The sequence below is a fragment of the Nipponia nippon genome, unplaced genomic scaffold (genome assembly GCF_047370975.1).
Source record: "Nipponia nippon isolate SJK-2023a ecotype South Korea unplaced genomic scaffold, ASM4737097v1 scaffold_14, whole genome shotgun sequence".
NCBI classification, from domain to species: Eukaryota; Metazoa; Chordata; class Aves; order Pelecaniformes; family Threskiornithidae; genus Nipponia; species Nipponia nippon.
In genome coordinates, this window is record NW_028262330.1 from 11795972 (window position 1) to 11861245 (window position 65274).

Sequence of the window (65274 nt, forward strand, 5' to 3'; positions counted from 1 at the left end):
GTTGTGGTCTTAGCTCCTGGTCACAGCCCTGGCAGCATGGGCCCTTTGAGATACCTGCAAGCCCAACCCTGCACCCTTTGAGGGTTCAGCACTGGAGAAGCATCGGGCCCTTCCTTCATCCATCTACATGTCGCAGTTAAACCAAGCAGATGGTTTGGTCTGGTTTTCCATGGCTTGCTCATCCCCTGAGGAGGACAAGGCTTTCTCCAGTGCCAGCGCGTTTCTTCTGGTCCCCCTGTCCATGGAACATCTCAAAGGTCTCTGGGAGCCCTGTGGGACATCGGGGACAGGTCCTGCTGCAAGCGGGAGAGGCAGGGAGGTGCACCTGCGTCCCATCTTGCCAAGCAGGAAGACATAATTCAAGCAGGAAGATGAAGCAATTCCCATTTGCATTCAATAAATGTCATCATCAGCTTGCTTCTCATCTACCATGGTGTTCTTTTTAATAGAGCAGCAACAGCAGGGGATCTGTACAGCGGTGGCAACGGAGAGCAGAGCACGATCCCAGTGTTGGGAACAGCCACGGAAAGGGTAGTGGCTAATCAGGGACTGGCAGCCTTCATTTTGATTTCTTCAGTGGACAGAAAAAAAAAGAGAGACAGACATTTTGCCTGTTAATCAGAGTTTGCACAGAAGGCAAACGAAAGTAGACTGTGTTTGAAGTGCCTGCAGGATCAATCCCGCTCCAAAGCGATGCACATCAAAGGCGGGCATGCCCTGAAGGTCACTCGGCCCGGGAGAGCCGGGCGTGAAGACAGCCCAAATATCTATTAATATTTGGCCGGAGACACGCACTGACAGAGCGTGGTCCTGGTCTGCGAGCGCACGGCCACCCCTGCCGCCGCACTGTAAATCAAATAAGCCGGATGAATCACCAACGGGTGGAAATTCATCACCGCTGGGGGACACGATCTCAAGCACCGTGCTTGTGATTGAACCGAAAAATGGGATTAAACTTTCCGATAATGTTTTCATTTTTAATCTTCCCCCCACTTCCCTATGCCGCCTGTCCGATGTGTGTCGGCCGCAGCCGGGCACGGGGAGCAAGGGGCAGCCGTGGCGGATTTACAGCCGCACCAGGCGCTTCCCATACGGCCTCCGCTTGCTTAATTACACAGCATGAATCCCTCCCTGTAATTCCCTGGAGAGCAAGGCTGGCTGCGGCAGGGGGGATCGGTTCGTGCTGCTTGTAGCGGCTCTGGATTACGGACAAAGGGTGCAATTCTGTGCTCTGAATCACTCCAGGGAGGGAGCCCGCTGCTCTCCCTGGAGCCTCGCTCCTAATGGGACCAGTTGCACTGGTCCTGCTCCCAGTTCTCGGTAAACATGGGTGTATTTTTAAATGATGTTTGGAGAGGGCAAATCTTGAACAGTGCATGAGGAAAATTAGCTGACCCTTGCCATGCTCCCGTTTTCCCTGCTAGTGAGATGGGCATCCCAGCAGGGACATCAGTGACTTGTTATAAAAATCATTCAAAGGATGTAAAATACATGGGATTTCTCAGAACAGCTGCACCGCCCTGAAACCTTCCCGTCCTGCTCTTCACCGTTCCTGTACTAATTATGGAGAGGAGGAAAAAATCCCCCCCTTCTCCTCTGCCACCTTGCAAACACGCCACGTCCTTATCCAGGGCACGCCGTTCCTTTGGTCTGTGCGTGTGTGTATTTACCACATCTATAAACCTCATTAAAATATGTTAATTCCAAGAAAGGGAAAAAATAGCACTTGCACTCAACGTGGCTGAGCGTGATGCTTACACCCTCCCGAGCACGGCTGGGAGCGATCCAGCCCGGGAGCCGGGCTGGTGATCAGGCACTGGCACTGCGTCCCGGCAGACGGGATGGCACGCTCCCTGGGGAGAGGGAGCACCTCCGCTGGGGCTTTCCATCATCTGCCTGTCTGTAGTAGGTAACAGGTCCTGGGATCTGGGCTCGGGGCTCCCTGCCCCTTCCCTCCGGCTGGGGAGGGCAGAGCGGGGCTCGGTGTGCCTTGCACACCCGTACGACCAAGCCACAGGACTTTGGGTTGGGGACAAGAGGCTCTGGCCATGTCTGCACTCCTGCGCCACGTCGTCGGCCAGGTCCCCCTCCCAGGGGATTTAACCCCTGGCATCTGTGTCCCCGCTGGCCGCAGGCGAGGCAGGGAGGAATCCCTACAGAGTGGAAGCAGGAGGGATCTGGGAGTCAGACCCTCTGCCGGAGCCACCAGCGCAGCCCCGAGCAGCAGCGGCACTCGTTACCCATCCAAAAAGGGGCAGCTCCGGTGCCATATGCGACGCGGCAGGACGGGCGCTGCTGAGCCAGGTAAGCAGATGGCAGGTGGAGCGGAGCTGCCCTTCCCTGGGCGAGTGGCTTCGGGGGCACGGCATTGTGCCAGGCAGCAGCGGCCAAATCTGAGCGGGCATGGGGAGGAGAGGGCTGCGGCACAGTCGGCATGGCGGCGAAGCCCTGCTGCTTGGAAATTTGCTCCTTTGTTCCTTTTTAGTGCCCAAATGATTATTTACATTTGCAGGGGAATAAACCAGAAAGCGGAGAGTCCAGCGCCTCCTGGTTTTTGGGGAACGGTGTCCTGCAGAGGATGAAGGCTTGCGCTCCAGCAGCAGCTCGGCCACAGGGATTTGGTGGTGGTCACAGGACGGTGGGTGCCAGCCCGGTTCAGCCAGGCTCGCCCGCAGCAGGCGGGTGCCCGCTAACCAAATGACAATGGATGGGAGCTCCCCGGCCACTTCCCTGGCTCCCCGCCTCCCTTTCCTCCTGTTTTTCTGCTGCAGGGATTGCACAGACAGAGCTTCCATCACGCCCTTCGTTATCTCTGCCTCCTGGAACAGAAAACAGGGAAATATGATTAAAGCCCTTTCCCAGGGGAATTTATCAGCCTGCAGAAAGGCCATTAGCTTCGTCACTGCTGGGAGAGAGCATCCTCAGTGCTCGCAGGGCTGGCATCAACACAGTAGGGGCTATTGCTCCTGGTACATTCACATCACATAGCCCAAGCACGGTGCCCACCAAAGCCCGAGAAGAGGGACGGTGGGATGTGACATTTGCTGGTGAGGTGTTTTGGGAGCAGGTTGGGTCACGGAGGGATGGATGTGGGTCAGGAGGAGCCCGCGCTGGACCTGCAGGTAGCGGCAACTGGGCCAGCGCTCGGTTCATGTCAGGGCTGTTAACTATCATATGGTTTTCCACTAAAATGGGTTGCTTTGATGCTAATTTGCTTTGACCCATCTGGGCTGACATGATCTGATCTCGGAGGTTCACAGTGCCAAGATGGTGGGGCGGTGGACGGGAGGGACAGCTCGGTCACTGTGTAGACGAGGCAAGAGGGTTGAAGCCAGAAGCAAGCTGGGCTGGTCAGATTGACCTTATTGGCACCACCGCGTTGGTGAAGACAAGAAGAATCCACCCTGACATGGTGTTTTGAAGCTGCCTTTGGGCCAGGAGAAGGTGGGCACCATGACTGTGCCCTACAGGGCTTTTCCCAGAGTTGTGTCCGTAAGTTTTACCCTTCCTGCTCCAGTGAAAGGTTGTAAACCATCTCTCCAGCAAGGTCTCAAAACACCACATGGTGGGAACCACAGCTCTGAACCGTGCGGCTCTCCATACCTCTTCCAAGGAGCCAAAATTCCCCGTATCCATCCCCAGACACCCCATAAAATGTCCCCTTTTGCCATCCTGCCATAACGGTGCAATTACAAGTGGAAAAAGAGAGAGGAAGCACTGAGCCTGCACCAGCTGATGCCAGGGGAGATGCCAGGAGCTCCCTGGATGCAAAACATTCCTGGATCCTGAGACAGGTTGTGCCCTGTGATGCACCGAAAGTCTCGCAGCAGCACAGGGAGGAAAGGCACCCCTGGGTGCAGCCTCCCGCCCCGCTCCCATGGGCACAGTCCCGGGGGCAGACCCCACACCGGGGCACCATCAGAGGCTTTGGGTTGCTGCAGCGGGAGTCCCGGTCCCTCACCCCCATCCCACTGGATGGAGGGGCTCAGGAGTGGCTGAGCGGAGCTGGGGCTGCCGCTGGGATTGCTCCTGGTGTGTCCCAGCCCAGCCGCGGAGTTCAGCTGCCTTCCCCTCCATCACAGCGAGCCTGCGGTACCCGATCTTAGCCCTCGCGTGACAATGGCTAAATTTAGTGGCAGATGCATGCAGGAGCTCTGGAGCGTCCTCCTCGCTGCCGGTCCCAGGGCTCCCCAGCACAAAGACCCCCCACCAGCAGCTCAGACCCCCTGCCAGCCACCCGTGAGCCCCGAAACAGGGGTGTTCCCCCATCGGTCCTTGCCCTCCTGCACCGGGGTGTCCCTGCCTGACCCGCCCAGGCACAGGGGTCGACAGACCCAAACCTCATCCCTGGGGTGCTGCAGACTCCCCTGGACTGGGAGACACTGGGCTGGGGCTTCACCTCCTGGGGCAGCCAGTGCAACCCCGCAGTGGGTGCAGCGCAGGGGAAGGAGCTGTGTTGTAGGGCCAGGGAAAGCACAAAATCAGGCTGGGTTTGAGCTCAAGCCTGGGGCTACTGTGAGCGACGCTGTTCCCACCGATGTTACTCTCGCTTTGCCACCTCCTGGCAGTCTCGGGGGGGGTTTGGTTGCTGAAGATGCCCATCATCGCTCCTCGGTGCTTAATATTAACTGAGAGCATCCTTGCTCTTCCCCAAACAGCTCCAGGGGGGTTGTTATGGGTTTTCCCAGGAACAGCCTGATTTTGTAAGCCCCATGCGTTAGACCCCCAGTAAAGCGTCCCTGGGAGCTGCCTGGTTTGAGGAGCTCGGGAGAGAGGCAGCGCAGGCAGCTGCCCCACCGCCAGGATCAGGCGTGGTGTGGTGCTGCCCGCAGGCGCGGATTTTGCCAGAAAACGGTAACGGGGAGGAAGGACCATTATTTTACAAATAATCTAAAACCCAGAAAAGCCTAGGAATGTCCTCAGGTGGCACCGAGCAGAGCGGGAGGAGAGGGGCTGCTGCGCGGCCCCTGGCACGGCACAACTCGGGGAGCGAGCAAGCACTGTCCCCAGCACGGTCCGCCCAGGGCAGCTTGTGCTCTCCATTAACATTAAATTTCTTGGCTTTTTCCATTAGATGAGCATTGATTTATTTTTCCCCCAGGTTTTCAGAGAGCTGGAGGGAGCACGGCTTGATCATTTTTTTTTAAGGAATTGTGCTCCGTGAACACCCGCATGTCTGGCGTGCACGGGCAGCCCTCCGTGCGCCTGGCAGGCAGCGTGCCCTGCCTGCACCGAGCACTGCCCTGGAGCCGGCAGGGAAATGCTATTTCAGAGGTTTGTTCGGACTGCCTGAAATAGCAGCTGCAGCATCCCATCGTCTTACTTTGGGGGATGATCACCAGTGTGCCGAGAAGCTCATGGGAACCGCTGACTACCAGAAAATCCCACCAGTCCTAAAAGAGGCTGTAAACATCCTGGGAGCACCTTTCTAGCCCCATTTTGCAGACGGGAAGGCTGAGGCCAAGGGCCGTGGGGCTGTGATGGAGCAGATGCTTTGCAAGCTCCAACAGCGAGCGCAGGTTTCCTGATCCCATTTGAGGCTTTTCCTAAGCAGGTTTCCCGTTGTCACAGGGATCAGTGCCTTAATTTTTTTATTCCACAGCAAGATGCTATGGAGAAGTTAAATCAATCAAGTGTCCTTCAAACCGGGAGCGATGCCAGCGTGGGCAGAGCAGCCCTTTCGGGGCGCAGCGCTGTGCCCTGGGCAGGCAGCTGGGGTGATGGTACGGGTCAGCATCACCCCACCTTCTCCCCCGGGGCTGGCAGAGCTTGGGTGGCGCAGAGCAGCCCAGCAGCGAGGTCCCCTGGCCACCCCAGTCCTGTCCCGGCTGGGCCCAGCTCCTGCTGCCCTGCCGGGGGGCTGCAGGCAGGCTCCTGCTCCGTCTCATCCGGCGCTGCCCAGGGATGCGCAGCAGCGAGAGGCTGTTTAAACCCACCACAGCCCTGAGCACCCCAAATCCGGAGAGAAAACATGGGGGATGCAGGGTCGGGGTGGCAGGGGATGGCGGGGGGATGGTGGGGGAATGTCAGGGGGACGCTAGGGGGATGCCAAGGAATGCCGGGGGATGCCGGAGGGATGCTGGGGCCATGGGGTGCTGGGGCCAGGCCAAGGGGTGCTGGGGTGGTGTCAGGGGAATGCTGGGGGGGATGGCAGGGGCATGCTGGGGCCATGCCAAGGGATGCCAAGGTGATGTTGGGGGGATGCTGGAGGGATGCTGAGGCCATGCCAAGGGATGCTGGGGGATGCAAAGGGATGCCAGGGGATGCTGGGTCATGCCAAGGGATGCAGGGGGGGATGCCTGGGGGGGATGCTGAGGGATGCTCAGGGATGCCGAGGGATGTTCAGGGATGCCAGGTGATGCCGGCTGATGCCAGGGGGGATGCTGGGGGGCTGCCAGGGGATGCTGGGGCCATGCCAAGGGATGCTGGTGGGATGCAGGGGGGGATGCTGAGGCCATGTCAAAGGATGCTGAGGGATGCCAGGGGATGCTGGGCCATGCCAAGGGATGCGGGGGGGGATGCTGAGGGATGCCAGGTGATGCCGGGGGGATGCCGGGGGATGCTGGGGCCGTGCCAAGGGATGCCAGGTGATGCCGGGGGTGGATGCTCAGGGCCAGGCCCGCTCCAAGGCCCCCCCTGCCCTGCAGAGCCCGCGGGGGCTGGCGGCCCCGGACTACATTTCCCAGCGCCGCCGCGGCCGGGGGCGGTGCGGGGCGGTGCGGGGCGGCGCGGAGCGGCGCGGAGCGGGGGGCGCGGAGCGCAGGCGGAGGCGCGGAGCCGCGCAGGGGCGGCGGGCCCGCTCGGCTCGGCCCGGCTCGGCTCGGCCCGGCCCGGCCCGGCGAGGATGCGGGAGGGGCGGCCCGCGGCCCCCCGCTGCCCGCCCGCCCTGCCCGCCCTGCCCGCGTAAGGGGCGCCCGCGCCGCCGCCACCATGAAGAAGCAATTCAACCGCATGCGCCAGCTCGCCAACCAGACCGTGGGCAGGTAGGGATGGGGACGGGCCCTGCCCGCGCCCTGCCCGCCCCACCGCCCCGATCCAGCGCCCTGCCTGCATCCTGCCTGCTCCCTGCCGGCCTCACTGCCCCTGCTCCCTGTCTGCCCCCTGCCTGCCCCTCTGCCCCCATCCCACACCCTGCCTGCATCCTGCCTGCTCCCTGCCTGCCCCACTCCCCTGCTCCAGCACCTTGCCAGCATCCTGCCTGCCCCACAGCCCCAGTCCTGTGCCCTACCTGCTCCCTGCCTGCCCCGCTGCCCTCAGCCTGCACCCTCCGAGGGTCCTGCCTGCCCTGCTGCCCCTGCTCCCTGTCCGCCCCCTGCCTGCCCCTCTGCCCGCATCCCACACTCTACCTGCGTCCTGCCTGCTCCCTGCCTGCCCCACTCCCCTGATCCTGCACCCCACCAGCATCCCGCTGCCCCACTGCCACTCCACCATCCCCACTCCCTGCGTGCCCCACTGCCCCTGCTCCCTGCCTGCTCCCTTGCCTGAGCCCTGCCTGCCCCACTGCCCCTGATCCCACACCCTGCCTGCTCCCTTGCCTGAGCCCTGCCTGCCCCACTGCCCCTGATCCCACACCCTGCCTGCTCCCTGCCTGTGCCCTGCCACCCCACGGCCCCTGACTGCTCCCTGGTCCCCTGCCTGCCCCACTACCCCTGATCCTGCACCTTGCACCCTGCCTGTGCCCTGCCTGCCCCACTGCCCCTGCCCCCTGCCCATCCCCTGCCCGCCTCCTTGGCTGCTCCCTGCCAGCCCCACTGCTCCTGCTCCCTGCCTGTGCCCTGCCTGCTCCCTGCCCTCTTCCCGTCGCCCCTGTTCCTGCCCACACTCTGCCCACCCTACTGCCAGCCTGCAGCCTGCCTGCCCCACTGCCTGTGCTCCCAGCCCTCAGCCTTCCTGCTCCCTGTATGCCCCTTGCCCTGCTGCCTGCATCCTGCCTGCTCCCTGCCTGCTCCCTGCCTGCACCCTGACCACCCCTCTGCCCACACCATGCCCCACGGCCTGCTGCCTGCCTGCCTGCCCCACTGCCTGCACCCTGCCTGCCCCACTGCCCCAGTGCCCACACCCCGCCCCCTCCCTGCCCATTCCCTGCCTGTAGCCCCCTGCCTGCCTGTTAACCCCTGCTTGTCCCCCTGCCCTCACCCTGCCCCACTGCCCCCCTTGCCCTTGCCCCACACCTGCCCCCTTTATCCACTGCTTCCCTGCCTGCCCCTGCCCGCACCCTGCCTGCCCCTCTGCCCCTGCCCATTCCCTGTGTCCCAGGGCCAGGCCGCGGGGACACCAGCTGTCCAGGCACCCCAGCCCTGATGCTGTGGGGTGCCCCACTGGCCTGCTCCCCCCAGCATCCATGGGTGGCCCTGGCTGGCTGTGGGGCAGGGGGGAGGCAGGGGTGAATCGGGGTGCGGGTGGAGCGGCCGTGCCCGCGGGGATGCCGCTGCGCGCCGATGCGTGGCCAGGCCCGGGTTTGGTGCTGGCGGTTGTGTAACTCCCGGAGATTTTGCAGCTGGGAGGGGGATTTATTTATTTTTTGCTCCCCAGCGTGGTGCTGGGGCATCGGCACAGCCGGGGCGGCGGGCTCAGCATCCCCTCCTGGACCCGAGGGCTTGGACTGTCGCCTGCTGCCCCGTGTCCCCCCTCGCCGTGTCACCCACGGCGATGGGGGACACCGCACCGGCTCTGCGTCCTTGGCCGGGCTGGAGGCGGTCGGTGGTGGCAGCTCCTGCCTCGGCCGCGGTGCTGCCGCACGCCCCGGCACATGGGCACGGGGCTGGGATGGCCGCAGGGCACCGGCTCGGGGCGGTGTGGGAGCGCGGTGCGGGAATAGGGTGCGGGAGCACGGTGCGGGAACGCGGTGCAAGAATGCGGTGTGGGAACGCGGTTTGGGAGCACGCTGCAGGAATCTGGTGCGGGAGCACAGTGCGGGAACACAGTGCGGGAACAGTATGCAGCAACACGGTGCGGGAGCGCGGTGGCAGGAACGTGGTGCAAGAATGCGGCGTGGGAACGCGGTTTGGGAATGTGGTACAGGAATCTGGTGCAGGAGCGCGGTGTGGGAATCCGGTACAGGAGTGCGGTGTGGGAACGCGGTGCAGGAGCGTAGTGCGGGAGCGTGGTGCAGAAACACGGTGCGGGAACGCGGTGTGGGAGCATGGTGTGGGAATGTGGTGGCGGAGCAGGGTGCAGGAGTGCGATGCAGGAACGTGGTGCAAGAGCGTGGTGCTGGCAGCGCGGTGTGGGAGCGCAGTACAGGAATGCGGTGCAAGAACATGGTGCGGGAGCGTGGTACAGCGAACGTGGTATAGGGAGGGCGGTGTGGGAATGCAGTGCGGGAGCGCTGGGAGACCGGCACTTGCCTCCCTTGGGGGAGCGGCAGGAGGAGGCTGTTTTGGGGACAGAGTGTGTGATTTTCTCCTTGCATCTGCGCCGGGCTGGGTTTGCTCTGCGGACGCGCCGAGGAGGTTTGACACGTCTCCCACCCACGGCTGGGGGTCGCAGGGGAGGGGTGTCCCCAGGTCCCACCGCCGCCGCGCGGGAGACGTGAGCCGGGTACCGCGCGCACGCCCGGCTTCAAAATGGTGCCGCTGACAAGGCGAGCATCCTCCTTCCCGCATCCCCCAGGAGCGTGGGGCCACGCCGGGCTCCCTGCAGCGCCCGACTCGCAGCCTGGGGAGCGGGGACGGCGGTCGCGGGCCTTGCAGCCACTAAACCCCTAATCCTCTTACGGGCTCGCTGCGATGCCGGCTCGTGCCGGGCAGCTGGGAGGCTCCGTCGGTACCCTGGCACGTCTGCTGCCTGCAGAGCTGCCTGTGCTGCCAGGCTCTTCGGGCTGGGTTTACTGGGGGGGTAGGCGGACCCCTCTTTGCTCAGCGCTGGGCCAGGGTGGCTGGAGCCTCTGCAGGGCTCAGCGGGAGCTCGGGGACCATCCTCTTCCTCGGCCCAGCTCTGTTGGTCCCCGTTGCAAGCGTGGGCTGATGTTTTATCCCTCTTCCCCACCGCAGAGTCCGGAGCAGCAGCTGGAAATAAGGAATAATAGATGGAAATAGGGAATAATACGTGGAAAACAGGGAATAATAAAAGCAAATAGGGAATAATAAATAGAAATAAGGAATAATACATGGAAATGAGGAATAATACATAAAATGAAGAATAATACATGGAAATAAGGAATAATACATAGAAATGAGGATTAATAAATGGAAATGAGGAATGATAAATGGAAATGAGGAATGATAAATGGAAATAAGGAATAATAAGTGGAAATATGGAATAATAATAGAAACCTGGTGTTTTGTCTGCCCCGGGAGAGGCTCGCCGGGGTACGTGTGCCGTCACCCTCCAGGGTCTGAGGGGGGTCCCCTCCTGCTCGTCGCCAAATGCCAGTGGGCCACCATCACCCTGTGGTGCCAGCGCCCCCGAGTCCAGCGCTGAGGACCACCGGGCTGGATGCTGCCCCAGGGCTGGGGTCTGCACTGCATGTGGAGGTTGTCCCTCAGGGGGAGACGGGGGCGTGGGGGACAGTTTGCAGTGGCGGTGGCAGTGGTGGCATCCAGCCGGTGTCACTCCTCCCAGCAGCACCCGGCCCAGCAGATCCTGCTGCCGCGGGGGCGGCTGCACTCCCCCCACCAGCCCGGGGGGCTGAGCTGGGGCTGTGTCCCGCAGGACTGGGGGACAGGGGTGACATCTCCCCAGCCACCCTGCGGGCTGTGCAGAGGGAGGTCCCAGCCCCTGGTGGCTTTTCCTGCTTTTGGTGATGCGGTTTCCTTAAAAAAGGGAAGAAAAAAGGCAGCCGAAGGGAAAAACCCTGTCCCTGGGTCTGCCACAGCTGCCAGAAGTACCTTGGCAGGGGACAGGCAGGGGACAGGCAGGGGACAGGCAGGAGCAGCCCTGTGTCCCTGTGAGGTGGCTGCAGCTGGCCCTTGTGCCGGGGGAGCCTGTGGCTGTCGGCGGTTGAGGGACAGGGCTCACCTGCATGGGGAGCGGGCGGGGTGGGCCAGGGTCAGGGTCAAGGTTAGGGTTAGGGTTAGGGTCAGCATCAGGGTCAGGGTCAGGGTTAGGGTTAGAGTTAAGGTTAAGGTCAGTGTCAAGGTCAGGATAAGGGTTAGTGTCAGGATTAGGGTTAAGGTCGAGGTTAGGGTCAGGATCAGGGTTAGGGTGCCCAGTGGGTGAGTGAATGGGGCCAACCAGAGCAGACCACGCTCTGCTGTGCCCTGAGCATGTTATTTATTTTATTTTATTTCATTTATTTATTTTATTTACTTAATCTATTTTATTTAAGTCATTTCCCTAGATAGAAAGAACTGGGGATGCTCGTCCCAGCCCAGACCCGTGCTTGGTACCCAACTTCAGGAGAACGACTGCACCCAGTCTGTAAGGGGCCATGATATTTATCTCTGTGGGGTGGAAAAAGGGAAGATAAATCAATAAGTGGCTGTAAAACATTTTGAAGATGCTCTCTGCAAAGCGCTTGTATTTTTTATTTCTCTTTATTTACCTGTTTCATCGGCAGCCGAGCCGGCGGGAGCTCACACCCTCGCCTCGAGGTCGCAGGACGATGGGCGCAAGCGTGCCGCAGCGCTCGCTCCAGCGGCCGGAACAGCCCCGTGAATTTTCCAGAATTAGCTCGATATGGTTTTTTTCTTCCATCGGGAATAAAACGGACGCTTGCAGCCGCGCGCAGAATGGCACGTCTGGGTTCCCGAACGGCATGGCCGGCGGTGGGGGGACACCGGGGAGGACAGCGTCAGCTTGCGGGGGTTGGTTTTTGCCTCCTGGTCCTTTCTGAGCATCCCAAGATGTATCCTCCATCTCGGGGGACAGCGGTGGCATTTTGGACTGGCTGTCACTTTGGTGGCTCTCGAGGCAGATGTTTTTCCAAGCACCAAGACGTCTGCATGTAACTATAAAGCCTTGAAACGGCGAGGTTTTATTCTCTGTGCAGCAAGAATATTCTGCAAGAAATAAGGACGTTCTATTCTGCGTGTACAAAATAAGGACGGAGGGAATAAAAGCACCACCTGGGATTTTTCCGATGGGATTTGCAAGAGGGAATAACATGCTTTAAATAGCTGGGTTCCACGTCGGCACTTTGGGGTGCCGGGGGCTCGCCATCAGCAGACTCCCCCCGGGCTTTTTGGCTTTGCCGAGCGCCGCCGCACCCCTCGGATGGTGCCGGCAGCATCCCTGCAGCCCCGGGGATATTTTTATCCTCCTCGCAAGGCCGCAGCGCTGGCGAACTGAAATATTCATGGAGCGGGCTGAAGGTTTTGTCCCCGCGGCCAGCAGCCTCGGGACCCTGCACTTTGCAGGGGCTTCTCTGTGATTTTCAAATCCGGACCGAAGCGTGGTCAGGATGCGACCCTGGGGGGCGTTTTCCTTTGCCAGGGATGTGCTGGGAGCGAGGAGCAAAGGACCCCGTGCATCCCATGCCAAAGGGATGCTGACGCAGGGAGCTCGCAGCCGGGAAAGGGGCAGGAGGAGAGGAAAAGAGGCTTTTCTGCCTTTAAAACTCTGTCCCCCATTTTGCTTCGATTGCTTTGGTTTTCCCAAGGGTGGGCAGAAGGACGGAGGAAAGCTGGACCAGCCTTCCCCAACCCGTTTCACCCCACTTTTCCAGCCTGGCTCAGCCGAAGGCGGGCGAGCGGCCGGGGGCTGTCCTGGCACCGTGCCTGCTGGGTGGGCATCACTGCCCTTAGCCGCAGATTTGGGACACGGGGACCATCACTCCGGGTCACCCGCTGGGGCAGGACAAGCCCGGGATGCGCTGAAGGAGGCGCTGGCGGGGCCATCCCACTGCAGCTCACTGGATGTTGCAGCCCAGAGTTGTTTCCCTCAGGGATTTGAGCAGCAATTTGAAGATATAAATATTTGATGTTTCACTTCTCGCCTGCTAAAAAGGCACCAGGAAAAATCCGCAGCTCCATTTGGCCTCGGCCGGATCCTGGTTACGAGCCGTCGGGCCGTGTGTCCCCCGGGATGCAGTGGCAAGGAGAGCTCAGGTGGCGGCAGAAGCTGGGGATGGCGTGGTCCTTGGACCAGCATCCAGCCTGGACCGTGATGCCCAGCGGTTCCAGGGATTGCCTGGATGAGACCCGAGGGGTTTTCTCCTCCCTCCGGCACACACGGTGGATGCTCAGCACCTTGTCCGAGCTGTGTGGTTGAGCCTCACCTTACCAAGCTCACCTCTGAGCTTTGGGGGCTCGAGGACCTTGAATTTTCCCGCGGGTACTAGCCCCCAGGCATGTGTGGCGGCACCGGAGCGAGATGCGGGCAGGACTGCGATGGAGCTGGGCACCGTCCCCGAGCCGGCACGGAATGGCGGGGCAGACCCATCCGTGGGAATTAACGCTCCCGGCACGGGACGGCCTTGGCCGGGTTTTCGTGCCTCCTTCTGCCTGTGCTTGGCCATGAGGCTATTTTTAGGCTGGAGCACACAGAAATCAGGGGAACCGGCCGGAGGCAGTAATTAAATAGCAATTAAATATTTCTGGGCACGCTGCAACAAGGGGGTGACTGGGGCCAGGGGTGAAAGGGGTGTTTGGTGGGCAAGGGGGTCCTTGGGGCATCGTGGACACGCTCTGCCTCCGGAGACGCATCCTTGCTCCTGCCCGTCCCCGTGCTGGGTGAAGCACTTGCCTGCAAGCCAGGTGCGATGGTTTTCCCCCCTTTGGAGGGAATATCGCTGGGAAGCCCCCTCATGCTTTGAGTTTTGCTGGCCGAGGGCTAAGTCCAAGACTGGGAGCTCCTTGTCTTGGGTAGCTTGGGCATCAGAGGGGGCCGGTGGCAGGGACACAGGGCAGGCACTGGATGGTCCAGCCTGGAGATGCCTGGCAGCAGGAGATGCTCCAGAAAAACACCAGCTTTGCTACAACTCCCCAGGTCAAGGCACTGGAAGCTCATGTAGTATTTATTTGGAAATCAACTTAATTGGCTTGATTGGTGTTGATTTCTGCTGGCAGCAATTAGTTTTTGCAGAAGCGAATGCCCAACCAAATTGTAGCTGCTTCCCCCGCTCATTTGCTTTTAACCCTCCATATTAATTGTCCCTCTTCTCCCAGCTGTTGAGTGTCTGGGTGCTGGCTGAGGCTGAGGATTGCCTGGATTTGTGCTGAGAAAAACAGCCCCAGGGTGGAAAACTGGAGGGGAAGGGGAGGAGTGGGCTTTTACTTCCCTAAAGGAAAGATGAAAGAAAGCATTGAAAGCTGGTAATCCTGGCTGCCTCTCCAAGGGATGCTCCTGCAGGATGCGTCTGACTCACAAGGTATGAAGTGTTGGGGGATTAGGGACCAGCCAGGGAAACTGGGGGGGTTCCTGCACCCCTGGTTTGGGTGCTGTTGTTTGCTGAGGCCACCTTGCATGAGCAAAAACCATCTGCATTTCCCCGGGGGTGGTCGTGTCCCAGTGCAGGAGCCCTGGCTGCATTCACCCCGTGAGACACGGGGATGGGAATACCCATGTAAAAATGAATGGGTGGGAAGAATTGCACAAAGCTGATACTGCTTTAAACTGGTGCACAGAGGAGATGCTTCACTGGTGCTGCCAGCTGCCTGCCCTGATGGTTGCGCCGTGGGATGCCACAGCCACCGGGTAGCCCCTTCCCAGGGCTCTGCTGCACATCAGACCCTTGAACATCATTCGTAGGGTTGAGGTTATGGGATAACCACAGATGGGACCTGAACCCCGCCGGGGCACAAGGAGGGGGGGCTGGTGTAGCTCCCCAGCTGCCCCAGGACACGGTAGCCTGTGACCCTCTGCCCGCCCGGCGTTGGGGTCCTGGCACCCCTGGGAATTCCGTCAGGCGTGATGGCAGTTTGGGAAGGAGATGGGTTTGTGCAGGCAGGAGCTCGGCTGCCTCCCACACGCGACTGGAGCAGCATGGGCAGGGAGCAGGTCCCGGGGGCCCCTGGGCTCAGGGCGGCCGTTGCCGCTACAGCAGAGGCTGAATTCGGGGGTCTGTGCGACCCCTCGAGCAGCTTCATCCCCGCTCGGCTCCGGCTGCTTGTACGGAACCAGCACCGGGGCAAGGAGGGGTGCTGGGGATGGGCAGGGGATGGGCTGGGGTGTGCTGGGAATGGGCTGGGGATTCCTTGGATGGGAGCAAGATGCCAGGCTGGAACAGGGAGAATATCTCTGCTGGAGCCAGACACGTTTCCCAGCATCGGTTGCATCCAAACTGGTTCCTCTTGACGCTCTTAATGGATTTCTGTAGGGTTGCGGTTTCGGAAGCCCCTTTGTGGTTTGGGCTCCAAAGACCCGCGTGGTCTGAACGAAGCGCTTGAGAGCAACCCAAGAGCTGGGGCTCCTGAACCCCAGGGGCTTCCAGCGAGTGGTTTTCCCTGGGGATGGGAGGCCAAGGCGAGAGGGCTCGGGGGAGGCACGGGGACCCACAGCCCCCTCGAGTGGGACGCTGTTTGGAGCAGGAGGGAGCACGATATGAGGAGAGAGAAGAAAGCACAAACCAGAAAGGTTTGTTGACAAGGAGGGGCTGAGCGGAGTTGCTCAGGGCTGAGCCCGCTGAAGATGCTTTGCCGAAGTCCACGGAGCGATGCTGCCGTCCCGTCCCCAGAAAAGGCAGCAGGGTATTCCTCCATCCCCGCTGGGTGCCCTGGGGAAATCCCTGGGTACCAGGGAGGTGGCACTGGGGCACCGGGATCTCCTTCAGCATCTGAGTGCCGGCAAGGGCTCAGCACCCAAAAAATACCCCTCAGGCAGGACGGAGCCTGGGGCGTGCAGGAGAGCCTCCATTGCCCCGGCCGCTCCCTGGCAGCGCGTGTGTTTTGCCGCCAAGCATCGCTTGCTGCAGGTTCGCAGGATGGCTCATAAAACCATATAAGCTCCCGTAAAACCGTATTAACTTTAGGCCGAGACTTCAGAAACATAATGGATATAATGGGATTTTTCCCAGTGGCATTAGCAGCACGGAGCTATAATGCAATGCAATGTCAGTGGTGTAGAATTTTTTAGAATATTTTGTAGTCTTTTCACGTAAAATGGCCATGCAGAGCAGCTTGGGCTGGGCTTTCTGTGGGCTGGGAGGCACTGCTCAGTTCTCGCACTCCTGGATGTGATTTGCAGGTTGTGGAGTGCTGCTGGTGGGAGCAAGTACAGAGGCAAGGGGAATTATTTGTATTTTTTTGGTGCATTCTGGAAAATTAATAAGGAGCTTTAGGTGGGGTGGCAGGACATCAGCAGAGCCACCTTGTCAGCAGGACCGTGCATATGTAGAGCAGCAGGATCCGTCCCGCTCGCAGCTGCTAAGCCGCGTTGGATGTTGCTGCGGCCGGGTTGCTGCCCCGGTACCTCCGCGGGGCCGGGCTCTGCCGTGGGAGCTCTGTGCCGTGGCTGCTGGTGCCATCACCCGTAGGGTCCGGCTGCCCCGAGGCAGGAGACTTGTTCCCGGCTTTGGCTTTGCGAAAACACCCTGTGGTGGCTTCTGGGGCCACGTTTTACCCCATTCTGCAAGACAAGCACGGGAGCAGGGTGATGCCCAGCTCCGGGTGCCGGCGCTTGGTGCTGGCAGGACGTGGTACCCGGCTCCCACCGCCGCGAGTGACACCGGTCCAGCGCAGCCCTGCCACATGCCCATGCCACTGCCGGTGGCTGCAGCGTGTCCTTGAGGCCACGCAGAGACCCCCATCCCCATCGCAAGCCAGAGAGGAGGAGAAAGCATCCCAGCTCCTGCAGATGCCGAAACCAGGCAGGGAAACCCGTGCTGCCACGGCGTGCCCATCGCTCCGCTGCGTCCTGGGCAGCTGTGTCACAGGACTCCAACAGCCTCTTTGCTTATTCCTCTCCATAAAATGCTGCAGCCTTTTTTTCCCGCCGCTTTTTAAAGCCAAATTAATCTCTGGCAGGCTCCCCAACCTGCTTAAGCATCCCGGGATGTGGCAGGGCTGGTGCGGGTGTCTGCGCCGGGGCTGTGGCTGGGGGATGCTCTCTGTTAGAGTTGCTGAGGTTTCTCATGCTGAGGATATGCTTAAAAGCAGAACAAGGCCAGATTTTTGTTATCCTGTTTGAAACATCATTTTCTGCTTCCCGAATGCACGGTGGAGCGTAGCACGTGTTGGTTTGCAGCTGCTGGGAGGGAGACCTGCTGGCGCGGGACCGTGGGGTCTGCAAAACCCATCCATCAGCCCGGCTGGAAGAGGAGAAAACGCACTAAAAACATCACTTTTGGGGGCACGTTTTCCCAATGGTGCAAGGACAGGAGGGACTTCTTTCTCCCCTGGCATTTTTTTTTAAAGTTTGGAAATGATTTTTGGGGTGCACAACGCTCGCCTGCGTCCCTGCCACCTCCTTCTCCTTCGGGATGCTAAATACATCCTGCGCCGGGGTCGGGAAGCAGGGCTGGCCGTTGTGTCGGTGCCGGTGGATATTTGCTGCTTTCTTCCCCGTTTGTGCTAATTCTGCGGCGTTTCCAACCCTGTCCATAAACGATAGCAACGGTGATTTGCAGAAGAGGAGGAGAACCTGAGCAGCCCTTGCTCCCGGGCGGCCAGCGCATCGCTTCCGTGTCGTGTAGAAGATATTATAAGGCTTTCATTTAAATCCTTTTTTCTTTAAATTAAAATAAATAGGTTTTTTTTCTTTCATTTTTAAAACCAACTTAAATCAGACACTGGGACAACTTTCATACACAAACCTGATTTAATGCAGTTAATTTACGCTTCTTAAAAGCCTTTGGATGTGGTGTATTTGCGGATGAGCCCATAGACCAAGCCCTGCCCTGGCTGGCCGGGCTCGCTCTTTGAACCTTGCTCTGCCGATGCTTATTCCTTATTTCCACTTCTTCAGTGCTTCTCTCAGTCTCTCAAAGCTGAGAAACCAGCTTGGGTAGCAGAAAGCAACCAGGGCTCAGGCAATAAAGGTATTTTTTGAAGAAGAGCACCGAGCTTTTGTTGTTTGTTAATGAACCTTTAGGGCCTAATTGGCTAAATCACAGCTCTGCCTGAGCACATCTTGACGGAGGTCATTTTTCAAAGAGAGATGATGCACTAAAGTTGTAAAAAAAGCCCCGAAGAAAATTATAAATGATCCAGAGCGTGATGGTTTAACTAAGCCTGAGCAGATCGGGTGAGGAGCGGCCGCAGGGGCTTGGCGGGCAGGGATGCTACGGGTCCGTGCGTGGCCGAGGAGGGTCTTGCAGCAGGTTTGTGTCTCCTGCATCCCCGGTGCTCCTTGCTGGCAAAGACAGCGATGACACAAGCTCTGGAGCGGGAAATCCGGCTCCGACGAGCAGCGGGGAGGGTTACAGCGAAGCCCCGGGCAGCAGCTGCCACCGCGGATTCAGTCGTGAAGAGGCTCAGTCGTGCGGACGGGTTGTGTCCGTGAAATCCACGGAGCTGAGGAGGTGCCAGAGCCCGGCACGGCCCAGGAGCTGCTTTCATGCATAGATACCCCGCCTCCCTGTGCAGCACTGGCCACATCCTCCTGGGAATTTAACATCCCTGTTTTGCTGGGGATAGTAGAAAAATAAGGGGGAGATCAGGGGTGGACCCTAAAGTGGCCTGGGATGTGGCACACTTGCAGTGAGCCGTGAAGGTCTCCATCCTCTGCTTATTTAGGAGGTGAGGTGATGGCTGGTTGGATCAGAGAGCCTCGAAGCACCGGCTGCATCCCGATGGAAAAGCACATTCAGCTGTGCCTGGTACCGCGGTGTGCAGCCCCGGCGCTGCCGTGTGTGCCGGACCCTGCGCCGACGCTTTATGTTCTTTCTTGTCTTGCAGGGCTGAGAAGACGGAGGTTTTGAGCGAAGATCTCCTGCAGGTGAGGTCCTCTGCAGCTGGTCCAACCCATGCCCGGGGTGCCTGTGGGTGTCTGGGCAACCCACCCGTGGGTGCTGGAAGTGGCAGCAGCTCCGTGCCAGTCGGTGCCATGGTGTCCCGTGGCAGTGAGATGGGCTGGGAGGAGGAGGAGGGGGGTGGGAGCCTGGGAAGCGGCATTGTCTCCCTCCCACGCGCCCTCCCAGCCCTTTCCCAGCCTGGTTTTCAGGTCAGCTGGAATCGGATCCAGTCTTGTCTGTGCCAGGATGGCAACCTGATAGGGCCGGCCGGATTGCGGGCACCCACGTCTCCCATCTCTGCTGCAAAGCCCTCCCTGGGGACGGGGCATGTGGCAGCAGGGGACGGTCCCCAAAGCTGATGGGTCGGGCGACTTCAGGAAAACAGCCCGAGCCAAAAACCTCCCGCGGTGCCTTGGAGCATCGGCTGTGGTGCTCGGGTCACGGTCTGTCGGGGACGTCTCGTCCTGGTGCTTTTCGCTCCAGGAGCAGGGCTTCCTGCACGCCCCGGGGAGGGAGGCGGCTGAGAAATTGCCAGCAAAGGGACTTGAATTCCCAAATCCATCACTGAATTCCTGAGGTTTCTAACTACATGTTCTCTAAATCACCACTCATAACTTGGGCACCGACGAGCAAAACAGCTGCCCAGCCGTCGGTGAGGGTGCTCCCCGCTCCTCCTCCTCCCTCATGGTGCAGGCATCCCCTGGCGTCAGCCGGGCCGGCTGCTGTTGGGTCCGCTTCAAAACCTGGTTTAGGGGGAAGCTGATGTATTTGTGCCTTCCAGCTTGGGATTTGGTCTGTGCCGTTGCTGTCAGGTCGCGGATTCTGCAGAAGCAGCCAGGGAACCGGTGTGCAAGGATGCCGGTGGCGGGAGGCAGTGGCCTGCAGGTGACAGTGACTGCAGGGTGACCTTTAGCTCTTTCTGGCCGCCGTGTCCTGCCTATGTGTGCCCTCGCTTGGACCTAGCGATGCTGCTCCCTGCACACATCGGGCTTTAGCAAGAGCCGTGTCCTAGCCAGAAACGTGAGCAGGGTTTGAGTGAGCCATCGCTGAAGGTGAAACCGTGCTGGAAGAGGGTGAAATGAAGCTCTGGGTGCAAATGTCCCAGCCGCCCGCATCGGTTAATCCCTCCCACGGCCTCTTGCTGCTTTACCGGGGATTTAGCAGCCGTTTCCATCGGGACCAGCCCAGCCTGTGCGGGGGGAGCGAGGTTGGTCTCTGGTTCCACCAGCACTGGTGAGGAATCACTGGTGGAAGCGGCCGGGTGGGCTCCCGGGGCGTTGGTGGGTTGGTTTGCTGGTCGGCAGTGCCGTCCTCGTGGTATGCACCCCTGCGAGTCCATCTCCAGCCCTGGGGATTTGGGTTTGTCTCCTTTCTTCACCAGTGCTGGTGGCAGGGATGGGCAGGGTGCGGCGGTGACGTGCCCCGCTGTCCCCAGGGGTGGGCAGCCCCAGTAGGACAGAGGGGAGCTGAGTGTTCCCTACCACCAGCAGCCAGAGGGAACGTCGATAATGAACCTTTTTATTTTTTATTTTTAATTTTTAATTTTTTGGGCATTTTTCCTTGCAAGCTCTGAGGTCTCCATGACCCCTTGGCACTGAGAGCCAGACCCTGCTCTTACAGCCGTCCGGTGACATCCCGGCGCTAGCCGGCATCTGCGCCGGCACCGGCGAGGGCAGGCTTGGCTTCGGCAACGGGGGTTTTTGCATCTTTTGGAGGGGTGGATAATTCGGCCGGGAGGGTGGCGGGTGCTGCCTTGTCCGGGTGTCTCCTGAAGAGTCAGCCACGTTCACGGGGGGTCTGTCTCCAGGGGTGGCGGGGAACCCAAACCCTTCTGGGCCTTCTAACGGCCTCCAGTCCGGCTCCTCCAGGTGGGTGTGCGCCCGTGTCTGTGCCCTTCTGAACATCACACCCTTTCCTTTCAGCATATAGATGGACACGTATATATCTATATAGATAAAAATAATATATATTATATATTAAGTTATATATATATTATGAAAATTGTATATGTATATTTTAAAATAATAGATCTCTGTGATGCCTGGCTGAGGCAGAGCATCCTCTGCCGTCCCTGCATGGCTCCCTCCTGCCTCGAGGACTCGCACGCTGGAGAAGCTCAGGACTTCTCCCGCTTCCCCCAGGCAGGGAGCATTTCTTTTTTTTCCAGAATATTTCTCAAGATTTTGAGCTTTAGGGAATATTTTTTTTTTCCAGATTGTTTCCCAAGATTTTGAGATTCCCATGTTTTCCCTGAGTGTCTCAGCTATGTATTTCAGCAGATGTTTGCTTACGTTGAATGGCTCATCTTGCTGAGTTTTGGGATGAAATTCTTAATTTAATCGATGCAGGGGCGAATAAGGCAATTTGCAGTGCTGGGTTGGAGCTGCGGCCGGTTTGGTTTGTGGCAGGGCTCGGCAGGGGACAGACACCTCGCCTGGGGATGCAAGGGCCATGGAGGCTGCTCGGGATCCGGCCCTCAGCCTTGCTGGGGCGTTAAGATGGGGCAGCCTGGTGAAACCTTCTCCTGCTTAACGCATCCCTGCCCTGGGAAGGGGCTGGGCTCCGGGGCTGTCGCATCCAACACAGCAGCAATTAAAATTGCTTTAAATGAAAAGCAAGAAGTCTCTTATGTCCCTGTGCGGTGGGTGCGGGACCAGGCGGGATACCCCGGTGATGGGCATGGCTGCATCCGCAGGTGGAGAAGCGCCTGGAGCTGGTGAAGCAGGTCTCCCACAGCACCCACAAGAAGCTGACGGCATGTCTGCAGGGCCAGCAAGGCGTGGATGCCGACAAGCGCTCGGTGAGGCTTTGGCGGGGCTCTGAGGATGGCGGGCGGGCTGCCGGCGGCGGGGCCGGCGGGGTGGGAAATGCAGCCCTCTCTTTGCAGAAGAAGCTGCCGCTGACGACGCTGGCGCAGTGCTTGATGGAGGGATCGGCGGTGCTGGGCGACGACTCCCTGCTGGGGTAAGGGGGGTCCAGGTCTCCCCTGGTGCTCTGCCGGGGTGCCGCCGCCGGGAATTGCTGCGGTTCCTTATCTGTGATGCCAGATAATGGGGGGGTTTCACAGCGGTGTCGGAGGGGCTGGGATGCTGGTGTGATCTCGGTAGCCCAGGGGTGTGCTTTATTCTTCTTGTGATGAGCTGGGGTCCTTTAGTCATGCAGTATACAATGTAAACGATATATATTTTAAGAAAGTTTGTATGATTTCAGACTACAATTGGTACAATAGTTAGGGAATGAGGTTTTTCCTAACACCCAGGGTGCCCGCAGTCCCCGGGCTGCTGCCCTCCCTCCAGCCCTCTGCCAAGGACGGGCTGCCCTGCGCTGCTGCCGAGCCCCCAGGGGCTTTGGGTGGCCCTTGCCCACCCCCGTGGGCACAGGACCCATCGCTCCCCGCCATGCCCGCCGTGCCCAGCCCTGCCGGTGCCCTTGCAGGAAGATGCTGCGGCTGTGCGGGGAGGCGGAGGACAAGCTGGCTCAGGAGCTCATCCACTTCGAGCTGCAGGTGGAGAGGGACGTCATCGAGCCCCTCTTCGTGCTGGCCGAGGTGAGCGGCGGGCGGGGGGGTCCTCGGGTCGGGGTGTCACCGTGCCGGGGACTCGCATCTGAAACAAGCCTGGGGGAAAGCAGGGTTTCGGTGCTTCGGTGGTGTATTTGGGGCAGTGGTCCCTGTCGGGCCCCTTCGCCTGCCCTCGCTGCCCTTGCTCCTTTCTGCCTCTCCTGAGGGCAGAGGCATTAACACTCTTATTTCTGACCTGGTTTTCCAAGCTCCAGACACATACCATTGTTGTTTGGGATTTTTTTTTTCCTCCTTTTCCCCTCTGCTGCCAACTTTGTTTTTCTATTTTACCCAACAATTTTTTCCCCTGCTTTTCCATCTCACAAAATGTCTCGGGTTTGGTTCCGATTTTATCTTCCCTGGCAGAAACAGCAAGAGCTTTGTGGCACTGCTGGTGTTACCAGGACAGGCGAGCAGAGCCAGACCACAGCTTTATTTTGCCAAATCCTTTGGCAAACTGTGCCCATGCATGGGAGGCTTTGCGTTGCCATTCCCAAAAGCCCTTTTCTTGCCTTCATCCAGCTCCCCATTGCAAGAGGCTTTGATCCCGCAGGGATGCTCCTCTCCGGGATGCAGGTTCTGCGGTCGGAGGTGTCGGGGGGTGGCACAGCCCGGGTGGGGACGCGGAGGAGGGACAAGCCCTGCCATCTCCCTCACGGTGTTTAACTAAGGGGCTGCATCCTTATCCGCCGGGCTTGCACCAGCCCAAACTCCCAGCGTCGCAGTCAGGTATGACCTACCCCGCACCTCTCCCCGGGGATGTTTATCTCCTCCCGTTCCTGTGTGTTGCTGCAGGTGGAAATCCCGAATATCCAAAAGCAGAGGAAGCACTTGGCGAAGCTCGTGCTGGACATGGACTCCTCCAGGACACGGTGGGCAGCAGCTTCAAAGCTGCTTTATAAAAATTCCCAAGCAATGGGTAGTGCCAGGGAGGGCACGTCCCAGAGCCCTGGTACCGCAGCTCCCTTGGGACAATAAATCTCAGCCGTGTCACCGTGTGCCTTGAAGTCAAGCTCTGCAAGGAGCCAAGATTTCTGCTCTTGTCTGCAGAATCCGTAGACCCCTTTTCCTTGCATGCCCTCTGCAGAAAAGAGTATTTTTTTTCTGACACAAATCTTTATTTTTTTCCTCTTTTCCCTATCTTGGTGAGTTCTTATGGAATCATAGGATCGTTTGGGTTGGAAAAGACCTTTAAGATCATCGAGTCCAACTGCTAACCCAGCACTGCCCAGCCCACCACTAAACCATGTCCCGAAGCACCACATCTATACGGCTTTTAAATCCCCCCAGCGATGGGGACTCAGCCCCTGCCCTGGGCAGCCTGGGCCAGGGCCTGACAGCCCTTTCAGGGAAGAAATTTTTCCTAATATCCAACATAAACCTGCCCTGGTGCAGCTTGAGGCCGTTTCCTCTCGTCCTATCAATAGAATCATAGAATCGTTTAGGTTGGAAAAGACCTTTAAGATCACCAATTCTTAGATGATGGCAAAGAGCCGGGTGCTCCTGCCGCTGTAGAGTAGCTCTGGGGTGGAGCTGGGATGACCCTTGGGACCATCCTGTGTCCCAGATGCTGTGGTGGGACCCGGCAGGCTGTGCTTTGGGTTTTGCCTGGGCTGTTGAGTTGGCCAAGGCCCACACATCGCGGTGTGCCCTGGGGAGAGGTTTGGGAGGTGTCCGTAGTCCCCAACGTCATGTCCAGGCTCTCCCATCGCCTTCCTCTCTCTTCCCGCCTGGATGAGGCTCATTCTCCTGCTGAAAATAATTGCTTAATTAGAGCCCAGCGCGTGCAGCCGGTTGTGGGGACTGGGGATGTGTAGGGTTGGGAGCGGGTGCTGCATCCTAGCCTGGGTTGGGACCATCTCCATGGTGCTCAGCCCTGGGGACCATGGTGGGCTTGGCTGAGGGGGGTCCCTGGGCTGCCCTCCAAGTCCGCAGGGATCTGGCCACTGCTCTGCGGGTCCCCGTCCCTCCCGGTGACAGCTCTGCCCTCTCTCCGCAGGTGGCAGCAGTCTGCGAAGTCCTCGGGTTTGGCCAGCAACCTGCAGCCTTCAGGTGCCAAAGCCGACGCTCTCAGGGAGGAGATGGAGGAGGCGGCCAACAGAGTGGAGATTTGCAGGGTACCCAGGGGTCCTGGGGCGATCACTTCTTGCTGGGGTGGGGGGACCTCAGCATCCCAGGCACCGTGGAAAACCCACAGCCTCCCCTCTTACCCCATTCTTCACCTTCTTCCTATGCCAGTGCCCATGGGAACCCTTTTCCAGGTGGTCCCATGCCCAGAGGCAGCCCGGCGGCAGCCCTGACCCCCCCATCACCACCGGGTGCTGCCGGGGCTCACCGGGTGCTCGAGGTGCCACCTTTGAGAGACAGCAGCTGCACCGGAGCTGCCGAACATGGGTGATGCTTGCCAGCCAAGCAGGGCGACCCCAGCTCCAGTGTCCCCATCCATACCCCGCCGGAGCCAGAGAGCATCCCCTTCCCAGGGGACCCATCCCAGCAGGAGCCAGCGAGCTCAGCACCGAGTAAACCCAGCCCTGGCCCAGAGACCTGCGGGAAGCACCAGCACGTGCCGAGCCCACGCATGCCGCCCAGCCACGTCACCCCCGCCATCCTGCGGGAGCATGACTCGCCCAGCTGGTCACGCTGGGTGTGAAGAGTGTCCAAGAGAGGGGGACGCTGCTGCCAGCGCCTTCATCGTGGGCTGCGGGATTCAGCGATGAAACCTGCAGGCAATTTTGTGTGGCTTTAAATTCCCCCGGGCAGAAGATGCAAAGGTTCAGGTGAACCTTGCACTATGAGTTTTGGGTAGGAGATGGAGCTGGGTGCATGTCTCAAATCCTGGCTCTTTTCTCCAGGAGCACAACCAGAACCCCTGTTGCCTTTAAAATCCAGTCCCAAACTCATGCTCTCTCCATCTTCGAGCATCGCAGCCCCACGTGCCCAGCAATTTCCAGCAAACTAGCTCAGCCAGGAGCTGCCCCCCAGTATATTCACCCTACTCATGGTGGGTGTTGCAACTGGGACGTGCTCGCAGTGTTTTGAAACCCTGATTGTTTTCCTCCAGTTGAGTTATCCAAGGGGATTCTCAGAAAGGAGCAATTTGGGAAGTGGCAAAGTCTATTTGCGAGCATGAGGACAGAGAGACGCGTGTCCTGGTGCCAAAGGGCTCGTTGCAATTCGGAGCAAGAAACATCCCATGCCCCATCAGTCTGGTCCGCACCAAGTGGTTGGGACGCTGCCCGCGGCTGCCGAGCCGTGCGCGCTGCTTTAACCACAGGGCTAATTGCTGCGTGACAATGAGCCACTTGCACGTGAGGAGCAATGCTGCAAGGTGCTGGGACGAGCAAACTTGGGGTTTAATTTGCGCCGTTCAGCCCGCTGGGATGTGCAGCCTTTGGCTGTGTTGTGGTTTAACCCCAGCTGGCAACTGAGCCCCACGCAGCTGCTCGCTCGCTCCCCCCCGGTGGAAGAGTAAAAGTGAGAAAACTGGTGGGTTGAGCTAAAGACAGTTTAATAGGGAAAGCAAAAGCCATGCATGCAAAGCAAAACAAGGAGTTCATTCCCTCCTTCCCATCGGCAGGCAGGTGCTCAGCCATCGCCAGGAAAGCAGGGCTCCATCACACGTAGCGGTGACTTGGGAAGACAAATGCTATCACTCCCAACATGCTCCCCTTTCCGTCTTCTTCCCCAGCTTCACATGCCCAGCGTGACGCCATACGGTGTGGGATATCCCTGGGGTCAGCTGTCCCAGCCGTGTCCCCTCCCAGCTCCCTGTGCCCCCCAGCCTCCTCACTGGTGGGGGGGTGACAGCAGAAAAGGCCTTGACTCAGTGTCAGCACGGCTCAGCACTTGCCAAACCAGCCCTGTGTTATCAGCGCTGTTTCCAGCACAGATCCAAACCATAGCCCCACACCAGCTGCTGTGAAGAAAATTAACTCTCTCCCAGCCAAACCGGCACAGGCTGACAGGTTGTTTCCAAGTAACTCTCACTTCTAGAGAGCTCGTTGCAAGGCACTGGCTAATTGTGGGCTCTGGAAGGAGCAGGGCAGCGAGGGTGGAGGGCAGCAGAAAGCAAAGCCCTGCAATGCTGCTGTGTGTGCGGCATCCCAAGCGCATCTTGAGCGGGTGCTGCAACATGCCACGTTGCACCTTGGCTCCTGGTGTGGCCAAGCCGGTCCCTCCTGGTGGCCTCCGAAAAGCCCATCATGGTGGTATCAGGGCAGCACGAGTGGGACGGTGACTAATTCTCTGCTCTCCGCAGGACCAGCTCTCGGCTGACATGTACAATTTTGTGGCCAAAGAAGTAGACTATGCAAACTATTTTCAAACCGTAAGTGCCACCCATACCCATGGGACTCCTCCGTCCCCATCCGTAGGGGTGACAGCCAGTGCCGTCTCTCCCCCCAGCTGATCGAGGTGCAGGCAGAGTACCATCGGAAATCCTTAGCGCTTTTGCAGAATGTCCTGCCTCAAATTAAAGCCCAGCAGGGTAAGTGCCGGCGGGGTCTGTCCCGCTCCTGCATGCAATGCCGAGGACTCCACGTCACGCCGGAGCCATACGGGACTGCGCCGTGCCGATGAGCTGGCTGCAGCGTGACGCCACGCCATGGTGTGGTGCTGGGTTTGTGGCTGAGCATCCTCCCTTTGCTCGCCCCGTCTGCATCCCGCCCGCCCCGGCGCTGGGGAGGGCATCCCCGTCCCACTTGGTGGCAGGGGGCAGGATCCAGCCGGCAGCATGGAGCGGGGCGGGGGGAAACCTGCCCAAATATCCCCATCGAGCGCAGCACCGGAGGTGGGAACCCAGCGCCAAGGGGGATCTTGGGGCTTTGCTTTGCAGTGCGCAACCTCCGCAGGAGGTGGGCTGGGAGACCGAGGTCGGGGAAAGCCCCGCACGATGGCCCCAAGAGCAGCGCGTTCCCCAGGGCAGGGCTCGGGGTGCTGCCGGGGCAGGGAGTGATCTGTATTTTATTTTTTTCTCTTGATCCTACAAAATATTCCTGCCTCAAACTGTGATGGAAGAAGGGGGAATATATTGCAAAGGTTTGCCTGTGATTGCTCCCCCCGGAAAACGTTATCCAGCCCCTTTGAAATGTCCTGTGTGATGACTGGAAAACATTTTGTTTGGATTTCATCTTTAAAAAGCACTTCCCGAGCCACCCAGGACGGAGGTGTGGGGTCCTGTTGTTTTAGCAACACTCAGATGGAATATTTTGCTGCTGAAACGCTGTGATCCAAGGGGCTTTCGGGGAGGGGAGGCCGGACCCGGTGCCGTCCCCGCCATGTCCTCTCCTTCCTCTCACCCCCTCTGCCCGTCACAGAGGCGTGGATGGAGAAGCCCTCCTTCGGGAAGCCCTTGGAGGAGCACCTGGCTGTCAGCGGGCGGGAGATCGCCTTCCCGGTGGAGGCGTGCGTGACGATGCTGCTGGAGTGCGGCATGCAGGAGGAGGTGGGTCCCATGTCCTACCGCCCTGGGTTGGGCATGATGGAAGGGACATGGGTGCAAGGGGATAAGGAACCGGGGGGCTTTGGGGACATCCCTGGCCCCAAAGCTTGTCTGATGCTCTCCCGTGTCCTCTGCGAAGGGTCTCTTCCGAGTGGCTCCCTCGGCCTCCAAGCTGAAGAAGCTCAAGGCCGCCCTGGACTGCTGCGTGGTGGACGTGCAGGAGTACTCGGCCGACCCGCACGCCATTGCAGGTAGGGGCTGCCTCGGGGCGGGGGGGCTGGGGTGAGCAGGATGACCCATCCAGCCCCCAAGCGCCCACCTTGGGCACCCAGAGGGTGCACGAAGTCTCGTTGGAAGCCAGTAACTAGGGGTGTAGTCCAGGGGTTGATATGGGGTCCGGTCCTCATTAGCATCTTCATTAACGACGTGGACGATGGGGTAGGGCGCACCCTCAGCACCAAACCGGGAGGGGTGGCCGATGCTCCAGAGGGTCGTGCTGCCATCCAGAGGGACCTGCATGGGCTGGAGAGATGGGCTGAGGGAGACCTGGAGAAGTTCAGCCAGGGGACATGTCAAGTCCTGGCCCTGGGGAGGAGCAGCCCCGGGCACTGGGACCAGTTGGGAAGCAGCTTAGCAGAGATGGCCCCAGGGGTCCTGGTGGCCACCAAGCTGACCATGGGCCAGCAACACGAAGGCAAATAGTGTCCTGGGCTGCAGTGGGAGGAGTGATGGCAGCAGGTCAAGGGAGGTGATCCTGCCCCTCTGCTCAGCACTGGTGGGGCCACACCTGGAGTGCTGAGTCCAGTGCTGGGCACTATGAGAGACATGGACATACTGGAGAGTCTCCAGTGAAAGGTCATGAAGATGATGAAGGGCCTGAAGCATCTCTGCTAGGAGAAAAGGCTGAAGGAGCTGGAGCTGTTCAGCCTGGAGCAGAGATGGCTTGGGTGGGATCTCATCGATGGATACAAATACCTGCAGTGAGGGTGCCAAGAAGTCAGAGCTCTTTCCAGTGGTGCCAGTGCCAGGACGAGAGGCAGTGGGCACCAACTGAACCACGGGAGGTTCCCTCTGAACATCAGGAGACACTTTGTCATTGTGCAGGTGACCAAGCATTGGCACAGGTTGCCCAGGGAGGTGGTGGAGTCTCCATCCTTGGAGATACTCAAAAGCCATCAGGACACAGTCATGGTCCTGCTGGAGCATGGGGTTGGACCAGATGACCTCCAGAGGTCCCTTCCCACCTCAACCTGTCTGTGATTTGTCCCAAAGCCTTTGAACAGCAAAGGCAGCGTATATGGGGGGACAAATGTAGGTGCAGAAATACAGCTCTTGGGGCGTTCGGGAGTTGCCATCCACCAAGGCGCACAAACAAGTTTGCGTAACCTTGACCTGCACGTCCCCTCCCCAAGCCAAGGGCTCGAGCAGAACTTTTGGTCACAGGCAAGGAAGAAAACAGGGATGCAATTGTAATCCAAGGTGGCATTGGGGACCTGGTGACACTAATGAGGGTGATGCTGATCAGGAGTGGCTCCGCAGGAGCAGAGAGCGGTCAGGATGTTTCACACGTGTTATCATCAAGCTAGCCATCTTCTCTCTACCTCTTGTGGGGTGAAGACCCTCTCCAAGCACAGATCTGAGCCCGCAGGGCTGCTATTAAGCATTAATTGGGTTCAAATGCCAGTCGGCTGCCCCCATCCTGGGCTGGGCTCTCCAGCGGGTGCAGGATTGGACCCTGGTTTCCTACTGACTGCAATGGGAACCTTCTTCCAGTGCAAGGAGCGGTGAACGTCCTAGACAAAAAAATGAGTATTGAAGAGCTGCGTGAACACCCAGTGGAGGCAAAAATGGTGGAGGGAATTGGGGAGGTGCCCAGAGGGAGTAGGTGGAGGTGGCGAGGTGGTTGCTGGGGGTCAGGGGATGCTACGGGCTCTGCCAGGCTGGAGGGACTAATGGGTGCTTTGGGATGTGTGGGTGGGGAGGCTGGGAGGGATGCGAGTCAAAATGCCAAGGAGTGAAACCGCTCGGTGCCTGGTGGCCAGTGCCACTCATGACGCCTCCCGCGGTGCTGAGCCCTGTGTCCCTTGCGTGCCGCAGGAGCCCTCAAGTCCTACCTGCGAGAGCTGCCAGAGCCCCTCATGACGTTCGAGCTGTACGAGGAGTGGATCCAGGCCTCCAAGTGAGTCTGGGGCATCTCCCCCATTCCTCCATGACACGGGCGGTAGCACCTCGGGTCCCCGTGGATGGTTTGGGGACCGTGAGCGATTTCTGACATGGCTCACAGCGTTTTGGATGTTTCCTCTGGGGTCTGAGAGCCAGGAGCGTTCCTGTGATGCTCCTTGAGCATCGTGGGTCCCAGCAGCAAGGGTGGCCTTGGCGTCCCCCACCCCTGATGTCCCCACCGTGATCCAGAGCACCCTGGCCAAGGTGGCTGAGCTCTCCTAGCATCTTTCGGCAAGCCCGTGGGTGCCGGGCGCTGCGGCCATTTCTGGATGGGTGTGCAAAGCCTGGGGACAGCTGGCCAAGGGAGCTCCCACCTGCTTTGCTGGGGTGCTCTGCACCCTGAAACCCCCCCAAACCAGCAGGGTGGGGCCAGCTGAGGTGGCACCAGGGTGCCTGCTCCACCGTGGGAGGTGTTTGGGGTAGGGGGTGAGGGGCAGAGGGAGGTGGGAGAAGGAGCTCTCCTTTTAGGGTGGGAACCACCTCAGTGGTGCCTGAATATGGGTCTGACCATGTCCTCCCCCTGTCCTGGGACTGCTGGAGCATGGCAGGGACGTGGCGGTGGCTCGACGGAGGGGACAGTCCCCAAGGGTGGCACATGGGGGAGCAGGCTGTTGTTTTGGGGGGCTGTTTGCAGTAATTTCGCCTTCAAAGGGGAACACATCCCCAAAACGCAAACCTCGGGGGGGCTGTGCAGAGGTGAGGGGAGGAGCAGCATCCAGCCTGCAGCCGAAAGGTTTCCTTCTCATTTTGGCCAGGTTTTTGGGGTTAATTTATTTATATAATGTTGGCAGCAGCCCCAGGGTCTCGCGGGGTCCCTGAGGGCAGGGCTGGGAGGTCCAAAGCCCTGGGGTGGGGTGGGAATGGGGGATGACCCTCTCGCCCACCTCCTCGCAGCATCCCGGAGCAGGAGAAGCGGCTGCAGGCTCTCTGGAACGCCTGCGAGAAGCTGCCCAAAGCCAACTACAACAACATCAGGTGAGCCTGGGGCCAGCGGGACCCGGGGAGGGGATGGAGTGGGAGTCATCCTGGAACACCCACACGGCTTGGCTCTGCTTGCCAGGTACCTGATTAAATTCCTGGCCAAGCTGACTGAGTACCAGGACACGAATAAAATGACGCCGAGCAACGTGGCCATTGTGCTGGGACCCAACCTCCTCTGGCCGCAGGCAGACGGGTAAGGTATCCGGGTGGAAAGCGAGCGTGCCAGAGGGATGCTGGGGAAGGGGGTGTCTGGGGCCAAAATCCTGTTGGGAATCATGCTGGGCTGCGGCGGGGTTGCTGAGCCGCTGCCCGCCGCCTTGCAGGAACGTGACGGAGATGATGACGACCGTCTCGCTGCAGATTGTGGGCATCATCGAGCCGCTCATCCAGCACGCCGACTGGTTCTTCCCCGGAGGTAGGCTGTGCCCCGTGGCCATGGTGGGGCAGGATGGGCTTCGTGGGACCTCCCGGCCCTCCTCCTGGGGAGGGGGTACTGAGCTGCTGTAGTTATTTTTGCCACCCCCCTCTGCTTGCCTTGGATTGGGGGGGGGGTCTCAGGCAGAGATCTGGCAAGACTCATCGCAGCAGTGAGCCCAACCCAGCCGCTCCAGCATCCCCTGCAGTGCCAATACCCCCATCCCACCCCTCACTGAGGACACACAACCCAAGGTCCCCTCCCCTCTCCTTCCCCCACCGCAGACATCGAGTTCAATGTGACCGGCAACTACGGCAGCCCCATGCACGTCAACCACAACGCCAACTACAGCTCCATGCCCTCCCCGGACATGGACCACGCAGACCGCCGGCAGCATGACCAGGCGCGGCGGCCCCTCAGCGTGGCCACGGACAACATGATGCTGGAGTTTTACAAGAAGGATGGGTAGGGTCTTTGCGGTGCCAGGGTTTGGGGAGAAGGGAGGTGGTGGCACTGAGGTGGGGGAGGTTGGGTGGGAAGACCCCCCTGCTCCCCATGCTGGGCTCTTGGGGATGCTCAGGTGGCCGGGGGCTTGATGCCTGCCCCCAGCCCGCTGTGTGGCACCGGGGCTGTGCCATGGTGGGGTCGGGTGCCCTGGTGTCCCCAAGCTCTGCGGGCTCCGCTCCTGGGCAAAGCTCCCCGCTCCCAGCCTGTGCGTGTCCCCTGCTGTGCCACCTCCCAGGGACCACAGCCAGTCGGGTGGGCTCCAGAAAACACCCTGGGGCTCTCCCCATCGACAAAATATGTTCCCAGGCCTCTCCCCATCTTTAAAAAACACCCCCAGGGCTCTCCCCAGCTCCAAAAATATGTCCCCAGGGCTCTCCCCTTCTCCGGCAGAGCCTGGTCCCCCCGTGCCACTCCCGCCCCCTCGCTCGAAGCCCCTTGCCCCCGCAGCTCCCTTCCGAGCAGCGGGCTCTCAGCCTGGGCACTGTCAAGTTTTAGGGTCTCTTTACACTAATAATCGTGTGTTTCTGCCCATGCAGCCTTAGGAAAATCCAAAGGTACTGTGTCCTCTGCAGCGGTGCTGGGAGGGTGCTGGGAGGGTGCTGGGAGGATGCTGGTGCCTGCTGGTGCCTGGGGAAGGGAGAGGTGGCCGGTGGGTGACACAAGCACGTCCCACGCTGCCACCCCTGCCCTGTTGCCCTGGAGGTTCATTCCCAGCAGCTTCCCTGTGGAAGAGGCATTTTTAGGGACCAGCACCCCAAAGGAGCCGTGACGCGGTGCCGGCGGTCCCCTCCGGCCGGGCGGGTGCTGAGCGCCTGTCTCTGTGTCCCCGCAGCATGGGCGTCAGGGTGATGGACACCTCGTGGGTGGCTCGCCGAGGCACCTCAGGGGTGCGCAAGGCGTCCTCCACCCCGCCGGCCACTCAGCCCCCCGCGCCGCCCGCCGAGCTCCCCGCCGCGCCCCACTCGCCAATTCCCGAGCAATCGCCGGATATTTCAGCTACCCCTTCCCCACCTCCCACCAGCTTCGGCTTCCCCCCGGGAGCCGAGCGGACAAGGTAAGGCCACCAGTACCCACCGTGTCCCCAGCCTGGGCATCCTCCCCATGCATGAATCCAGCAGCAAACCAACCCCACTGCCGCACCAGAGGCAGCGGGAGGGGGTGCTCAGCATCCCTGGGACAGGAGCGGCATCCATGGGACAGCGGGACAGAGGATGCTCAGCATCCCTGGGAGAGGAGTGGCATCCATGGGACAGCGGGAAAGGATGCTCAGCATCCCTGGGAGAGGAGCGGCATCCATGGGACAGCGGGATGGAGGATGCTCAGCATCCCTGCCACCACCGCCATGTCCCCATCCTCAGGGATTTTCCTGCGGGTCCCGAGGGCGGCTCGCAGCGGGTGTCGCCGGGCCGCAGCGGAATGGGGGCTGGAGGTGCAAGGAGAAGCCTGAAGGAGCCCGAGCCCTTCCTCTGCCCTGTGTCCGACTTCAATTTGCAGGGGCCGGGTGGGGGAAAGCACCCCAATTCCACCTGTCCTGCCCCAAAAGGGGAGCCGAGCTTTGCAGCTGCCCCCGAGCCGCGCTCTGCCCCGGGGTGCACCCATGGGTGGGGGTGGCAGCCCCGGGGGGGTCGTGCCGCGGGGCCCGATCCTGGTGCGGTGGGACGAGGCGGGGGGGCTTCGGCTCCGCTGCTCTCCCCCGTCCCCAGCCCTGGCGCGGCGGGAGCCTTCCTCCTCCCTCCTCCTCCTCCTCCTCCTCCTCCTCCTCCTCCTCCTCGCTGCTCGCCCCCCGCCCTGGTCGCTCCCTTCGCCGCTCCCCCCCCCCCGCCCGGCCGCAGGGTCCCCAAACCCGGGGGGGGGGGGGGCGGTGGCCCGGTCGCCGCTGGCGGGGGGCTGGGGGGGGCAGGGCCTCAGGGCTCGGCCGCCTCCTGCCTTCGCTGGGGTTTATTTTCCTTTTTCTTGGTTATTATTATCGTTCGGTTTTCAGTTTTAATGTTTGATTTTCCTCTTCATTATTATTTTCAATTTGTAATTTTAAAATTTTTGTTTATTTTTTATTTTCCTTTTTTTATTAGCATTGTTAACTTTTAAATTTTTTATTTTTTATTTTTCCTTATTTTTATTACTATTGCTAATGTTTAACTTTTAAATTTTTTAATTTTTTATCCTTTATTATTGCTAATTTTTAATTTTTTGTTTAATTTTTATTTTTCATTTAAGTTTTGCTATTTTATTGTTTAATTTTATTTCTGTTTTATGTTCAATTTTTTCTTTTATAGAAGTTATTATAAATGATATATATTTTCTAATTTTTATGTTATGCTTTTTGTTTTAGTTTTGTTAATTATTTTTTATTTTATTTAAATTTTATTGTAATTTTCCAGTTTCTTCATTTTTTCATTCTATTTCATTTTGTTTCTTTTCCTTTTATTTTTCTTTGAATTCCTTCTTTTCCTTTCCCTTTAATCTTTAATTTTCTTTTCCCTCTTTTCCTTCCCCCCTTCTCCCCCCCTTCTCCCCCCTTCTCCCCCCCTTCTCCCCCCCTTCTCCCCCCCTTCTCCCCCCCCCCTTTCTCCCCCCCTTCTCCCCCCCTTCTCCCCCCCTTCTCCCCCCCTTCTCCCCCCTTCTCCCCCCCCTTCTCCCCCCCCTTCTCCCCCCCCCCTTTCTCCCCCCCCCTTTCTCCCCCCCTTTCTCCCCCCCCTTTCTCCCCCCCCCCCTTTCTCCCCCCCCCTTCCCCCCCCCCCTTCTCCCCCCCCCTTCTCTCCCCCCTTTCTCCCCCCCCTTCTCCCCCCCTTTCCCCCCCCCAGCACCCCCCGGCCCAAGGACCCCCCCCCGGGGCCGCGCCGCCGCCCGCCCCCCCCACGCCCGCCGAGCAGAGCCCGCGCGCCCCGCGCAAAGGTAGGAGCGGGGCGGGGGTGACACGGGGGGGGAGGGGTCCCCCCGCTGGGTGCGGGCCCCCCCCGCACCCTGACCCCCCCGTCTCTCCCGCAGGGGCCAAGAAGCTGGCGCCCATCCCGCCGCGGGCGGCCGCGGGGGAGCAGGGGGGGGGGCAGCCCTCCCCCGCCAGCCTCTCCCCCACCCCCCCCAGCACCCCCTCCCCCTACGGCCCCCCCGCCCCTTGCCCCCCCGCCGCGCAGCCCTGCCCCCCCCCGCCGCCGCCCCTGCCCCCCCCGCCGCCACCGCCCCCCCCAAGTCCCGCCCCACCCCCAAGCCGCGGCCCCGCCCCGCCCTGCCCCCCCGCCCCAGCCCCCCCCCCGCCGCCCCCGGCCCCCCCGAGCCCCCCCGCCTGGACGCCGCGGGCCCCGGGGACGGCACCGCCACAGGTAACCCCGGGGGGGGGGGACACGACACAGGGGGCGGCTGCGGGGGGGGGCCGGGAGGGTGGCGGTGTCCCCAGGAAGGTGATGATGTCCCTGGGAAGGTGGCAGCATCACCAGGGAAGGTGGCAGTGTCCCCAGGAAGGTGACAGTGTCCTTGGAAAGGCAGAACTGTCCCTGGGAAGGTGGCAGCATCCTCCAGAAGGTGATGATGCCCCCAGAAAGGTGGCAATGTCTCTGGGAAGGTGACAATGTCTCTGGGAAGGTGGAACTGTCCCCAGGAAGGTGACAATGTACTCGGGAAGATGGCAACATCCTTGGGAAGTTGGCTGTGTCCCTGGGAAGGTGGCAGTGTCCCCAGGAAGGTAACAATGTCCCTGGGAAGGTGGAACTGTCACTGGGAGGGTGGCAGCATCCTTGGGACAGTGGTGGTGTCCCCGGGAAGGTGGCAATGTTCCTGGCAAGGCAGAACTGTCCCCGGGAAGGTGGCAGTGTCCCCGGGAAGCGCCACGAGGCTGTGCTGCTGTCCTGACCTCCCTGTCCCCACGTTTTGTTGGTGTCATTCCCGCCCCCCCCCCCGGTGTCCCTGCAGCAGTGGGGGCTGCGCTCTTTGCGGGGGGTACAGTCAGGGCGATGCTTTGGAAGTGCCAGGTGGCATCGGGGACAGCGGGGGACACGGAGGCCGGGGGAGCGTGGGGCCGGGCACGGCTGGGAGCCCCCGGCTCTGGCCCAGCTGGCCATGGGGGCTCTGCTCCTCCGGGTCCCACCAGCCCTGTGACAGGGTGGGCAGCACGGGTGGCAGCGAGCCCCCGGGCACCCCGCAGAGCCCAGCCAGGCGCCCCCCCGGCGGGCAGCCGGCCTTTGGCGCGGCTCTGGCGTCACAGCCTGGCATTGCACCCTGGCACCCGTGCAGCCCCGGTATTGCACCCTGGCATTGCTGAGGCCCTGGCACTGCACCCTGGCATTGCTCCCTGGCATGGATTCAGCCCACCATTGCACCCTGGCATTGCATGCAGGCAGCAGTGCAGCCCTGACATCACACCCAGGCATCCCACACTGGCATGGGTGCAGCCCGGCATTGCACCCTGGCATCGCTGCAGCCCTGGGTGCAGCCCTGACATCACACCCTGGCATTGCACCCTGGCATGGGTGCAGCTCCCCGCCACGTCCCCACGGGAGCGGCTGCCCGTCGTGGGGTCCCCAAGCTGGCAGCAGGCACCAGGACCTGGCAGCGCAGGCAGCAGCGCTTTTTCTACCCGGGGGTGGGTTACTCCGCTCTCAGCAAGGGACGGCGGTGACAGCGCCAGCCTCGGCACGTGCTGCCTCACCCTGCGCGTCCCTCAGGAGGGGGGGACAGCGGTGTCACCTGCGTGGGACGGGCAGCATGTGGGGACAGCGAGGACACCGGGGCTGGCGTCACAGGCTGCAGCTAGGGTGGGGTGGCACAGAGCAGGGACCCACGGTGACATCCCTGGCTGTGGCACTGACGTCGCGCCAGCCCCGGCAAGGTGTCCTGCCGCCGCGGCGTCCCCCTGACTCTGCCCTCCCGCAGGTCTGCTCCGTTTTGAGGTCCCCTCCCTCCACGTCCCCCCGGATGCCACCCTGGGCCGGGACCCGCCGGAGGCACCGCAGAGACTCTCGGGGCCAGGCCCGGCCACCCGGCAGGAGGAGGAGGAGGAATCGGAGAGCACAGCCCTATGACAGTGTCCCTGTCCCCAAGCTCATCCTTGCGGCACCCAGGGGCCAGCAATGGCCACCGGCACCGAGGGCCACCGGCACGCCAGTTTTGGGTGGCAAAGCACCCGGTTTGGGGGCGGTCGCTGTTCTTTATTTCATTTTATTTTCGCCTTATCCAGACTTTGCCTTTTGACCGGGTGCCTGCGCCCCCCCCCCACCCCGCAGCACCCACGGTCCTGGGGTGACGCCACCATCTCGTCCGTGCCCCGGCGGCGGGTGCCACCGGCTACCGGCCAGGTGACAAGCAGCTCGCTGGCGCTTTGCAGCGGGATTTCATTTCTTTGGCTTCTTCCCCCTCCGCTTGTTCGCCGGAGCAGGATGGGACCTGACCAGCAATAACCTGGGGATGCAGGATGCGGCCCCCCCGGGCTCGCCAGGTGCCGGCGGGCGAGGGCACGCGTCCCTCGGCACCCGCTGTCCCCGTGGGTTGGTGGCTTTGGTCGTGCATGCGAAGACAAATTAACCTTTTATCCTTTCCAGAGAGATAAGAGAGAGAGATATATATATATCGGCAGAGATATATATATATTATATATTTGTATATATAGAGAAGAAATATATAGAGATTTGTTTTATTTGGAGCCATTCCCGCCCACCCGGTGCACAGGGGGAGGACGGAAATGGCAGCGCTTCGCCCCCCGCCCCGCTTGCGCCGTGCCCCTGGCCCCAGGCGGGCCCCCGGGGGCACCAGCACCCCAAAGCAATCAATAAATCCGTGTGCCACTGGCTGTGACCTGCCCGGCCGCGCTGGCGTTTGGTTAATGCCTGTCGGCACCGGCAGCGCCGTGGCGGCGGCGGTGGAGGGGGTAAAATGGTGGGGTGGGGGCTGCGCGGGGTGGTGGGGTCCTGGTGCCGTGGGATGGGGCAGTGCCAGGCGTGGGGTGGTCCCAGCCTGGATTTGGTGTGGTCTCAGCCTGGATTGGGATTTGGGGTGATCCCAGCCTGGGATTGGGATTTGGGGTGGTCCCAGCCTGGAATTGGGATGGTCCCAACCTGGATTTGGGGTCATCCTAGGCTGGATTTGGGATGGTCCCAGACTGAATTTGGGGTGGTCCCAGCCTGGATTGGGATTTGGGGTGATCCCAACCTGGATTTGGGGTGGTCCCAGCTGGGATTGGTGGACGTGGAGATGGCCATGGACACTTGGAGGGCGGTTTGCTGTAGGAAATTGCTGTAGGAAATTAAGGAGGTTTTGGGGTGGTTAAAATGATGGGGTTTGCTTTGTGCAGCCTGTTGTGGTCCTGGTCCCATGGGATGGGGCAGCACCGGGCTTGGGGTGGTCCCAGCCTGGATTTGGGGTGATCCCATACCCGGGGTGGGCACCAACCCAGTTGCAGCAGGTCCTTGCCTGCATTTTGGGGCTGAGCAGTGTTGCGTGCAGTGGGGACCCCCACACGGTGGGGGAGGACAGGCAGTGGATGGGGCTGTATGGCACCAGGGGCACCCCCAGCCTGGTGGGGTGGGGATGGGGCCGGGACCCCGCTTTGTGGGGTACGCAGGGGCACGTCCGTGGGGTGCGGGGAGGGGATGCTGCTGCCTGGGGAGGCACCTCTGGGCCGTCCCGTCCCGCCTGCGGGCAGACACAGGGACTGGGGAAGGTTGAGATGCTCTGCCTACACTGGGCCCGTTGTTGGGGGGTCCCCAGCCTGGGGGCCCCTCTGGTGAAGGAGAGCTTGGAAATCCCCCACCCCAAAAAGGGTTGCACGGCTGGGAAGGGCTGCACACCCCAAGCAGCCCCCGTGCCACTCCTGGGCTCAGCACTGCTCCCCCAGCACCCCGCCGCCGGTGCAATGCACCCGAGCCAAGGCCAGGGTGCGGGGGGTGGCTCGTGGGGTACAGGGGCTGCTGGGGCTCTGCAGCCTGTGACATGCCACCAGGAGCCCCAGGGCCACCTCTGACACCCCTGGGAGCTGCTCCAGGAGGGCATCAGGGACACTTGGGTACTCTGGACGTTGCAGGGAGATGGAAGGTCACGGCTGTTCGGGTTGGTCATAAGGGTGGCATCAAAACCCCCCACCCAACAGCATCTCTTGGAGCACCTCCCACCCTCCAACTCCAACAGCAACGGTGGCGAAGGCCCGGGCAGCACAGCTGTCCCTCCTAGCTGCCCCCATCCACGGCACCCCATGGCCACTGGCATGCCATGCCACTGCACGGCCGGTGACATCCCGTCGTCAGGGACATCCCATGGCCGATCATACCCTGTGACTGGTGGCATCCCCTGGTCAGTGCCCCGGGGAACCTGCTGTGTGCAGGGACGCTGCTTGCCTGGGTGACACATGGGTGACAAACCCACGTTGGTCCTCTGCTGCAAAGCAGGGTCACAGCCATGGCATCAGTGGTGACACAGCAAGGGCCTTAGCCTGGGGCAGCCATCCAGCAAGGGACGGTCTCCTTCACCTTCATCTCCTCCTCCACCTCCACCCAGTCCTACTTCCTCCATCTCCACCTCCATCTCCTCCAGTTCTACCTCCATCTCTGTCTGTCTCCTCCATCACCTCCACCTCCATCCTACCTCATCCACCCCTACCTCCTCCACTTCCACCTTCATCTCCTCCACCTCCACCCCAATCCCACCTCCTCCACACCCATCTCCATCTCCTCCACCCTGATCCCACCTCCATGTCTACTTCCAGCACCCTCTTCCTCTCCTCCACTTCTGCCTCCGCCTCCATCCCACCTCCATTCCTGCCTACTGCCGTGGCCACACCAAGTTTCTCCAGACATCCCCTTCCTTGGTGGGCACAGTACTGTGACTCCAGTGCTCTCCGTGCTGCCACCACCCCCAGGACCTCCCACCAGGCAGACGGCCACCACACCGGGGGCAGGATCAGGCCCACACTGACCCCACCAAACCCCGCTCTGCCACCACCCCGGGGCACAGCACACACCACAGCACCGCGGCCACCACGGATGGGACACGAAGCCCTTCCCACCCCCCGGATACGTCCCCTGCGATGGACGCTGCCCCCAGGCACCGCGCCGGGCTCCTTTCACGGGTCTTTAATAGAAACCGCCGGCAGTGGGGCCGCAGCGCCCGCGTACAAAAGCTGGCAGGAGGAATCGCGTATTGCATAGACCTTGGTGCGGGGGACCCGCCTGCCCCCCGCAATAGTCGCCTTTTAGAAAACAAAAAGCGTCTCTGAATAAAACTCTCCTGGTACAATAAATACTCTCGCGTCTCAGAGCTGGCGGAACCGGGGAGCCTGCGCCCCCCTGCCCGCTCCCGGGAAGGGGCATGGGGAGGTGAGCGGGCAAAGGCCCCAGTTTGGGATGCCCCCAGTTTGGGAGCCCCTGGTTTGGGATGCCCTGCTTTAAGAGCCTCCAATTTGGGATGCCCCTTGGGAAGCCCCCAGTTTGGGAGCCTCTGGTTTGGGATGACCCAGCTTCGGGATACCTGAATGCCTCCAGTTTGGGGGTGCCTTGGTTTGGGAGCCCCCAGGTCGGGATGTCCTGGTTTGGGAAGCCCCCAGGTTTGGGATGTTGCTGGTTCAGGGTGACCCTGCTTTGGGATGCCCCTGTTTGGGATTCCCTGGTTCAGGAGCCCTTGGGTTGAGACACCCCCAGTTTGGGAGCCCCCAGTTCAGGATGGCCCCTGGTTGGGGCTGCTCCGGGTGGGGATGCCACCAGCCATGGCCACTGGCCACGGCTCAGAAGCTGGACTCGGGCACACCCGGGCGGCACAGGGAGCCCGTGGGCTGCCGTCCCCGCTGCAGCGTGGCCCCGGCGGGACCCTGGGCAGGCAGGGGGGGTCCCCCTGTGCCTCTCCCCAATGAGGCCGAGCGCCGCAGGCCCCCCTCGGGGCGCGGGGGCAAGCTGGCCGAGCTCTGTGAGCGCGCCAGGGCCAGCGGGCTGGGGGACAGCCGTGCCGGGGGGACACCCGCGTCCCCCTCCGGCCGTGGCAGCCCGGGGCGACGGAGCCCCCTGCTCTGCTCTGGGCTGCTCTGGCTTTTGGGGGGCAGGCGCAAGGCCCCCTCGGCGCCAGCGCTGGTGGCTCGCCGCAGCATAGGCACACGGAGGGGCCGGCGGGGGGCTCGGGGGGGCCCCGGCTCCTCCTGCCCCTTGCCAGGCTGTTTCGAGGGGCCGGCTGGCGCGGGGCTGGGGGCCGGGGGGGTGCCAGGGACTCTCTCCCCACCCGTGGCGAGTGGGAGGAGGGAGCGGCGGGTGCAGCGGGGCCGGCGCCCCGACTCCAGGTAGGCCACCAGCTCCCCCGGGACCCCCGGCCGGCCCCGCTCCTTGCTGGTGAAGGACCAGCGTGGGGGCACAGCCCTGGGGGGGCCACCGGCCGGCGAGAGCTTGACGCTGAGGCTGCGGCCCTGAACGCCCCGCACCCAGGGTCTGGCCTCGAAGCCACCTGTAATTAGAAAAAAATCATCAGCTGGGAGGAAGCGGGAGCCACCCTGGGGTGCTGGGGCGGGGATGCTCAGCATCACCTTTCTCCGGGGCGGCGGTGGCATCAGGGGTGCTGGGCGGGGAGGGCCGGGTGGCCGAGGCGTCTTGGGCGCTGCCGCCCAGGCGGGCCAGCCAGTGATCCGGGAGCGAGGTGGCCACGGAGCCTGCAGGGAGCGGGAGGCTGGGCTGGGCTGTGGGGTGCCCTGTGCCCACAACCCTGGGTGCTCAGCAACGGGGGAACACGGGGCTGCAACCAGCTGCGTGCGCATCACGTATGTGTGCAGGCACAAGCACATGGCGAGCGTGCGCTGCTGCATGCCACGCGGCTGCAGTTCCAGTGCATGAGTGCGCACTCACCTGCAATGCTGTGCGCACCAGCTGCGCTGTGTGACTGCGTGCCCACCACGCTGTGCACCTGCAGGCACACGTGTGTGCATGTGTGTGCACCCAGCTGAGCTGTGTGACTGCGTGCATCTATCCTTGTTCATACATGTGTGCATGTGGCTGTGCTGTGTGTGCACAACACTGCATGCCGGTGTGCATGGCCTGCACGTGCACATGTGCACACTTGGCTAGGCTGTGTGCGTGTGCCTGCTGCTGCACTATCCATGCGTGTCCGTGTGCATGCAAGTCCACTTGGCTGTGCTGTGTGTGCACGTGCTGAATGCACGCGCATTTGGCTCTGCTGCGTCTGCACGTACCATACTGTGTGCACACATGTGCACTCAGCTGTGCCTTGTGACTGTGCACACGCACCTACCACACTGCTCACGCATGCGTCTGCAAGCGTGTGCATTTGGCTGCGCTGTGTGTGCACGACACCGTGCCGGTGTGCAGAGGCATGCACACACGTGTGCACCCTTAGCTATGCTGTATGCGTACGTGCCTGCCATACTGTCCATGCCCGGGTGTGCACACGTGTCCACATGCATGTGTGTGTATGCAGCTGTGCGGTGTGCGCACACCATACCGCGTGCACATGCGTTAGTGCTCTGTGTCTGTGCACATGTGCTGGACACATGCGCATTTGGCTCTGCTGCATGTGCATCTACCACGCTGTGCGCCCGTGTGTGCCCTCAGCCGTGCCATGCGTGCCCGTGGCAGTGGCCTTGGGGCACCCGGGCGCTGTCGGGGCGCAGGCGGGCAGGGAGGTGGGGGTGCTCACCCCTGACGGTGCTGCCGGCCGACCAGGCGGGCACGGCGTTGCGGCGCTGGTAGAAGAGGATGTAGGCGCTGCGGGTGCTCACCTCCGCCTCCTGCACCCCCTCCACCCGGCTGTCGTCATAGCTGTACCACCGCCCGTCCAGGGCGTTGCAGCAGTAGGCTGGGGGCAGGGGGTGAGGGGGGGGGGCAGCGGGTGAGGGGGGCTCTACCCTGCGCCCCCCCAGCCCCAGGGTACAGGGGGAAGCGTGAGCCCCACGGTGCGGGGATGGCCTGGGGGTGCAGGACGCTGCTGGGGGGCAGGTCCCAGTGCCATGCCCGCAACGCCATCCTGTGTGTCCCCTGCGCCCCATAGCAGACACCCCTGAGGTGCCCCCCAACTCTGTACCGTGCCCCCACAGCAGATCCCCAAGGTCCCCCCAAACCCACAGTACCCCACAGCACCCCCAAACCCCACGCCGTGTCCCCCGAAGTGCCCCCCACCCTGCTGCCGCGCCCCACACCACAGCCCTTGCGGTGCCCCCGAACCCCACACCGTGCCCCCAGCGCATCCCCTGCCGTGCCCCCCACCCCGCTCCCACGCCCCGAGCGCCCCCGCGCACCCCACCGCACTCACCGGTGTAATGGCCGCCCTGCATGCTGCCGTGGTGGTTGCAGACGGCGTACAGGTCGTAGAGGTAGTCGCGGGGGCAGCTCGGGGGCAGGCAGGGGGGGGGCTGCCAGGGCGCCCAGCGCCCCAACAGCTGCCCGCCGGCCTGGCCCCGCTGCGCCACGTGGGGAGCCATGTCCAGACCCCGCAGGGGGAACCTCACCAGCGTGGTGAGTTTGTGCCGGTGCTCAGCCACCTGGCGAAAGCGCTTGAGGTGGATGATGAGGATGTCAGGCAGCGTCCAGAGGCTCAGCTTCACCGTGCCCTGCTGGGGCACCTTGCAGTGCGGGCAGCGCCAGGCGTCGTCCGGGGCCAGCTGGGGACACCACATGCCACGGCCACCTCCCTCCCCAACACCCCCCTGCCACCTCCAAAGCCACCCCCAGCACCGCCAACTGGCAGGGCTTGCCCTCAGCGGCGGCTCTGCCGGGTGCGGGCAGGGTGCGGGCAGGGTGCCCCGTACCTGCTCCTCCTTGGTGTAGAGCTGGAAGCACTCGTCCAGCGTGCAGCTGTGCTGCTGCCGGTGCGCTTGCTGCTGCAGCCGCACGCTCTCCGCGTCCTGCACCACCTCCTCCTGGATGTTGCCGAAAAGGCTGCACGGGACGGGACGGGACACAGGACACTGGGGTGGTCAGGGAGGGTGACCTGCGTGCTGGGGTGTCCCCCCACCCTGGGTGCAGGGGACTCACCGCTCTTTGGTGCTCACGTCCCACTCCACCGTCAGCTTCACGTGGGGAGGGCCACCCGCCCCGCTCAGCTGCAGCGCTCTGGGGGCGAGGACGAGGTGAGAGGTCCCCCAAAACCCCCCTTCCCTGCGGGGCCACCTCCTTGCCAGCCCACGGTGGCAGGCAGGGATGGCCACCACCTCCCCGAGCAGCACCCATGGTGGGGACATGGGGCTGGGGACCCAGCATAACCACCCACAGGGACACCATGGCCACCCACAGGGACACCACTGGCCACCTCCGGGGAACGAGGGGACAGTCTGGGGACAATCCCATCCCTGCAGGTGCCCTTACCTGTCGATGGCGGGGTGGCAGAGAGGGCGGGGGTCCTGCGGGGACAGGTAAGCGCAGGGGGCCGAGCCCCCAGCCAGGCGGATGCGGAAGAGGGCTCCCGCGCCCTGCAAGGGGAGAGGGGGCTGTGGGGCTGGTTGGGGGGCAAAGCCCCCCCCCCCCGCCATCACGTGGGAGGAGCTGTGCTTTGTGACATGGGACAAAAAAACGCCCCCAAAATCAGATTTCTTTGGTCCCCGTGGCCGGGCTGGCAGGGGACACCCGTGGGGATGGGGAGGCAGGGCTGGGGGACGAGCTGGCCCACTGGCTGCAGTATGGCTGGGGGGCAAAGGGGCAGCACGGGGACACCAGTGCCCGTGGGACGGTGGCACCCGGGTGCTGGGAAGGGTGGTTGGGCTGGGGCAGCTCTGCCGTGGGAGCTGGGTGGCACTGTGACCGCCCACAGTGATGCCATTGGCCAACTGTAGTGACTATGCAACCACCCACAGGGCCACCATGGCCACCCATGGAGACACCATGGTCACCCACAGGGCCACCACGGCCACCCATGGAGACACCACAGCCACCCACAGGACAACCTGACCACCCATGGAGACACCATGGCCACCCACAGGGCCACCACGGCCACCCATGGAGACACCACAGCCACCCACAGGACAACCTGACCACCCATGGAGACACCATGGCCACCCACAGGGCCACCACAGCCACCCACGGAGACACCACGGCCACCCACAGGACAACATGACCACCCATGGAGACACCACGGCCACCCCCAGCTCCACCATGGCCACCCTTGGCTCCTTCCCCGCCACGGCCGCAGTGCCAGCAGTTGCCAGCAGCCGCGTCTGAGCGTGTCCCCCGGGAGGGGACAGCGGTGTCCCCCCCTCCAGCTCACCTGTGCCCGCACCTCTCCCCGCAGCAGGGCCCGCAGCTGGGCCAGGATGCTCTGCTGGAGCTGCTCCCAGGAGACACCCCGCTCCTCCCGCAGCACCAGCGGCGGCCCGAACCTGGGGACAGCGGGGGACACCAGCTGAGGGGGGGACACCCCCACGGCCCCTCATGCTTGGGGGGCAAGGAAGGGAGGGCGGCACGCAGGCAAAGCGCAGGCAGGGCGGGCAGGTACCTGGCGAGCTGGGGGCCGGTGCCCGCCGTGTTGCAGAGCAGGAGCAGGATGCGGCCGCCCGCCCCGCGGTGCAGGCAGTCGGAGGAGCGGGCAGCAGCGGGCAGCAGGCGCTGCCCCTCCGGCCGGGCCGCCCCGGGGGAGGCGGGCAGGCTGCGGGGGCACCCTGCGGGCGGGGCAGGGCACGGGTGAGCGCCCAGCGCCGCGCGGGGTAATTAGGGGGCTCTCGTTTAGCGCAGGCGTTAATTAGCGTGCAGGGGTCCCCTGCCGGGTCCCCTGCCTGCTGCTGGGGCTGCCTGTGCTCCCCTGCCTGCAGCGCTGCCTCCTGCACCCCCAGGCTTCCCACCAATCACGGCCCAGGGACAAGGCCTCTGCCAATCACAGCAGAGCATGCCTGCCTCCCACCAATCAGGGGCAGGAGGGGAGCGGGAAAACAAGACTACCACCAGCAGAGCACATCTTCCTCCAACCAATCACTGCAGAGCACACCTGCTTCCAACCAATCATGGGGCTAGGGGGAAGGGAAAACAAGGCTCCTACCAATCAGGGGAAAGCACGCCTGCCTCCAACCAATCGTTGCAGAGCACACCTGCCTCCCACGAATCATGGGGGGGGGAGTGTGTGTGGAAACAAGGCTCCCACCAATCACAGCGGAGCACACCTGCCTCCCACCAACCACGAGTGCCAAGACTCACACCAATCACAGCAGAGGGGACATAGCTCCCACCAATCATAGCAAAGCACACCTGCCTCCCACCAATCACAGCAAAGGATATCAGTCTCCCACCAATCCCAGTAGAGACCACCTCCCTCCAATCCCAGTGGAGAGCAGCTGCCTCCGCCCAATCACAGCAGACAGGACACCACTCCTCCACCAATCACAGCGAGGGGGAACGACTGCCTCCCACCAGTCCTGGGGATGCTCCCATCTCCCCCAGCACAGCTCCCATCCCACCAACCCCAGCACCTCACAAGCCGCTCCCAACCAATCAGGGCTGTGCAGGTGGCCAGCCACCAGCCAATCAGGACGGGAGGGGGTGGTACCTGTGCAGCGGGCGGGGGGCGGCTGGAAGGCGTAGAGGGGAGCCCCCTCCCCGGCAGCACCCAGCTCCTCCGCGTCGCCCAAGGAGCGCAGGAAGCCCCGCGGGGACACCTCGGCCAGGATCACCTGCGAGACGGCACCTGGCACCCTCAGTGTCCCTAATAGGGGGTGTCCCCCGCCCCGTACCCCCGCTCCGTTACCTGCTCTGGGGGGATGTGTCCCTCCCGCGCCACCATCTCCCGCAGCTCAGCCACAGTGCCGCGCAGGGGCACGGCCAGCCCCACCCGCACGAAGCGCCAGCGCTCGCACTGCAGCACCAGGGTGACATTGAGAGCCCTGGGGACACGGAGACACACACACCTCAGCAGGGAAAGCCACCGCATGCCGTGCTGAGACCCAACACCGCTCATGACCACGCCGGAGGGATCCACATCCCAACGTGGCAGCTCCAACTCCTGGGTAGCAAACACCCATCGGACACAGCTCCTGCAGCAGTGACCGTCACTTGTTCCAGTGCTGCCACAACCTCCCAAATTAATTATTTACCCCAAAATATGCAAATTACTCTCACTGGAGCCAAAACCCAACCGAGCAGCAGCCGTGCCTCTCACCGCACCGGCGAGCGGCTGGGGAGGCGCGGGGCCAGGCTCACCTGGTCTGGCGGAGTGGGATGGGCAGGGAGATGCACAGGAAGGGGTCGAAGGTGTTGCTCTGCTTCAGGCAGTGGGGGCACGTCAGGGAGGACCTGCGAAACACGGCCGGGGCGCGTCACCGGCGTGGGAATGGCACCCCCAGAGTCCCCACCCTGGGGCTGCAGCGCCCTGCCACTGGTGCCGCACCCCGGGTACCGCATCCCACAGGGCTCTGAAGGTCCCAGCATCACGCAAGGTTTGCATGACCTCCTGCAGGGCGAGGCACCGCAGCCCAGACCCACCTGCCCAGCTGAACGGTCTGTACACTCTGAAACCTAATGAGGGTGCCTGCAGTAACTTGTGCTACAGAAGCCAGAGTGAAATCCCAGGGCTGGGGCTGGGGGGTTTCCCACTCCCATGTGTGGCTGTGGCCCCAAAATCCCCCCAAATCCTGTTTCCTCTCCCAAGGGCTCGCAGAGCCCGGGGTGGCTTCTGGCTCCTGGAGGCTTTGGGGTGACCCCAGCCTGCCCAGTTGGGCATTAAGTGGGAACAACACCTTGGGGTGCTGGGAGGAGACAGGACCCCTCCTGAAAAACAGGGCTGTGGCTGGGCTGCAGGGAGGAGGCGGTGGTGGGCAGCAAACGGGCAGCTGCCTGCAGCCCCATGACAAACCCCGGTGCATTCCCCAGGGAGGCAGCGCTGGCCCCTTGCCCGCCCTGGCACCCACAGCCAGAGGCAAGGGCGGTGGTGGCACCGGCTGGTGACCATCCCACCCACAAACTGCCCCCAGGGAACACCGCGGTCCTGCCGCACTCCCCATCCACCTGCTGGGAACCAGCTGCCCACCAGCACCACAGGGCCAGATCCTGCACCTGCCGGGCTGGTATCCTCATCAGCACCACAGGGAGAGATCCTGCACCCACCAGGGATGTGCTCCCAGCACTCCCAGCCTGCCGGCACAGGGCTGGTTCCCACCACGGCACAGCCGCCGGCTCCAGGGGAGCCCTGGGGACAGTGAGGGGGGACCTGGCCACTTTGCCAGCGGACATGGGGCCAGTGGGGAGGCTTCCCCATTTCCCACAGCATCCCGCAGGAGATGCTCCACCAAAGCCCGGCTTAAGTGAACCTTTACTACCAACACCCACTTTAGGCCCTATTTTTTTTCAATTCTGTCTTTTATTTCTTTTTTTTCCCTCCTTTTTGTTCAACAAAAAGGGGAAAAGTAAATTAAAAATCAAATCAAAATCCTGAGCCCCTGTTATCTGTCACCTCGAAAAGCCACCGAGCTCCCCGGGAAGCAGCTGCAACAATTAATAAATCCTTTTGCGCACAGACGGGCTCTGGCACGTGGAAGGGGGTGGATGATTAAAGAATTTTTTTTCATACAAAAGGGCAAGGGATTTAGAGAGGAGGAAGGACTTGTGGTGCCAGATGTGTCCCCTCACCCCTGCAATGCCATGGGATGGGGACGGGGTGGCCAGATGCTGGCCCATCCGAGCATCCCATGAGTCTCAGCTGGATGAACATGTGGGGTGCCAATCACCCACATGCGGGGGCATCCCCACGCTGGTCCACTGGGACAGGCTTGGGACAACCCAGATCCTGAGTCCTGTGACAGAACCACGGAATGGGTTGGGTTGGACAGCCCCAACTCTCTCAGCCTTCCTCCACAGCAGAGGTGTTCCAGCCCTCTGACTATTTCTGTGGCCTCCTCTGGACCTGCTCCAACAGGCCCGTGTCTGTCTTGCCCTGATGGCCCCAGAGCTGGATGCAGTGCTCCAGGTGGGGTGTCACGAGAGCAGAGTAAAGGGGAGAATCACCTCCCTTGACCCGCTGGCCACGCAGGATCCAACAGGATCTGTCAGGCTTTCTGGGCTGCAAATGCACATTGCTGTCTCATGTCCAGTTTTTCATCCACCGGCATCCCCAAGTCCTTCTCCATTTATCACCCAGTCTGTACTGGTACTGGGGACTGCCCCAGCCCAAGCACAGGACCTTGCACTTGGCCTGGCTGAACTTCATGAGGTTCACATGGGCCAACTCCTCCAGCCCATCAAGCCCCTCCGGACGGCATCTCCTCCCCTGGTGATCAACGGCACCACTCAGCTTGGTGCCACCTGCCAACTTGCTGAGGCCGCGCTCAATCCCACCATGTCATTGACGAAGATATTAGAATCACAGAATCGTTTAGGTTGGAAAAGACCTTTAAGATCATCGAGTCCAACCGCTAACCCAGCGCTGCCAAGCCCACCACTAACCCATGTCCCGAAGCACCACATCTACACGGCTTTTAAATACCCCCAGGGATGGGGACTCAGCCCCTGCCCTGGGCAGCCTGGGCCAGGGCCTGACAGCCCTTTTGGTGGAGAAGTTTTTCCTAATACCCAACCTAACCCTGCCCTGGCGCAGCTTGAGGCCGTTCCCTCTCGTCCCATCGCTTGTTCCTGGGGAGAAGAGACCGACCCCCCCCGGCTCCAGCCTCCTTTCAGGCAGTTGCAGAGAGCGATGAGGGCTCCCCTCAGCCTCCTCTTCTCCAGGCTGAGCCCCCCCAGCTCCCCCAGCCGCTCCTCCCCAGCCTTGGGCTCCAGCCCCTGCCCCAGCCTCGCTGCCCTGCTCTGGCCACGCTCCAGCCCCTCCATGGCCGCCTTGGGGTGAGGGGCCCAACACTGGAATTAAATTGCACTGGTCCCAGTATGGACCTTTGAGGGACACCATGCCTTACTGGGTTGCTCCACCAGCCACCACCACCAACCCAGCAGCACCAACAGAGGACAACCAGGGCATCCCCTGCCCAACCCCTGCCTGCAGCCCTGCCCGTTGCCCCAGGCTGAGCCCTCCCAGCCCTGCCGGCTCAGCAGCCGCCTTGCTTTTGCCAGCGAACTGCTATCATGGCTCAAAAGCCGCTGTCCCAGCAAAAGCCATCTCCTGGTGGCCCTCCCCACCCTGGGGCAGTGATAACAAAGGGAACCACTTAAGGGTTCGTTAGGGCCAAGGCGAGGCGGGCGGTGGGGCCTCCAAAGGCAGGCGGTACGAAATGCCCAGGGAAGGGGCGCGGCGGGTGGAAGCAGGGGCAAGGCTGGGGTCTGCCCATGTCCGTGTCCATGCCAAGAGGTGACACTGGACGTGGCTGATGTCACTCCCTGCGCCCCCACTCCCAGGCATCCACCTGCACCAAAACCCATCCCTGGGACGCAGTTCAGACCCTGCTCTGGATCAGTCCACACTAAAACCAATTTGCCTCCTCTGGGAAGAGCTGCCCGGCCCATCACCCCTGCCCCACTGCACCCGCACAGCCCGGACAACGCTGCCAGCACTGCACCGTGCAACCAAAACACGGCTCCATCCTCATTTCGTTGCTCCCGGAGCTTCCCAGCTAATCACTGGGAGCCCGGGGCTCAGACAGGGGTGGAGAGCGGGCAGGACTCCCCGCTCGCTGCCGTGGGGATTCAGGCTCCAACCCTCCCCGTGTCTTTTATGGCACTTGCAAAAATATTTGCTGGCATTGAAGTGGACTAAGAAATGTCCTTAAACCCCTCGCTCAGCGCTTCGCCCTCAGCTGTGGCTGCACCGCCCACAGGGGAAGCAGCTCCAGCGCCCGGGCTGGGTGGGATGGATGGATGGATGGATGGGGGGATGGATGGACGGATGGGGGGATGGATGGACGGATGGGGGGATGGATGGACGGATGGAGCCTCTCGGCAGGGCTGAGCGCTCCCCAGCTCCTCCCTTCCCTCGGCTCACGGAGTCCGGCCTCCCACCAGCAAAGCCCCTCCACGCTGCCCGGGGCTCGCAGGAGGATGAAGCCCGTGGCCGGGCAGGATCTGGCCCTCTCCGCTCACCTGTACTGTGCCTGGAAGTGGCTCTGCACGAAGCTCTGCCCACGGGGATGCTGGGCGGCTGGTGGGGAGCTGCCGGCACCGCCGCTCCTGTCCTCACTGGGCTGCGGGGACAAGAGACAAGTGGGGTGAGCGAGGTGCCGCGGTGACCCCCCCACCCCTGAGTGGCTGGGGACACGTCCCAGTGAACCAAGCCCAGATTCAGTGTCCCCATGGCACAAACGAGCTGAAGGTGACACCAAAGTGACCCCTGCCCGGCACCCCCCGGCCTCATGCCCTCCAGGCTCCCTGCGTGTCTTCTTCTGGGGGAATTTTGGGGTACGTCCCATCCACCAGCCAGCGTGGGGCACCAAGGGATAACCCCTGCCCCAGCACCTGGCCGTGGGTTTGCAGCAGCGAGACCCCCAGGGGCCACCCAATGCAGCCCCGGTGTCCGGAGCTTCTGGACACCAAGGAATTGGAGCTGGGAACATGTTCGAGCTCAGCTGAGATACTCCAGGAGGGAAATCCCAGGGGAGTCGGCTGGGACGGCTCATCCATGCCATCACATGGGCACCTCTGGCAGGGGAAAGCTTTGGGGGGGAAAGCCGGTCCCCCCTGCGACATCCCCCCCCCAGAGCCCCAGCGCCCACGGGCACACACCTGCAGGAGTGGCAGCCCCAGCAGGGAAGCACCCGCAGCACCCCGGCACCCACTGTGCCAGCAAATGCACCCATGGGTGCTGGGAGCAGCCGTGCTGCGGGGAGCTGGGGCGTTGACGGGCTGGGATGCTGCAGCGAGCAGGTGTCCGTGTGTCTGCGTGTGTCCATGTGTCTGTGAGAAGAGCTCCTGGAGCGGGTGTGCACGCTCCTGTGCATGCACCTGCCCGAGGCAGACTCGGCCGGGTGCGAAGTAACCACATGCAAATCACCAGAACCAGGGAGCCAAAAAAAGCCCTGGCTGGCAGGATGCCCTCCCAGGCAGGTGTGCCAGCACGGGGCTGCCAGCGCCGCCGCTGCGTGTTCCCCCAGCGCCCTTACCAGCAGCAAGCCCAGGCACGGCACCCAGCACAGCACCCGGCACACCAAGCCCAGGCACAGCACCCTGGCACAGCACCTGGCATGCTGAACCCAGGCACGGCACCCCAGCATGGCACCCTGAGCCCCAGGCACAGCACCCCGGCACAGCACCCCAAGCCCAGGCACAGCACCCAGAACCCCGACTCGCTGCCCCAGAGCTGGGCTTTCCGGGGCCGCGTGTCCGGCGCAGGCGGTGGGAGCAGTGCCATCCCACCAGCATCCCCCGAGGGGCAGGGGAGGCAGCCATGGGGAGCGCTGGCTCTGCCGATGACCCATCCCTCGGCCACCTCCCCATGTCACCGTGTCCCCCGGCTCGGCCCCGGATGCTGGGGCAACTGCCTCTCTCCCCACACCGCAGATACCAGACCTGCCTCCAGGCCTGATGCACCAGCTCCCGGCACCCTGAGCCACGGCAGCCAGCCACGCTCCCCGGCTGGGTGCCTGCACCCATTCCCCCTGGCAAGCCCACAGCACATCCCTGAGCAAGAGCAGGAGCGACACTGGGCCCCCTTCCCCGAGAGAAACCGGCTCTTCCACAGGCCGCACACTGCCTCAGGGTCGGCGAGGAGCCCTGCGCGAGGGAGCCCTCCCTCCACCCCCGCTGCGTGGTGCATGGGGAAACTGAGGCACAGCCTCTGCTCTCGACAGGGACTGACGCCGAGCATGGCGCTGGCGGGCCGCCCACGTCCCTGCCGCTTGCTCCCAGGGCCGGTACACGATCCTTTCCTCCATCCCGAGGAAAGGCTGGACGCCTGGCCGGGGAGGCAGCCGCCTTTGACAAATTCAGGGGATGCCAGCGGCGGCTGGGGGAGGTGAGACGTGCCCCGCACCCAGGATACCCCGAGAGGAGCCGGGTCCTCTGCTCTGCTCCATAGGGAACAGGGATGTTGGGACACGACCACGTTACACAGCCAAACCTGCCTGGTTAGGAGACACCTCCCTGCCTGCCCGCTGCCCTGGGAACCCTGGGGAGCCCCCGTCCCCACGCACAGGGGCCAGGAGCCACCGGCTTCACCCCCTGCTATGGCACACGGAGCCCGATGGCAGAAGAGACATCGCAGAAAGGAGCCTTGATAGTTTGGGAAAGGACTGGGCTGTTTCAGGGCAAGAAATGGAGTTTTTAGTGTCATGATGAGCAAGACAGAAAATCAATGAGGTGTTTGGCCAGGAGGTGGATTTTCCTCACGCCATCTGCTGGCACTGGGTCCTGCTGAGCCTGGCGTGTCCTTACAGCCTGCCCGCGGCCAGGGTCCATCTGGTGTGGCAGAGAGGGGACCTGGATGGTGCCTGTGCCCCACGCGGCCCCCAGAATCCCCCCAAAACCCAAGGGCATGCCTCCTCCTCCTCCTCCAGCCCTCTGGGCAGCCAAGCCTTGGGCTCCACCTGGGTGCCACAGCAGACACCGCCTGGGCATCCATCGAACAGCCAGGACGGTACTCCCACCCTTCCAGCCTGCCCAGCTCCGTGCCCTGGACCACCGACCTCCTCATCTTCTGCTTTCAACCAGCTGAGCTCCCCCGGTCCACGAGCCTTGGCACGGGCTTGACCAGGAGCAAACCATCCCCATCCTTCGGTATCTGCACAAAGCCTCCTCCTCCTCCTCCAGCCCGCCCTACCCAAAACGGGGACGGGCGCGTGCGTGCCCACCTCCATCCAGACGCTTCAAAGCCGTTCACTCAGGCTCACAGCCCCACCGGGCACCCCGTCCCCAAGGACACGGGCCCGTGGGGGCCACTCAGGTGGCAGCCCCTGAAAGGGGCCAAGACTGGGGGATGCCAAACAAAACCAAGGATGCTGGCGGGGGGGGGGGGGGGCACAAAGCGTCCCGTCCCCAGAGCCAGGCGGGCACCCTGGGCATTGCCACGGCACCGCCTCCAGCGCGGGCAGCTGAGGGCACCGCCGGCGTCACGCCACAGCCCACAAAACGTGCTGGCACCTTGCATTGAACAAGTCAGCAAGGGGAGCTGCCCACTGCCAGGCTCTCCCAAACAGCCTGGGGTACCTCAGTGCCTCCGGGGAAAGCGGAGCAGGGCTGAGGACGGCTCAGCTCGGTGCAGGGATGGCTGCAGCCCCCCCAGCCAAGAAGAGCTGGAAGCCACAGGGCTGCCCCAGCCAGAAGCTTTGGAGATGGGCACCGCAGCCGAGCTCTCCCACGCGGGATGGAGCTGTGCCCATGCAAGGCTGGGGCTGCTGCGGGGTCCCCAGCCCCTCAGCCACAGCCGCGATGCCCCAGGCTGGGGACAGGGAGGATGAAGCCGCTCCCGAGACCCCCGTGCCCAAGACGGGCATCACCCCCACCGCGGGGACAGCACGCTGCTGAGCGGAGCCGGAGCAGCAAACACCGGCTGCGCAAACCCATCCGCTGGAACAGGCAGCACCCCGGCAGGCAGGCAGGCAGGCAGGCAGGCAGGCCCAGGGTGATGCCATGAGCGCAGATGGATGGAAGGAGACTTAATTACTCATTTTGCCAGCAGTAAAGCCACCGAGCGCTGTAATTACAGCGGGCTTAGCTGGAAGTGGGGAGGGATGGGGGGGGCTGGATCTCCTCCTGACCGAGCAACCCCAGGAACCAGGGTGCCCAGCAGAACTGGGGTGCTCAGCTGGACAGGCTCCTGCTGACACCCCCACGCTCTCCTAGCACCCCAACCACCCTGCCCAGCCCCGCAGCACCCGGACCCCACCATCCTCCCCCACCACACTGGCCATCACCCGCATCCCCAACCCGTACTGGGGTGGGGGGGACAACCCCAGCCCATCCTTCCCAGGACACCTCGGCTTCCCTGGTCCCAGACCTGGCGTGGACATCCCCACCCCAAGCCAGGGTGCGCGGTCACCCCGGCGGGGGCCACCCACCTCCTCGGGGACGCGGGCCTGCTGAGCAGGGGAGGCGGCACCCAGGTCCTCGTGCATGCGGTCCAGCAGCCACAGCAGGAACTCGAGGGCGTCGTGCTGCGCGTTGCCCCGAAACTGCGAGCTGTGCTTGGAGACGATGTTCTGCAAGAGACGGGCAGGGAGGGTGCTGAGCCTCGGGCCACGCTGCCCGGCACTAACGAAGGGCCGGTTCGTTAGCGCCCATCACAAAAACGCATCCCCGCTTCCTGCCTGCAACAGTGTCTGCCCTTGCGCTGCCTCTGCAGGGACACCACGGCCACCGCGGGGACAGCAGCAGTGGGGACACTGGGGACATGCGGCCAAGACAGCAGCTCCGTGGCCCATCACCAAGGTGTCCTGGCTTTCAGCTGCCAGGGTGATGCCGGGAGGGGACAGCTTGCTGCAGCGGAGAGGACAGAGCACACCCCAACAAACCCATACAAGCCCAGCCCACGGGGACCCACCGGCATCACCCACCCCACACACTCCAATGGCATCAACTCAGTGTAACCACCAGGGGAAGGCAATTCCCAGCACTGGGATTACTCGGCAGGTAGCAGCTCTCCCCCAGGCCCTGCCTGCCCCTGCCTGCACATGCTGCCCCATCACCAGTGCCTCCCCGTGCCTCAGTTTCCCCAGCCAGGCGATGCTGGTGGTGCCAGCTCAGCCACCCAAGTCCCCAGAAGAGACGAAGGCTGTTCATACAGTCAAGCAAACGTGTGGCCCGTGGGCAGGGGAGCGGCCAGCCCTGCCTGCCCTGCCCGCACAGGCAGGAGGGAAGCCCCTGAGCAAAGCTCCTGCATCCCAAAACTGGGGATGCTCGGCCCATCGCAGCCCGGCACTCAGCACCCTCTGACTGAAGCGGAGCAGGTGAGATCGGGGACGGGGACAGGAGATGTTCCTGATGGAGCCAAGTGCTGGGGGTCCCGCCAGCCCCTCCGCACCGAGGGCAGTGCTGCTGCCTGCCCTGCCAGGCTCCGTCCTTCCACCCACAGCCCTGCCAGCTCCCCCTGCCCGAGGCTGCCCTCCACTCACCCCCTCTCCTCCTTCCCCCCGGGAGGTGCTGACAGGGCTCCTTGGTGCATCCCCCCATCTCCCCCTCCCCTCCCCTCGCCTCCCCCCCCCCCCCCCCCGAGATGTGCAGCTCCGTGCACAGCACAGGAATCGGGCCCAGAGCAGGCGCGAAGGCGATGAAACCACCATGATGCTCCCTCCGGGTGCCCTGCCCTGAAATCCCAGGTCCCCCGTGCCACCAACCAGAGCATCCCCCTGCCCACACCTGGATCAGGCTCTAATCTCTGTGCCTGCCTCCCACCAGCCACGTCACGGCATTTTGGCTAATTAGCATTAATTGCACTGTTAGGCAAGCGGCGTGATGACCTTACAGGGGCTCCCCCTCGCCAGGGGCTGCGGCGGGAAGAACGTGGCTGGAAATGCCGTGGAGCCGAGGCAAGGGGCTGTGAGCCAGGATGGGACCCGGGGACAGGCAGGGGCTGGCGAGGCAGCGCTGCCGGCTCAGAGGGGGTCCCTCCTCCGAGACCCACCTGGGTGGCACCCGCGGGGGGTCCATCGCCAGCTCCCAGCCCAGTGGTCCCAGGCTGGGGTCACCTCTCTGCCCTGAGCACCTGCAGAGCCAGGATGGGTCCCTAACCCTGAAAGGGCAGGACGCACAGGGCTGGGAAACCCCTCCCTGTGGGGAGCCCCGGCGTCCAGGGAGCACCCCAAAAGGCAGAGCTGGGGGTCCCCAAGGACCCATCTCTGAGCCTGAGCTGGCAGGGGCTGCTCAGAGCCAAGCAGGAAAGGACAATTTGGGGAGCTCAGTCCCAAAACCAGCACCGAGAAGCAGAAACCCTGACCATCCGTGTGGATTTTAACCAGCTGATGCAGTTAAACCGCAGCCATCTGTGCCGATTTTAACCAGCATGCCGCGACCTGCCGGGACAGGGATCAGACCTCCAGCATCACCGGGAAACACCCCGAGCCAAGACCCGCTCCGGCCACCCGCCACGCCAGCCCGCGCGCCCCCGGCCCCGCTCCCAGCGGTACAGGCATCCCGGTACAAGCAGAGGGAGCAAGGCCACCACGGATGGGCTTCAAGCAAAATGAGTCTCAGAATCAGCTCTTATTTTAAAATCTTATTTAGGCAGATTGGGGGGAAAAAAAAAAAAAAAGAAAAAAAACACATAAGGTGGAAATTCATGGAAGATGGAGATAACCACCCGGAGGGAGGAAATTCAAAGTGAAGGCTGGAAGTTTTGGGGTTTTTTTTGCTCTGTGCCTAAGGAACGTGCGTGTTTGGGAGCAGAGGGCATGGAAATGTTGTGCCTGGCGCTGCAAGAGCTGGTTACTTTGCTACAAGGAAATTAAAGGCAATGAGCACCCTGCTCCCCCAGGAGCACCCACTGCACCCCAGCAGTCCCTGCAGGGTGGGCGCTGCCACCCTCCAGGCAGGGCAGGCAGGCAGGTCCCCCCGGGAAAGGGGGGCAGAGCAGCAGGTACCCCCACCCCGGCAGCACCGGCCCAGCTGCCACGACAGGAGCCGACAGCGCTGCTGGAAACCCCAACCCAGGACGGGGCCGAGCAGCTCCTCCGTGCCCACAGCGCTCTGCAAAGTTTATTTGCAGCAGCAGGTCCTTGCCGAAATGTCACCTGCGGGCACGCGTCCCCGAGCGCGGGGGGCTGCAATGCCAGGCTAAAAGCATCACCCTGTGCCCACCACCCTGTCCCTGTCCCCAAGCCGGGCGCAGGCCTGCAGAACGCTGGCACGTGCCCAGCAGGGATGCGACAGGCACTCGGTGACGGAGCCCGAGGCCACTGAGGTGGGCTCCCGTGGCATCATCCCGCCTCACCCCACCATTGCGGCCACCATCGCGCCCACCCTTACGGCTGCATGGGGGGGGCCACAGCTGGGAGCTCAGGTGAGGTGACGGCAGCGGGGCTGGGGGACAGCGGGGCTGGGGGGTCTGGCAGGGCAGGGTCCCTGGGGAGCGTGAGGCAGGGGAGCGGGTGATGTGAGCAGGGGGTGCCGGTGGGTGCTGGGAGTGGGGGGATAGAACCATAGAATCGTTAAGGTTGGAAAAGACCTTTAAGATCAAGTCCAACCACTAACCCAGCGCTGCCAAGCCCACCACTAACCCATGGCCCTAAGCACCACATCTACACGGCTTTTAAATACCCCCAGGGATGGGGACTCAGCCCCTGCCCTGGGCAGCCTGGGCCAGGGCCTGACAGCCCTTTCAGGGAAGAAGTTTTTCCTAATATCCAACCTAACCCTGCCCTGGCGCAGCTTGAGGCCATTTTCTCTCGTCCCATCGCTTGTTCCTGGGGAGAAGAGACCGACCCCCCCGGCTCCAGCCTCCTTTCAGGCAGTTGCAGAGAGTGATGAGGGCTCCCCTCAGCCTCCTCTTCTCCAGGCTGAGCCCCCCCAGCTCCCCCAGCCGCTCCTCCCCAGCCTTGGGCTCCAGCCCCTGCCCCAGCCTCGCTGCCCTGCTCTGGCCACGCTCCAGCCCCTCCATGGCCGCCTTGGGGTGAGGGGCCCAGCGCTGAGCACAGACCTCGAGGGGCGGCCTCACCAGTGCCCGGTATGGGGGGACGATCCCTGCCCTGCTCCCGCTGGCCACACTACTCCTGACACAAGCCAGGATGCCATTGGCCTTCCTGGCCACCTGGGCACACTGCTGGCTTGCATTCAGCCGGCTGTCGACCAGCACCCCCCGGTCCCTTCTGCCGGGCAGCTCCCAGCTGGATGCCGGGGGGGCCGGGGCGGGGGGTGTCGGGGTGCTCCGGGCGCGGCGCGGCGGGGCCGGTACCTTGAACTCTGCGGAGAGCTGCGGGGTGTAGTCGCGGGTCCAGAGGGCGCGGACCAGGGCCGCCAGCCGGTGGGTGACCTCGGCTCGGGCCCCGCGGGCGCGGTAGCGGCCCAGCGCCAGGAACTCGGCCAGCGGCGCCGTGTTGCTCAGGCACTGCACCACGGCGTTCATGAAGCAGGTGTTCCCGTGGTTCCGCAGCCCCTGCGCGCCCGGCGGCCGCCCCTCCCCGCTCCCCGGCCCCGCCGCCGCCGCCGCCGCCCCCCCGGGCCGCCGCCGCCGCCGCTCCCCGCCGGGGCCGCCGCCCCCCCGGAACCCGCCCTCGTCGTCCTCCGGCGGGGCCCGGCGCCGCCCGCGGCCCCCGGCCAGGCGGGCCCAGGTGCGGAGCAGCCGCCCGGCCAGGCTGCCCAGGGAGCGCAGGGCGCGCCGCCGCCGCCCGCCGCCCGCCCGCCGCCCCGCCGGGCTCCCCCCGCCGCCCCGCCGCCGCCCCGGGCCGTCCCCCGCCGAGCTCATGGCCCCGGGCGGCGGCCGCCGCCGCCCTCCCCCGGCCCCGCCGGCCCCGGCCCCGCCGCGGCGCGCATGGCCCCGGGCGGGCGCTGGGCGTCCCCCGCCGCCGGTGCCGGTGCCGGTGCGGGGGCCGGGGCGGCCGGGCGGGAGGTTTTGTGCGCGGCCGGCTCCTCCCCCGAGCGGGCGGGCGCTGGGAGAGGGCGGAGGAGGAGGAGGAGGAGGAGGAGGAGGCGGAGGGCGCGGGGAGCTGCCGCTGGCGGCGTAACCGGCCCAGCCCCGGCTGCCCCGGCGTCCCCAGCATCACCCGGGGTGCCCCGGCCCGCTGCCCCCGCCACGGCCCCCGGGCTCTCCCGGGGTCCCAGCCGTATCCCTCCGGCGGCCCCCCCAGTCCCCAGCATCACCCCAGGGCATTCCCAGGAGCCCCAGCCATGTCCCCCTGGCATCCCCCACCGCCCCCAGCATCACCCCAGGGCTTTCCCAGGAGCCCCAGCCATGCCCCACCGGCGCTGCCCCCAGCATCACCCCAGGGTGTCACAGCGTCACTGTGAGGTGCCCCAATCCTGCCACCTCTGGGTGCTCTTAGCTGGGACAGGGGGACGATGGTCACCTCTGCGCCCACCGCGCTCAGGTGTTGGGACCTAATGGGGATCCCTCCACACAGAGCCACAAAACCAGGGTCACCAACCCAGCGCTGGCAGAGCCCGGAGGCTTTGGCCACCTCCTGCCCACCCCGCACTGGCAGAGCTTGGCTGGGGAGGGACGGTGCCACCTTCCCCCCGCTGCAGGGATCAGCACCTGAGCCCTCCCTGCGTGGCCGGGGACCCCGGGATGCCCAGGCACCACCAGCTCCCTGCTCTCCACCGGCAGCACCGCCAGCAGAGGCAGCCCGCTGTGGTTTTGACAGGCGGTTTTCAGAGGGATCAGTCCCCTGGTCCAGCTGGCTCCATCCCTCCGCACCACGCCGGCACAAGGAGGGGGATTGCAGCGGGACTGGCTGTTTCTGCAGCAACTCTCTCTCCGCTCGACTGCAACCCGGTGGCAGCGTGTTGCTCTTCAAACAGCCGCAGGAGACTCAAATCTCCCAACGAAGTCCGGCCACGTGAGGCTGGGACCCGCTCGCCTCTGCAAACAACCCCGAGATTAACCCTGGCCCGGGACTGCTTTGCCAGCTCCCCCCAAACCGCTGAGATAACAGCCCTGAGCGGAGGCGGGGGGCGGCAGGGATGCCTCGTGTGCCGACGAGCCCAGGCACGTCTCGGGCAGCCACTGTCCTTAACCAGGGCCAAGGGGCTGGGGAGGGACGGAGCGGGAAGGGGGTCCCTCTGCCAGGCAGGGCTGCCACTAAATGTCACCTGGCTGCAGGCAGGAGGGTGGCAGTGGCCCCATTGCGGCCGCGTGGCTCTTGTCTCCCTGGGGAGCTGCCGAGACTGACGCTGAGCCGGGGAGGGGGTCCCTGGGGGGCTGAGCTCGGCTGTGGGTGCTGTGGGCTCTCTTCCATCCCTGCGGGTCTTGATGGAACCCAGCAGCATCTCCCCATGTCCCGGGGAAGGGTCTGCTGTGCCAGGCGGCCTCCCCACCACCTTCCCTGCCCCACGGGCACCCCGGGCACGGGGATGTGCTGCAAGCCCTGCCCTGGAGGCAGCTGGAGGTGACGGGGGTTCAGAAGAGATGGGGCAAGGTGATGGAGGAAGGGCCAGGAGGTGCTGTTGGGTGTCAGGTCCCTCCTCCCCGTGGGGCAGGGCCGTGGGTGTGAGTTCAGGCGAGGTGGTGGCAGGGAGATGGTGACCTCCCTGGGTGACGCCAGACTGGCGGCTGTCAGCATGGTGGGCATGGAGGAGGGCAGAGAGGCAGCGGGCTGGCGCGGGCAGAGGGCCATGCGCTGCCGCCAGGGCCAGACGTGATCTCAGACAAAATCCATCACGGCCTGGCGATGCTGAGCAGATGGAGAGGGATCAGCCGCCCACGGATCCTCCAGGGACAGCTCTACGGTGGGTGGCCCCGGGGTGCCGGCAGGCTCAGGAGCTGCTGATCCAGAGAGGAGAGAGGACTGAGCCCAGCTGAAGTTTCCCTCCCCACCGCAGCCAGCCCTGATGGGTATGGGATGGCCCCCGAGAGCCTGGCGCTGGTGGGGGGCACCCCCTGCCCCCCTGCCAGGCCTCCTGGGGGAGCAACCCCCTTCTAGGGGCTGCCCAAATCTCCGTCCCGGGGGGCTGCCACCCTGGGGCCAGCCTGGGCGCTCGGTCTTTTCTCTCCTCCCAGGGAGAAGGGAATGAAGGCGGGAAGCAGCCCTGCCTGGGGGGACTGAGCCCACCCTCCTGGGGCACAGGCTCCCGGGCTGGTGGGATGCGGTGCGGTGGCTTCGCGCAGGGTCTGGCCCTGGAGAAAGCCCCTGGCACCACGTTGGCTCACAACTCCCAGCCCGGCTACGGAAAGCCACGGGCTGCTGGCGCTGCAGGGGCTTTCACCATCTCGGGCAGCCGGGGAACGGCAAGGCTGAGCTGAAACTCCGGCTACAAACACCTCCAAGCTCAGCGGTTTGACTCGCAGGCTGGCTCTGCACCCACGGTTAAAGCTCATTTCTCAGCATCCTCCTGGCCAGAGAGCTGTGAAATCCATCTTTACAAAGCCAATATATAAAATGCTCCTTTTGGAAAGGCATCCTTAAAATTGGGCTCCTTTCTCCTATACAAAGGTCGCAATCCCTACAGCAAAGTCCCAAGCGCTCCCTGGGGCTCCCGGCAGCTTCACAGCCCTGCTTACAGCACCGTCCCGCTGCAAACCCTGCTGCAAACCCTGGGAGATGGCAACTGGAATCCACCAGAGCATTTGCATGAGGATACGGGGATTTTTTCTATCTGAATTATTTGACAAAGGCAGGTTGTGCTTCACGCAGTGTGGGAAGAATGGAGTTTATCGAATCTAGAAAGCTCCTGGCTCGTTGAAAATAAAAAGTACTTGTTGTTTCTCTCCGGTTGGTTTTGGCTGGACGCTCAAGCCCGGCAGCATCCCACCCGAGCCAAAACAGCAGTGGTGGGAGCGAGAGAGGGAACCCGAGCAGGGCTTAATGCTGAATTAACTGGAACCAGAAATCCAAAGCAACTTGATAATGAAAGCAAGGAAAAGCCTAAAGAAAAAGCAAAGGGGAGCCAGAAAGTCGGAGAGGCAGGAGCCAGATGGAGGGAGTCAGGTCAGAAACCGGCATTTGTTAGAAGGGGATGGAGAGAAAGCGAGACCTGATGAAGGCGTGAAGGGGAAATAGTCTAAGATGCGACAGTGAAATAGAGTCAAGTCAAAAAGCCCCAAACCTGCCCGAATTAGGAAGTGTTAGACAGTGATAGCGGCTCTCCTGGGGACCCTGGCAGCCCGCGACACCGTGCAGCAGTGGCGTAGCGCCGAGGCGCTCTGATTCCCAGCCGCCCCCCGCGATGCTGACGGGGGAATATTCACAGCACGCGCCAGCCAACGACTTAAAACTGCTCTGATTTTGATTTAGCAGCATCTTTCCAAGCCCCGGGGTGCAGTCGTCCTGCGGGCCGGCAGCGCAGCCCGCCCGGCTCCCGGCGCAGGCAGGCAGCAGGCAGGCAGCAGGCAGGCAGCAGGCAGCGATACCTTTCCGACAGGTAACGCCAGTTTGTTCCAATCCAAAGCAATTTGCACGCTGGACCGAGCGCCAGGATTGCTCGCTATGCTCATCTTCCTTTCAATAATACCATATTTGCAATCCTCCCTCTTCAAATCGTTCTGAACGCGATGCCTCCTTATTCAGGCTAAATCAAATATTTATCGGCGCTGCAGCACGCCTGCAGCGCCGGGTTGCGTCAGCGCTTTCTCTCTAAAAATGCCTTTTTCGGGAGCTCCTGGCTGTCTCCAGCTCCAGCTTCAGCTGCCGGTTCCTGCATACCAGGCTGAGCCTTTGGAGCACATTTGGGGTGGGGAAAATCTCCGTGTCAAACGCAAAGAGAGGGAGGAAAATGCCTGCTTGCTATTATGGCAAATTCCCTGTCATTACAGCATGAATCGTCCCACTGCCTTGGACACCAGACTGCTGGGATGGATATAAAAACATATATAATAAAATATAAAATAGCTTTGGTTTGACTGGGGAGATGCGGTGACAGGACGGCGTTAGAAACATCTCCTCTGGCTGGGCAAGAGTCTCTGCGCCAGGGAGGCACTTGGGTATTAGGATGAGCGCAAGAAAAAAATCCTGAACAGATCTGAACCGAGCTGATTCAGGCTTGGCAGAAATTCATTTTCATGCTGCCAAATCACAATAAAAAAAAAAGAGAAATCCTCGTACATGCTCGCTGGGCTTTGCCACAGGACAATGTTTTCTTTATTTAAGCCTCTCCCGCAATCTTGGCACGGGCTGGGAACATCTGTGCGGCAGAGTGGAAATGTGCTTTCGACACCCCCGTCCCGCTGCCGGGGCTCGGGCAGCTGAGGGGAGCTGGGGGGAGACAAGGTGGGTCTGGGAGGACCAGCATGGTCCAGCCGCTGCCCGGCTCGCTGCCCACACCGCTGCCTGCACCGCTGCCCGAGCACCAGGCAGGTTGGGGCGGCGATGCTGGTGCAGGGCTTTGCAGATTTCGGTAATGGCAAGCGCTTTCTGGGTACAAGCAAGGGTGATTGAAGCCTGCGGTGGTTTTTAAGAGATTCTTTAAGTCCCAAGGGGATTCGTAATGCCGGTCTGCTGGCAAAACAGGGCTGATAATCTGATCGCATCGGTATTGGGGGGATCACAGAATGACAGAACGCTTTGGGATGGCAGGGACCTTTCCAGCCCACCCAGTCCATCCCCCTGCCACGGGCAGGGACATCTTCACCCAGATCAGGTTGCTCAGAGCCCCGTCCCGCCTGGCCTTGAATGTTTCCAGGGATGGGCCATCTCCCACCGCTCTGGGCAACCCCTGCCACTGTCTCACCACCCTCAGCGTAAAAAATGTCTTCCTTATATCCAGTCTGAATCTCCCCTCTTTCAGTTTAAAACCATTCCCCCTTGTCCTATCGCTACTGGCCCTGCTAAAAAGTCTGCCCCCATCTTTCTTCTGAGCCCCCTTTAAGCACTGCAAGGCCGCAATGAGGTCTCCCCGCAGCCTCCTCCTCTCCAGGCTGAGCACCCCCAGCTCTCAGCCTGTCCCCACAGCAGAGGTGCTCCAGCCCTCGGGTCATCGTTGTGGCCTCCTCCGGCCCCGCTCCAACAGCTCCATGTCCTTCCCGTGCTGAGGACCCCCTAGCTGGAGGCAGGGCTCCAGGGGGGTCTCCCCAGAGCAGAGCAGAGGGGCAGAATCCCCCCCTCGCCCTGCTGCTCACGCTGCGGGGGATGCGGCCCAGGAGACGCTGGCTTTCTGGGCTGCGAGAGCGCATTGCCGGCTCACATCCAGCTTTTCATCTATCAGTCCCCCCCGAGTCCTTCTCTGCAGGGCTGCTCTCCATCCCTCCATCCCCCAGCCCGTACGGACACCGGGGGTTGCCCCCACCCAGGTGCAGGACCTTGCCCTTCGCCTTGTTGAACCTCACGAGGGTCGCACAGGGCCACCTCTCCAGCCTGCCCAGGTGATTACAGCGTCACCAGCAACCCCCATCTAATGGTGACATCCAGTTTTATATCTCAAGGCACAAAGACAAAGCTTCCCCTTGCGGAAGACACTCCGTATTCAGCCTCTCCAACTATAATTAAATTATAGATAGCAAACTAAGTTATTTAGTACCCCTATTAAAGATGCATGGGTCCTGCCTTTTTTTGGAGCATGGCTGAGGAGGAACAGCACCAAGGCAGGTAAATGCTGCTTTTCCAGGGATCTCGCCTCATGCTGCCGAGTGGCGATGAACATGCTCCGTCGGTTTTGAACACGGAAGGCCAGCGGATAACCCCGAGCTGCAGGAACTTCTGCACTTTGTTTGCAGCCATTTTGCTTTGTTTTTAATGCATATGTATGGTCCCTGGCTGCTTCACTGAGCAGGTGTCTCCGGGCTGTTTTCACCCATTATCCCCTCTGAACTACGATGATGTGATCTCGGCAGCAGGCACTGAAACTGGGGGCGGGAGGGGAGGGCCGAGCCCCGATGCACCGGTGGCGAGCAGGGCGTGCGCTGCGGAGACCGCCCGGGGCTCTCCCAGGCGTCGCGGCCAGGCTGGGGGAGATCAGAGGATTTGAGTGGGAACCAGCCTCGCACCTTGGGTATCTCCAGGATAAACAAAACCAGCTCGCAGAGCTCCATACAACAAACTCCCA

At 62.3% G+C, this 65274-nt stretch overlaps 2 protein-coding genes across 2 annotated transcripts; one reads left to right on the forward strand and one right to left on the reverse strand.

The window, feature by feature from the left end:
- Positions 1–6881: 6881 nt before the first annotated feature.
- On the forward strand, positions 6882–37043 carry ARHGAP44 (Rho GTPase activating protein 44). The gene is given in 22 exon segments (XM_087750586.1): positions 6882–6983; positions 18717–18756; positions 21468–21572; positions 21660–21736; positions 22208–22319; positions 23127–23203; positions 24331–24448; positions 26590–26658; positions 26736–26817; positions 27647–27774; positions 27911–28022; positions 29869–29950; positions 30889–30969; positions 31055–31168; positions 31299–31390; positions 31675–31855; positions 32434–32451; positions 32730–32947; positions 34724–34789; positions 34883–35047; positions 35050–35214; positions 36761–37043. Coding segments are annotated over 22 exon segments (2304 nt in total). The 5' UTR covers positions 6882–6930; the 3' UTR covers positions 36910–37043.
- A 2890-nt stretch (positions 37044–39933) lies between these two features.
- On the reverse strand, positions 39934–59044 carry USP43 (ubiquitin specific peptidase 43). Its single transcript, XM_087750583.1, has 15 exons — positions 58535–59044; positions 54708–54848; positions 50800–50900; positions 46981–47073; positions 46529–46664; positions 46331–46454; positions 45290–45452; positions 45062–45173; positions 44167–44270; positions 43837–43914; positions 43611–43740; positions 43115–43463; positions 42503–42661; positions 41379–41501; positions 39934–41299 (listed from the first exon to the last, which is right to left on the reverse strand). Exons 1-15 carry the CDS (start codon positions 59042–59044, stop codon positions 40596–40598), a joined length of 3027 nt encoding a protein of 1008 aa, XP_087606709.1. The 3' UTR covers positions 39934–40595.
- Between the last annotated feature and the right edge of the window lie 6230 nt (positions 59045–65274).

Excerpts from the sequence above, each read along its gene's own strand:
- USP43 (XM_087750583.1), bottom strand. The coding sequence starts at position 59,044 with ATGAGCTCGGCGGGGGACGGCCCGGGGCGGCGGCGGGGCGGCGGGGGG. Across the intron at positions 54,849-58,534 it reads AGCTCTCCGCAGAGTTCAAG|AACATCGTCTCCAAGCACAG; the intron begins GTACCGGCCCCG and ends CGTCTCTTGCAG. Across the intron at positions 45,453-46,330 it reads GCCCCCCGCCCGCTGCACAG|GGTGCCCCCGCAGCCTGCCC; the intron begins GTACCACCCCCT and ends CCCCGCCCGCAG.